This window comes from Humulus lupulus, chromosome 6 (assembly GCF_963169125.1).
Source record: "Humulus lupulus chromosome 6, drHumLupu1.1, whole genome shotgun sequence".
Taxonomy (NCBI): domain Eukaryota; kingdom Viridiplantae; phylum Streptophyta; class Magnoliopsida; order Rosales; family Cannabaceae; genus Humulus; species Humulus lupulus.
The window spans coordinates 209261182-209316881 of NC_084798.1; the positions used below are offsets into that span (position 1 = coordinate 209261182).

At 38.6% G+C, this 55700-nt stretch overlaps 5 protein-coding genes and 2 long non-coding RNA genes across 7 annotated transcripts; 1 reads left to right on the forward strand and 6 right to left on the reverse strand.

Moving 5' to 3' along the window:
* Positions 1 to 6891: 6891 nt before the first annotated feature.
* Positions 6892 to 7476, reverse strand: LOC133785926 (uncharacterized). The gene has a single exon (XM_062225141.1). The coding sequence runs from the start codon at positions 7474 to 7476 to the stop codon at positions 6892 to 6894; it is 585 nt and encodes a 194-aa protein (XP_062081125.1).
* A 4762-nt stretch (positions 7477 to 12238) lies between these two features.
* On the forward strand, positions 12239 to 13089 carry LOC133784439 (pathogenesis-related protein PR-1-like). Its single transcript, XM_062223785.1, has one exon. The coding sequence runs from the start codon at positions 12290 to 12292 to the stop codon at positions 12866 to 12868; it is 579 nt and encodes a 192-aa protein (XP_062079769.1). The 5' UTR covers positions 12239 to 12289; the 3' UTR covers positions 12869 to 13089.
* Positions 13090 to 13608: 519 nt separating this feature from the next.
* On the reverse strand, positions 13609 to 15326 carry LOC133784438 (UDP-glycosyltransferase 43-like). The gene has a single exon (XM_062223784.1). It carries the CDS (start codon positions 15218 to 15220, stop codon positions 13802 to 13804), a length of 1419 nt encoding a protein of 472 aa, XP_062079768.1. The 5' UTR covers positions 15221 to 15326; the 3' UTR covers positions 13609 to 13801.
* A 1771-nt stretch (positions 15327 to 17097) lies between these two features.
* Positions 17098 to 18520, reverse strand: LOC133785927 (protein FAR-RED IMPAIRED RESPONSE 1-like). Its single transcript, XM_062225142.1, has 2 exons — positions 17552 to 18520; positions 17098 to 17250 (listed from the first exon to the last, which is right to left on the reverse strand). The coding sequence occupies exons 1-2, from the start codon at positions 18518 to 18520 to the stop codon at positions 17098 to 17100; spliced, it is 1122 nt and encodes a 373-aa protein (XP_062081126.1).
* Positions 18521 to 18539: 19 nt separating this feature from the next.
* Positions 18540 to 19019, reverse strand: LOC133785928 (protein FAR-RED IMPAIRED RESPONSE 1-like). Its single transcript, XM_062225143.1, has one exon. The coding sequence runs from the start codon at positions 19017 to 19019 to the stop codon at positions 18540 to 18542; it is 480 nt and encodes a 159-aa protein (XP_062081127.1).
* A 1426-nt stretch (positions 19020 to 20445) lies between these two features.
* On the reverse strand, positions 20446 to 21450 carry LOC133784440 (uncharacterized). Its single transcript, XR_009871346.1, has 3 exons — positions 21370 to 21450; positions 21182 to 21263; positions 20446 to 20529 (listed from the first exon to the last, which is right to left on the reverse strand). It is a non-coding gene; the product is annotated as an uncharacterized LOC133784440 (long non-coding RNA).
* A 156-nt stretch (positions 21451 to 21606) lies between these two features.
* On the reverse strand, positions 21607 to 28502 carry LOC133784441 (uncharacterized). Its single transcript, XR_009871347.1, has 4 exons — positions 28470 to 28502; positions 22352 to 22426; positions 21816 to 21982; positions 21607 to 21676 (listed from the first exon to the last, which is right to left on the reverse strand). It is a non-coding gene; the product is annotated as an uncharacterized LOC133784441 (long non-coding RNA).
* Between the last annotated feature and the right edge of the window lie 27198 nt (positions 28503 to 55700).

Sequence of the window (55700 nt, forward strand, 5' to 3'; positions counted from 1 at the left end):
AAGTAACTTCTATTTACTAATAATAAAAATAATCATTACTTGTCATTAGAAAAATCTTCAATAACATATATTATTATTAACAAGTAGCATTATAAAACAACATGAATAAACAAACATGAATATTCAAAAGAAAAGAATAAGTACAACCAAAGACAGCCCTTAGATCTCATAGCTAATTTGATCATTAATAGTACACAACATGAGAATGTTCACTATGAGCCTTGTTACACTGTCCACCCACCCTATGACAGAAAAAGAGAGAGATATAAATACACACACACACACACGCATATTGCTACAAGGCACCATATAGAAGAGAAGACAGAGACAGATTGAAGGATATAAAATATAACTGCTTCCCACAATTACTACTTCCATCACAATTACTGCCTCCCACAATTACTTTTTCCATCACAATTACTCCATCACAAGTCAGAAAAGAGATATAAATATATATATATACACACACACACACAAACACACGATTATTATTACAGGCACCATAGATAACATAAGAGATATACAGAGTGAATGATATATATAACAAGACTCAGCATAAAAAACATAGATATGCTTCTAACAATGACTTTTACCATCACAAGTCAGAAAACACCTAAAATATTGAAAACCTAAAATACCACATAAACAAAATCTTAACCTATCACGAGCCCTTTCCCTTGCAATCAAGTTATATGTGGAGAAAATCAAAATCAATCACATATTATAAAGAAACTGTGTGTGTGTGGATGATGAAAACCAGAAGGAAATACAAACGAAAAGGAAAATCCTTACACAATCGTTCGCCTGAGAAGCAGTAATTGTGAAATACAGACGAATGGAAACCCACCAAAGACCTCTGCTCAACAACCGTCGTTCGCCTGAGAAGACAATCGTTCGCCTGAGACGACAACCGTCCGCCTGCCACCTTCACTGATCGGCAACACCGTTCGGCACCAGTTGCAGAACAAGAAAGGGCGAAACCCTTCAGTCAAAATAGACAAAAATAAAAAGTAAAAAAGTAAAAAGTAAAAAATACCTTACATAAAATTAAAATAAAACTAAATAATATAAAAACTGAAAAGATAACTTTTTCCACATAATATAAAAACTTAAATAAATAATTACAAAATTACATAATAACCCTTCTACACACGAAATTACATAATTACCCTTCTACATTTATAAATATAATTAGAAATTTAACTATAGCATAATAATGATTTTATACAAAAATATGGGAAAAAAATCCCATAGAATAGAATAAAAGTTTTAAAAAGTCATAAAATAATACTAGAAAAAAAAAGCCATATTTTTTAAAACTTTATTAAAAAACCCATATTAAATGTAATTTTCTTATCACCTGCTTCGTTTTTTGGGCCACTCTCAGGTGAGATTGTTGCTTTATTTTTACTTCATTATTTAAAACTTATTATAGATAGCCAATTCAAAAAGAAGTATTACAGTAATTTCAAACATTTTATAAGTAGCTGATTCAAATTTTTATTTATTTATTTTATTATCAACATATTTTAAGTAAATAGAATACTCATAATATTATAGGAAATCTATGATGTAGGTATGAAGAATAAGGAGTTGTTTGCTGAGAACTCACTACAACAAAATACTCTTTCTACAACACATGATTATAACTCTAGTAAAGAAATATTATAATTGCAACAATTTAGAGTTTCCATTATACATTAAAAAATAACATTGTTTAAAAAGTGTTATTATTGAAAAATTGGGCCAAAATTTTAAGCTAACTCAATGGGCTCTTTAAATATTAGCATGTGAATAAAATTAAGCTAACACTAAGGTATCACTCTCATCATCCCCAAAGCTCACTCTTCTCAGACTCACTTTCCCGAATCTCTCTTATCTTCTATCGTTTTCTTTCTTCCGATCTGTAGCTATGGCGTGTGAGGAACCAATTCACATCCTCGTTACCAGAGCTACAGGTACTTACTTATTTCTATGGCTTCAGATCTATCACTACCGTTTTTAGATTCGATGTTAGATTTAGTGGACTTTTGTTTCAGTTTTCTTGTTTGGGCATTGTTTTGATTTCGTATGTGATGGAATAGCTAAGTACTAGAATCATTTCCGTAGAATTGGTGAAATGTTGATTATTTTGCTCAAGATCATGATGTGTAGAGAATATGATTGCTTATAAAGTTGATTCAATAGAGGTTGTATTTTCATGATCTGAACATAGACGATTTGGAGTTCAAAAATGTTGATTATTTTGCTATAGATCATGATGTGCAGAGAATAAATGCAATATCATTGGACCCCTTTTACAACTTATCGTACTCTATTTGCTTTATCCTTAAACCCATTGTTTGGTGATCATTTTGCTGCGTTAAAGATGTTTTGTTATAAAAATTAATGGGAAGAAAGTAAAAGTTCATTTATAAAAATAATTATGCTTCATTTGTTTTTGTTAGCAAAACTGCAGTATTCTTGATGATGTTAAAATATGAAATTTAAATCTTGTTTTCTGTATGTTGATGGTTTATGGAAGTTCAAGCAAACTCTTTAGGAAGCCAATGGCAAGCAAATTGAACTGTTTGATAATTCTCACTATTGATTCTTACTGCATACTAATACAGGGAGGAGAATACAATTATTGTCTAACTTCTAACTTTATGTTTTAAACCATAAAAAAAAAAGCCAAGCCAAGCATCATATTAGTCTTATTATCTATTCTTTGTAAAATCTAGCAGATGTGCCTAGTAATTTCTAGAAAAAGTAAGAAGTATTAGACAGTTGTTACCAATAATCTATGGGTTTTACGCTCCCTGTATTTGTAGTGATAATACTAGTTTCTTTTTCTTAACTATAAGCATTAAACCTAATAATATTTTTCTTTGTAGATGTTTCAAGTGTTTATTTTACCTATTAGAGGGAGGGAATCTGTCACTTTATATTGCAAAAATGTGGCAATGGTCATCCATAAATCATAGTGGACACTGGAATAAGCAGAGAAAGACAAATCAAAATTTCATGAAGTTGACAATAGTCCATTATTTAAGTTTCTCTGCCTACCTAAAACGAATAACAAAACTTATATTTTCAATAAATTTTGACAATTGGATTAAGCTTGATTCAAATGTCTAAAAATGATGTAAAAAAGAGTGCCTTAGGATTTTGGAACTTGCTAATCTTGAACTGGCTTGTGACCACGTGAAAAATAAATTAAATAACTAAATTATCATTTGGAGTTAGGATTATATACGGTCACTGATTAATGATTTCGACATATGGTGAAAGATAAAAGTTATTCAATTCCTATTAGAATGAGGTTATATAAGTCATGTTAACAAACACATGATTTTTTTCTTAATTTAAAAATGGGCCAAGAGGATATAACATAACGTTACATAGAAGTGAATGAATGAATTTGACATTTATTTGGTTGTCTTGAAACTAAAAAGTGTCGATAAAATTCTATGTTTCCCCTGTTTTACAGTATGCCTCTTTTTTCCTCAGTTTCTATGAACTTTGTTGTGAAAGTGCTTCAATCCATTAATTTATATTGGATTATATTACTTGTATAATGTGTGTTAATTTGATATATGTACTTAGAAGCTCATAACAGTGGACAATTGGATGATAAAGAAGAGTATTTCAGTGCTATCAAGGATATAATTTTACTTGATTATCGCACCTTTAAGGTACCATTATTTTGGTGTGATGGGCAAATATTCGAAGTGGTGTTAAGATGCTTGAGTACTATACACTTGTGAACTTTAGTGTAGGGCAAGCTCAATCCATTAGGGATCCATATTTATTAGCATCGCAAGCTAAAAATGCATTTTATAAAATGCTTAAGCCTTGCGTCATTAAAATATTTAACTTTACATAAGACTCTTCAAGGCAATTCTTAACTTTTCTCATATTCTTATGCATGGTCTTAAATCACATAATAATGTATCACATAACTGTACATGCCATGCATACATGTTGATGCTGAAATGCCAATGTTCATGTTCATGATTCATATTTGATGATATTCAATCAAGGCATCGTATCACATCTCATATAACTCAAAACATCTTTAGTCATAATACATGAAGCTTTGGGTTGGTGGCGTTCTTATACCTTAACGTAGAGCTATGACTCGGGTCTAAGGTTTCTAGCCTAAAAACTTAAATGCTTCATATATCATAACATATAACAAAATCATGAGCATAGAAGGTAGTCCACATATTCATTCACATGAGAACACATACTTGCACATAACTCAGATCAAACTTAACAAATTAAGACAACTTTCACATATCACGAAATTCATCTATTATATATCATATAATCCATTATGATATGGATACCACACATAACTCATATAACCATTCATCACATACTCATCATATGCATCATCATCATCACATACTTAACTCATCAGACATACACAATCAATGTAGTCATGTATCTTACACTTAAGCACAAAATGTGAGATTTACTTATCTTAGGTCTTTAGCTCATTTTAAAACTGCTCACCAAGAGTCAATCAATCAAATTCATACAAATCCTATTCAAGGTACATCATTTATTAAATTCTATCAAAATCGTAAATATACACTATTGATAGTGTATATTAACAATACCAGAAACTATATATATGATAATAATAATTATTATCAACGTAATGCAAATAATTCTTCATATAAAACCATATTTTTAACCTTGCTCATAAGATAATGTACTCTTATGACAATAATAATAATAATAACAACAACAACAATAATAATTATCGTCTATAAATAAACTTATTTCAATATTAGTAAAAAAATACCCCAAGAGCAATACGTATGTGAATATATATTCACATAATCATTTTATAAAAGAAATCATATTTTTAACCTAAAGTTGTAATAATCAATATAATGATAATAATATAAATATAATTATTTATATTATTATTAATTAGTTATAATATCAATTCCAGTGATATAATAAATACACTTTTTTCAAAATTCACTGGTCTTACAAATATCAATAACTGTAAGAAATTAATATTTGATATTATTTTAATATTCTAATATTAACAAAAATATTAATATACAATAGTAATTGTTAAATAATTGGTTTACTATAAATTACACTTTTCATATATATATATATATATACACGAAACTATATTATTGATTTATTTAACAAAATAACAACAATAATAATTAAAATTAATTAATCATAATAATTTTCATATTAATAGAAAATCAATTAAATATGTCTTTTTAAAATTTATTAATTGTCTATTATTTTCTATAAAATTGGGCAGCACAGCGGCTATAAAATGGACAAACAAAAAATCAAAACCTGTATTAGAAATACATATAATCCCAGACAACCAATATAATTGCAGAAAAATATTCAGTATATCAAGAATATATAAATATATACTATAAATACACATAATAACAATTACTCTAATCAATTATAATATCTGTCAAAGAAATTATACCACAATGCTCGGGTTCCACAACAAGTCAAACGATGACTTTCTGAAACTCAAAACGAACTTCGGAACCTCGAACACTCGAACACTAAGTTTCGACCGTCGATCTACGGTGGATTGCGGTGGCTCGTGGTGGGCCCACCACCCAACTATGGTAGATGTATGAACAATTTATTGGGTTTTGAAGCCCACGACACGAGGAATACGATGGTGGTGATGGATCGACAAACGGATGCCTGAGGTGGCCGAATCGCAACTTTGAAGTCGCGGGGTGGCCGGACTTAAATCGATCGGTTGAGGTGTTTAATTGGCGAGTGAGCTTTAGATTCCCACGTGGTTGATAGTTCGGAGGCCTCTGAATCCAACGGTTCGGCGCGTGGCTATATGTGGTGGCCGGAAAGTAGTTCTGCGTCGTCGGCAATAGTAACACGCAAAGAGGAGAAAGAGAGAGAAAGAAAGAGGAAGAGAAGGAGAGAGAAAGAGAAGAAAATTTTTCTGAGGGGAGAGAGAGAGCCTCAGTTAAAAGGCCGAAGCCTCTTTTTTTTAAAATTACACTTGGACCCGAAATATTAAAATTCTTTTCAAATAAGCCATTTAGCAAAACTTTCTTAATTTTATAAAAATCTTCAATTAAAATTATATGACATTTGAGTCCAATACTTGACTACTCAAGTTTCTCGCTCTTTAATCTCATTAATAACATAAAATCATATTTTAAACACTATTTTTCCATTATTATTTCTTAAATTTGTAAACGTGTACATTTTATGTATTGAAACTCTGATTTATAATAAAAAATGTATTTTGAAAATGTTGGATATTACAATATGAATATTGTACATAAATACCTAAAAGTATCATAAGTATTCTAAAATAACTTGATGCTATTATGTATATCATACAATCTCATACTATATAAATATGGTACATAATTAACTACAAAAGTGGTATGAGATACCAAAATATATCCTATGTATTTTATAACATGATTCAAAAAATGTCTTAAAATGTGATACCAAAATAAAGTAACCTAAATATTAAATTAAGAAAGTAAAGGCGACGTCTTGCTAATAGTCAAATTGTATTATGTTGATTCTTCCTTCAAGTTGAAATGAATATTTTCCTAAAGAAATGTGTAAGAAATTAAGCATTTGGTTAATAAAGTTATATAAGGAAAATTGTAATGGTTACCAGTAATTTAAAGGAAAATTGATTATTTTATTAAATCAAATAAAATCAGTTATATATAATAATAAACAATATGTTTTGGGTATATTATTTTTTTTTTTATGAACAAAGAATATTATTAACAAACCAAACCAATTACAAATCGAGAACACAGAAACCAAAAACAAAAACAGCTCAAAAAGAGCCCAGCAAACCGAGACAAAACAAACAGACCAGCTCACAAAGAGCCCAGCAAAAGAAGATTACAACAACTTTTGGTTTCTAAGAAAAGTAATGTCATTGTTCTTCAGATTAGCCTTAGACAAACTAACAACTCTAGCCTTAATACTATCTTGAATCATAGATACAACCTTGCAAACAGAAAACGAAAAGGAATTAAAAACACACTGGTTTCTGTTCCACCAAATCAGATACACAGAGGCAGCTAGCCCAGCAGCAACTATCTTCTGCTGCAGAGTCTTCGGCTTCCCCTCCATCCATCGAATCCAATCCTGGAAACAAGTAGGCCAGATCAACCTGCCCAGCCAGCTAGCCACACCTTTCCTAACTTGAGCAGCAAATTGACATTGGAAAAATAAGTGCTCATGACATTCTTGATGCATTTCACAAATTGGACACAAGCAAGAAGACAACTGCAGATGGCATTTCACTAAATTGTCCCTGGTTAATAGGTGCTTCAAGGATGCTTGCCAAAGAATAAACCTGTATTTAGGCAAGGACAAGCTACACCAAATAACAGCAGCCGAAGGCACCTTATCTCTGTTCATCAGCTGAAAATACAACTTACTAGTTTTAAAATTGTTGTTAACTATAGCCTTATCTACCATCTCCTTGCTCAGTAAAGCCCTCAACTTGATTAGCTTACGCCAATACCAGCTCACGTCAGATTGTTGTTATTATTTTATCTCTAACAAAATTGTTGTTATTTTATTCTATTAGTATACATATATAAAGCCCCCCCTCCCAAAAAAAAAAAACCCTTCACTTTGATATGATGTTCAAAACTTGGGCCTATTTATTTTTCTTTGTGGACCTTGACCTTCTCTTTTGGGCCACTTTCAGGTGAGATTGTTGCTTTATTTTTACTTCATTATTTGAAACTTATTATAGATAGCTAATTCAAAAAGAAGTATTACAGTAATTTCAAATTATTATTATTATTTTTATTATCAACACATTTTAAGCAAGAAATCTATGATGTAGGTACGAAGAATAAGGAATAATTGTTTGCGGAGAACTCCGTTTATGAATTATTGCTAACAAAAAAGAATTCATTAACATATTCATGGGAAACTATACTTTTACATATTAATAATCACATATTCACGTGTAAAATAAAATTTGAAACTGGTGCAAGACTTTGTTTGAGAAACTAAACTTAGAAAAACCAAAGGTTAAAGCTTATTCATGAAAAAAAAAAACTAAATCTAAAACAAAGGTAGCTAAAAGAATTCATTAACATCGATATTTCATTAAAGAATCAAGAGAAAATTATATGCATTTGCGCTGTCCTATCACTCTGTTCTAAAATTTGATAAACGATATACATTCTGTTATGTACTATAATTTTATAATTTATATTTATTAGATATTATTTTATTTTAGTAAGTTTAAATTAACAAACTACTTTAATATAAAATTTATTATACACTATAACATTATTTTAGTATCTCATAGCATTTTAAAAAATAATAATAATTAAACACATAAAAAATGATGGTTTTGAGATAACTTAAGTTTTACATATTTAACTGTATCATGAATAATATTATAATACCATTATCATTATAATTCGAATCTTAACTACATCGATTAGTTATAATACATATACACAATTATATATATTATATAATATAATATTTTTATTTATGATCACTTTAATAGTCTCTTATCAAAATTATATTTAAATTAAACATATAAATTTGTTTAAATAAAATAAATATGACATCATGATACAACTTTTCCAACTTAGAGAACTTTAAAATCTGTAATTTACCAAATACTTAGCAATTTTTTCCCACAACACAGCTGCAACAGCTTTTTCCTACAGCACAACTACAATTGTTTTTCCCCACAGCACAGCTGTACCAAACTGGCCCATAAGACATTGAAGAAATTTACAGTGTTGAAATCATAATTCAAACAGTCTGTTTTTCACTTGTGTTAATTTCACTTTTTACAAGTTTATGAATAAGGACTGGTTCATTATATGACTGTTCGCTTACAAGTGTAAGATCAATTTTTGATCACTCGTACAGACACAGATTTGTCCATGTATTACGAGAAATAAAAAGAATTGTGCGCAGCTAGTTATTCTTGCCAATTGTTGTATTTATTACAAGTATTTGCTCATTACGTGTGTTGTTTTGCTATATTATTGTTTTAATTACTAGGGCACGAACAGTAATGTTCGAACAAGTCTTGGTCATGGCAAGTGACAGAGGACTTTCAGCTCCTCAATCATTTAGGGGGCATATAAGGTACTAAGTAAACAAAGTATGTCAACAAGCATACGTAAACACACGAGCAAAATAAGGGAAATCATACGATGACACTTAAAATAAATTTTAGATTTACAACCATTATTGAGAATCCATCCCTAAAGAATAAACATGAGAAAGTTGATTTTTTTTTTTTTTTGGATCTATTTTTTTTCCTAATGAACTAGTCTCGTCATGAGATTTTGCTTTAGAAACAAATAGGTTCCGCGCAGTATTCTTACATTACAAAACAACTTGTTTTCACCTTACAACAAATAGGTTACACTTGTACAACAATAATAAAATCTCAAACCTATGCAGCAAATGTATATACACATTTGTTGGTTAGTCATATAGAATCCAAAACTGATTTAACAATTTATTTTGCTTATATTTCCAACACCACACACAAATTCTTATTGTGAGTTTCACCTTAAATTATGGGGTTTGACAATAGCATTGCTTGCTCATAATAATCATCTCATCACTTGAGAAGTTAAGGTTTGATGACAAAGTGACACGTGTCTAAAATGCAAGTAACACGTGTCACACATATTCTAGAGCGGTCCATGGTGGGGTCAGATGTCCCATAATACAAACATGAAAAACTCACGGGGCAGCACATAATCTTCCTTCACGAGGAGAAGTTTAAAGCTTTTCCAATCCAATCATATTAAAATGTATTTTTTTTATATATATTATATATCACATGTACTGACATATTAAAATGTATATTTTCTAATTTTGTATCTTCGAGAAATTATAGTTGAATTATTTTTTTTGTAAGATGACATGTATGATAGTTATAACACATATTTTGATAATTTTCAGAAAATTTTGAATAATTTATAGTGCCAAAATCAAAATTTAAACATAGTCACGCATACCTGATTTTTATTACACGCTTGAAAATCAGACTGTTTAAATTATGATTTCAGTACTGTAAATTATTTGGAATTTCCTAAAAATTAACAGAATGTCTACTATAACTATTATGTACGCAATCATACAAAAAAAATTGGGTTATAATTTCTCAAAGTGCCGAAAATAGAAAACGCTCTTACGATAAGGGCAAAAGTAATACCGTTACTTAAAATAGTCTATATATTTATACATACTAGGTAGAAGCAACGTGCAATGCACGTTTGTTTAATTTCAGAGTTGTAAATATTATTTATAATTTTAATAAAAGCTGATTCACTTTTAGAAATATATATAATAGAATGAATTATAGTTTTATAATATATATAAATATTTATATTAATAATCTCTACATATATAATATCTAAACATAACGTTGATATAAATATATACCTCTTCTATATAAAAAGTATATAGATAACATAAATTATTATTGGTTTTAACGTTTTTTTATTTTTTAAACGGAATATTCTTATATTTAACGGTAGTTTGCAAATATCACTTAAACTTAAATAAAATAAAATAAATAATTAAAAAAAATGATATTTTTGAGATATTTTATAATGATAATTATTTGAAAATAATAAATAATTAAAAAAATTAAAATATGATATTTTTGAGATATTGATTATTATTTAAAAATAATAAATAATTAAATAAATTAAAATAGGATATTATTTAGATATTTTACAATGATAATTATTTAAAAATAATAAAATTATATGTTTTATAACTAAAATAAAATTTAATTAAACTTAAACTCACTTATTAGAATAATATCATATTAAACATATAATATAATCTAATGTCAATTCAAATAATAAATAATTAAACAAATTAAAATATGATATTTTTGAGATATTTTACAATGATAATTATTTAAAAATAATAAATAATTAAACAAATTGAAATAGAATATTTTTAAGATATTTTACCATGATAATTATTTAAAAATAATAAAATTATACGTTTTATAACTTAAATAAAATTTAATTAAACTTAAACTTACTTATTAGAATAATATCATATTAAACATGTAATTTAATCTATTGTCAATTAGCAACAAATTAGTTTTTTGAAAAAAACTAGCAATAAACTTAAATTTAAAATCTACGTATAATATTTAATATTACATTAAACATATAATATATAATCTATTGTTGTTACTTCCAAATTCAAAAACTAGAAGAAACATAAACTTAAACAAAAATAAATAAATTATTTAATTAAAATAAGATATTTTTTTGAAATTTATATGACATTATTAATATAAATTTAATAAAAATAATTAATAAATTCTATAAATAAAACTAAGAAAATGTGCATTGCATGTTATTTGTATCTAATATATATTTACATGGCTGCATAACATATTTATAAAATAGAATACTATTTAAAAATAAATTAATAATAGAAATAAAATAAGAATAGAAAAAAGTTATAGTGTAGACAGTAATATACATGCATAAATTATTTTTAATTTCTAATGTATCTCACACTGTACTTTAGTAAATTTGATGAAGAAAAAGATTTAAATATTTAAATTATCATAAAATGTATCTTAAAAATATCATATTTTAATTATTTTTTGTAATAGTTTATGTTTGTTCTAGTTTTTGAATTTGACAGTGACAACAAAAGATTTTATATTATATGTTTATTATAATATTAAGTTTAAGTTTAATTAAATTTTATTTAAGTTATAAAATATATGATTTTATTAATTTTAAATAATTATTATTATAAAATATCTCAAAAATATATTATTTTAATTTGTTTAATTATTTATTTATTTAAGTTTAAGTCATATTTATAATTTACTGTTAAATAATAATATTCTGTATAAGAAACCATTCAAATCAAGAATTTTAAAACCACACATAACACTAATCGCTTCCTATATAGGAAATTCATTCTCAGAAATTTCAAAAGGGGTCAAAATAGAAGCAAGATATAATAAAATCATATTTGTATTTGTCGTTTTTTTTTGGCGGTGAACATAAAATAGCAATAAATTTTCATATCTAGGGGTCCCTGCCTCCACTACAAGTTATATATTGGATTACAAAAAATCCAAAATATTTAATTTACAAATACATATAATTGGTAAATATATTTGATGTATTGATGACTTAATGAGTAGGTACTAACTTTTTCATGCATATATAAAGAGCCATGTCCTTCAAAAATCAGTGTCCCACCACACACACACACACTCACAATTCTCACAAGCCTCAAAATGGCCAAACCCCATTTGTTGTTTCTCTTCACCACCATTCTCTGCACATCTCTAGGCTGCAGCGGCGCTCAAATCATGAACAAAGACTCAAAAACAGTGCCCGATAACGAGACGATCTACAGGGTATCGAAGCAGCTATGTTGGGGTTGCATAGGCGAGTCATTGCAGTTTCTGTTCGAGCACAACATGGCACGTGCGAAGAAGTGGGAGCTGCCGCTGGCGTGGGACGGCCAGCTCCAGAGGTACGCGCAGTGGTGGGCCTCGCAGAGAAAGTCCGACTGTAAGCTGCAGCACTCGTTCCCGGAGAACCAGTTCAAGCTGGGCGAGAACATATTCTGGGGCAGTGGCTCGGGCTGGACGCCCAGCAACGCCGTCGATGCGTGGACCGATGAGGAAAAGTTTTACAATTACGACGCCAATACCTGCGCCGAGGGCCAAATGTGCGGCCATTACACGCAGATTGTGTGGCGGAGCACTAGGAGGATTGGGTGTGCTCGGGTTGTTTGTGCCAATGGTGATGTTTTCATGACTTGTAACTATGATCCGCCGGGGAATTATGTTGGTGAGAGACCGTATTAGGTAGATACATATAATAAGATACTCCAAGCTTTATATAAATATATATATTTCGGCTATATATTTGTATCATTGTATGGGTGGTATTGGATCGAATATATGCATATATATATATATTAAAGCTGTTTTTGTTGAAATTTGTTTGGAGTCCAAAGCATATCGTAGAAGTTGATATGTTTGATTGTGATTTAATGAAAGAAATAATAATTAATGATTGATTTTAATTTTTAGGTTTGGTAAATATTTTCGCTCTTCTTAGCTAATTCTAGTCCCACTCAAAATTCTTCTCACATATTCATTTTAAACCATTCAAATTTATTGAAGTGAGACTATATTATTTATTGTTTTTATACGTGGTTTAAAATGCACACCATATTATTTATATTTTTAAATATATAAAATAAATATGTGCCAGTCATCACTCTTTAAATTATATAAAGTAAAATGAAATAAGAAAATTTACATAAGAAGTAATGACAAAAAAACCACATTGAAATAATAATAATAATAATAATAATAATAATAATAATAATAATAATAATAATAATAATAATAAATTTACGTTTTCACCGATTACTTTATATTTATCTATCAACAAAACTTTGAAGTTTTGTGTTGGCAATTTTCTTATACCACTTTGTAAGTTCAATGGTTAAATTAAATATGTCATTATTGATGGACTACTTACATATTTGCCATTTTTGTGTAATAAAGTGACTCTCTTGTTGCAACGATTTGTAATATATACAATACTACTTTGAAATTAAATAGTCTACAAGAAGGCAAAGCTCAAACTTCAAACTAATTTTTTTAGAAAAGAGCACCAAATAGAAAGAAAATGAACAACAATTGACATTCATTGACTTTTACGAAACATAAATTAGTACATATATATAGTTGCATATTTGAACCATATGGTAATTTTACAAATTTGAACTATATAGGCGATGTTAATTCCTCAACCAAATCACCCAAAAACGTGTATGAAGAACCATGTTCTGTCATAGCCAACCTACACTTCTCGCTCACATCTTTTACTCTTACCCTCAACATGTTATCACTCTCCATCAACTTCTTTACTCCTCTCTCAACCTCCTCAGCCGAAACCAAATCAACACCATCTTCATAATCCAAGCTAATCTCATTGGATAATCCCAACTCTTTCACCATAAGAAAAGCATTCATATGTTGCTCGGCATAGATTGGCCACGTGGCAACTGGTACACCACACCACAGACTTTCTAGCGTCGAGTTCCAACCACAATGAGACACGAACCCTCCGATGGCTTGGTGTGAGAGGATCGTCATTTGTGGGACCCATCCACACACCAAGCCATTGCGAGCCGTTCGTTCCAAGAATCCATTGGGTAAAATCCCATCTACATTTGAAAAATCACTAGGAGGAACTAAGTTGGACTTTGGTGGCTCGCGTAAGGCCCATAAGAATCGAAGCCCAGCCCGTTCGAGCCCAATTGCAATCTCTTTCACTTGAGGCCCACTTAAACTACCCCAGCTTCCGAAGCACAAGAACACCACTGAAGATTTGGGTTGGTTATCAAGCCAGCCTATCACTTTCTCCTTTTGGGCTCCATCTCTATTCCATTGGGCCGACCCTTTGAGATTCAGAACAGGCCCAATAGGATAAACCTTTGGGCCCCCACTGGCAGAGAGCGAGTCCAAAGCAAAAGGCTCCAACTCTTGCACTGTATTTACAATAATACCCTTCATTTGGGTGAATCTCCGGGCATGGTCCAGATAGATGGGGAACCCGGCATTGTAACTTCGCTCCATCTCCGTCCGGCGAAGAACCCGACGAGGAACCGAGTTAGCGAAACCCCGAACAGTCAACTCAGTGAGTGACTCATCAGAAGCGAGGTTCGACATCTCGAGTTCGTAGCTGAAAAAAGCCGCCGGAGAGGCGTAAAAGAGGTAAGAAGGAATGCCGAGGTCGTTCGCTACGTCGGTAACGAAAGTGCAGAACAAGTCAACGATCAGCCCGACGACTCGTCGTTTTTTTGACTCGGCAACGATGGCGTCTTTTATGTTGACTTTCTGCTGGTCAACGAGGGCGGTTACGTTGGCGACGTAAGACGGGAATTGATCAGTTGAGGGTGGCTCCATTGCAGGGAGGATGAGGAAGCTGAGGTTGGGGGATGAGGTGGCGTGGAGAGATTGGACGTAGGAATGGACGGTGGGCCATTGTGGGACGGAGATGAGGAGGACGATGGCGGAGAGGCGACCGGGGAAGCGGTCAACTAGGCGGCGAGCGAGTTCGACTGTTGGGGTTAGAAGTCCGATCGCTGGGGTGGCGATTAGGAATACGTGGTTTTGCATGGAAGAAGAAGAACTGGCCATGGTTTTTTTTTCTTCTTTTATTTCAATGGTTAATTTGATTCATATGGAAGAAGAAGGAGAGTTTTGACACATTTTATAGCAGTGATCGGTGAAAATGGTGATCGATCGGTGAGTTAGAAGAGTTAATGAAAAAAAATATATTTTTATTTATGAAGATCCACGCTTCATGCAAGTTAATATTTTATTTATTTATTTTGTAATATGTAATTTATAAAGAAAATAATATTTGTTTATGTTTTGATCGTTATTGGGAATTGGATCCATCAATATATAATATGTCGTATGTAGCAGTTGTGGAGCCGGGCCGCCCATGAGGTGGCTGTCCAAATTTCAACAAAAATAATCAATATCATTTTAACGATAATTTAATATAATAATTAATTAAGACTTATATCAATTAATGCTCTAAAGTCATCACGGGCCATTTTTATTTCTACTGACTATTTTTTTTTTCCTTTATGTTGTACTTTACTTAATTAAATGTTATTTGGTAAATAATAAATCTATTAATTTCTATTTTGTTTTTTTCAAAGTCTTGACAAGAGTATGTATCACATAAATACATTATTATTCTTTTTTTCCTTGTATATCTACTCTTTTTTTTTTTTTTTCAACTTAGTTATATTTTAAAATGTATTTATGTTAGACAATTATAGGGGAATATATATGCGAATTTTTTTATGACCGTGTATATTGTAGCTATTTAAAGCATCTTACAAATTTTCAAAAAATTTCGAATAGTTTACAGTACCAAAAACTAAGTTCAAACATGTTACACGCGTGACTAATTTTTTTTTTTATGAGCGTGGAAAACAACATGTTTGAACTTAGTTTTCGGTACTAATTTTATGAAAATTTGCATGATGCTCTAAATAACTACAATGTACACGGTCATAAAAAAAAATCGGGCCGAAAACTGTTCACGGGTCGAGAACATTGAGAACTCCACCGATAGGGCTTAAAGTAAAGCTCCGATAGAAGAATTGTCCTATATATATGTTTCATTCTTCTTTTTAATTTATAGTCTCTAAATTATATATTTCATATTAAAGAGATTATAAAATAAGTACTATTATAAAATTACTACTAGAGACCAAGCACAATTATGATGTTTCTAAAACTTTATACTTAAATGTGAAAAACAAATTTTAGAATTAAAATTGTATTACAACAAACAAGTACTAAGTATTTTACTTCATAATAGTAGAGGGCATTGTGACAAAATTTGTTCTCTACATGTATTTTATTTTTATTTGTCGCCTATTTGATCATAAGGTATTGTTGGATCTTGGAAATATCCTACTTGGCTTGAGCTCCTTGATATTGTATTCCTTGATTGAATGTTGAATCTGATTACAACAAAAATGTTATAAAATATATTTTGCAATTTTATTTTTAAACATACATATGTATATAATATACATAACAAAAATAATAATTAGGTTGAGTATTCTACATATTCCGGTTCCAAAAACTTGGTCTAAAATTGTAAGATTCTAATGACTCAAAGTAAATTTCGTCTAATTGTTTGACACCTATTACCTCACTTAGAAGTGATGTATAAGGTGTAGCCGTTTGCAGATGTTACTCCTAAAATAGTTATATTATAAATAAATTTCGATGCAAACATATATTGAAAAAGGAATTTAGAATAATTATTCACCTTCAAGGTAATTTTTTCTTAGTTATCATCTACAATACTTTTTTTGGTAGAAATTGAGGAGACTTCTTTTCCTTTTTTAGCTATATCATCAAGAACCCATTCTTCAGTTATAATAACCTTTAAGAAAATTACAAAAGAAAAAATGAGTGTATTTCAATTTATAAATATAAATTAAAAAGTTCAATAATACATTTAAATTAGTAATACCTTATTTCTATTTCTTTGAGTTCTTATCTTGCCATTTTCTCTTCATAGAAACAAGTTTCTTAATCCTTGGTGCTTTACGCTTTTCTGGTGGTCGCTCATTTCTTCGTACAACCACAGGACTATGAATTGCATTACTTTCTTGATTATCACATTCTTTCCCCTTGGTTTGCAATACATTCATCACATTCCAAAATATGTTGCACAGTTTTCATCAGATTCAACAGCCCAATTAGCAACTTCATAAAATTTCTGTTGCAAACTATCATACTGTTGAGTTTCACAATTTCCGCTCCAATCATTATAGTTGACCTTGATTCTTGAGTGACATCATTTTATATCTTTCCTCCATCGTGGTAGAATATACTTTTCCGACACATTTTTTACATGTTCTTTTATCAAAATTGACAATGCTGCCTACAAAGAATCCCTCTAAATTCAAACAGTTGACAAGCACATTTTACCTCACATTTCTCTTTATTGAACTGAACTTTAAAACTCACTTCCTTTTGCTTATCTCCAACAAATAAAGTCTCAATTACATCAAAAACTCCATCATTCTCACCATTACAAGAAACATTGCAATACAACTTTCCAGTTAGCTCTTGTTGCAATTCGTTAAACTTGGAATGAGTATAAATCACTTGGAATTGTTTCTCTGTCTCAAAATGTGTTACACAAGGGATCCATGTACTAAAAGATTGAAAATCTGCAGGGTTTTCTTTCTCAACCTTGTTTCTTAAAGCAAGATCATATTGTTCAACAAATTGCTTCAATGATGTCTTCGAATGTACATAATCATCAAAAAATGAATTCATACTTTCACTACACTGAGTAGTTGACATACTAGCCCAAAAAATGTCGTTTACAAATGCTAGAACCCAACAATGTCTCTCCTTAAATAAACTAATCAACCACACATTTTCTGAAAGATTGAACTCTTTGAGAAACTGTCCCCATTTTTCTTCAAAATCTTCTATTGTTAAAGAATCATAAATCACATTTTTCAAGACATTCTTTTTTTGTTCATATGCATTGTATCCCCTTAACTTTTCAGGTACCTTTTTCAACATGAGCCATAAACACCATCGATGTCGAGATTTGGGAAATACAACTTCTATAGCTTTTTTCATTGTTGTAGCTTGGTCTGTGATTATAGCAGCAGGTGCACATTCATTCATACAAACAAGCCATATTTTGAACAACAAAATAAATGTACTAGTATCCTCATTTGATAACAACCTACAACCCAAAAAGATTGAGTGTCCATGATGATTTACTCCTACGAAAGGTGCAAATGGCAAATCATATTTATTTGTTAAGTATGTAGTGTCAAATGTAACAACATCACCAAATTCTTGATATAATGCTCTGCTTCTAGAATTTGCCCAAAACACATTTTTTATTCGACCACCATCATCTAAATCTATCATGTAAAAGAAGCTAGGATTCTTAGCTTGCATACTCATGGATTGCTTTAGCATCTCCAATTCCTAAGCGTAAATGCCTAGCTTTATCAACAAAATTTCTACAATATTTTTCTAAGAATGGAACATTATCATGACCACCAGCTTCCACTACAAGTGTTTGAAATTTTTTTGCCATACTAACACCAGCACGATCATTTAGTTCCAACTTTCTTTGTGCCCCAATGCCTATTTCTCTATTGCAAGTGTAGAATTGTGATTTATGTGGACTTAGACAATGATTATGCTTGAGCACAGAATAATTGATCTTGCATTTTCCATCTTCAAACTCAGTAGCATTAATTCTTGCTTTGCAATTTGCTTTCGTCTGTGGATTAGGAATAAGATGATTTTGTTTTGTGGGTTGTGATTTCCTAGCTCGAGAACATGAAAAGCAAACAAATTTCATGTTTCCATTTGGTGAATTACGACTTGTTTTCTTCTTAACACCAAAACCTTTTTCCATATAACTTGTAATACAAAAATAATGTATCCAATGAATCAAAATTCATTCCAATTGTAGGTGTTGATACACTCTCATTCAATCTATTGTATTTTCACCTTTATCCTCACTTAAATTTTCATCACTTGCATCACTAGACAAACCAATATTTTTTTTCTTCCAATGACATTTCAAAGTCTTTACGTCTTTCTTTAAAAAATTCAATATGCAAAAAACTAATTACCAAACAACCTATAATGAAAGATAAAAATATATATAAAAAGAGATCATATATATGCAAGTAAAATGATTGCTAATGTATATACACATCCAAGTCACAAAAAGATATATAAAAACATAAATTTTATTGAAAAAAATTATCAAAACAATATTCTTCAATCACTTAATCAAAAATTCTAAATTTATAAAAATAATTAGCACTTATAAATACAAAATAAACACAAATGATTCAAAGTGATAATAAAGTCAATAATAATATAAAATTTGGAGTTTTCACCTAGCTTGTTGCTGTCCCGACTTTGTTTAGAGTAATAATATGCACAATATTTGGTTTTCTCTAATTTTCTACACAAATATTATGTAATATAATGAGATAAAGAGAAAATAAACAAAAAAAGACAAAGGAAAAAAGACAAAAGTTACTTACAAGTTTCCTTCTATAACTTCAATGGAGTCTCTGCAGTACATATTAGACCAGAAGAAAAAATAAAAATGAAAGGAAAGAAATATAATATAATACTTGATAATACCAAAAGTCATCTTAATAAATCCAAAACAAAACAAAAAAAAATGAATATATTTATTCTTTACCGTTTAACATTTAATTAATAAGAAGTACAAAAAGAAAAGAAAAAAAGATTGTCAGTAAAAATCGCGTGTGAGGACTTTATAACATTAATTGATGTAGTTCGAAATCAATTATTATATTAAATTATAATTAAAATAATATTGATTATTTTTTTGAAATTTGGATAGCCACCTCATAGGGTGCCCGGCACCACAGGTACCGATTAGCAATACACTTACATTAATTAGCTCGAACTTCATGTTCATGTGACGATGGATGCATGAATTTCTTAAATTTAATTTTTTTTAAATAGATATAAGGGACAAAAAGCATCTTTATGCTAAAACTTTTTTTATTTATTTATTATTACTCAGTTTGTAATGGAAAAATAGTACAAATTGGAGGGAGATTTCTTCTAACAAGCGAACACTACTACAAAAAAATGTTTTTTAAGACTAGTATTGCGAGACAGCTACAATTTTAATTTTTATTTAAAAATATATATCCATTTGAGTGTCGAATATGTATCAAAAGAATTCTGAAAAGAAAATACTAAAAAATTGGCAAAAAAATTTTACGAAATAAATTTAAAATTTCTAAACATGTATTGTAATTAACTAGCTATAATATTATTCATTTTGCTCTAACCAATTGTAAAAATGACATTGCCCATTCTTCTCTAACTTCGTCAATTTCTTGAGTAGTATATGGTTTGTCGGAGGTGAACTGAAAAAAAAAAAAAATTTAATTATAATTATATTAGTGGTAATAAATTCAAAGCATATATAAAAATTGTACTAAATTAATACTATGTAGTTGTATATTGTTTATTACCTGTTTCGACAACAAAAGTTTGATATTATTACCCTCTATTATAAATAGAAAATTATTAGCCTATATTATTTTTAGTGTTTTAAACATTCTAGTTCCTTATATTATTTATTTATATAACCATTAATTAAACTCTCTGGGAAAACAATGAAATGTATCCAAACAATTAAAGTATTCATACAAGAAAACTCTAAAAATATTGTATCTAGCCTCACTTCAAGGTGGAACAGCCCGAGGATGCTCAAGGAAGAATCATTCTCTAGAAGGAATGAGAATGAAATTTATAGATAATGTGTGGAATTAGAATGTTACAGGCATTAACTGTCTTAACCGAAATTTATCAACTCGTATACATTTAAGAGCCTTGATTAATTATGTCTATAGTAAGTGGAATATCCATAATCAAATTGTACCTGAAGCAACCCCAATATTATATATATGATTAATTTATGAAACCAATTAACTTGTATGAAAAGCTTATATATTAGTTTAACATTTGATATTTGTAATTAATTAATTAATTAAGCATTGATTAATTAATAATTACCTCTTTGTGATTCCAATGTCATGGCAAATTGGACACCGATTGAGCTTTAGATCCGCTCTATGAACTAGATTCTTTCCATCAGCTGAATTAAAATTTATAATTACAAATATTAAAAATAATAATCACTAATAATTACGATATATATATATAGTGTGTGTGTGTGTTTTCATCTATATATATATATATACCTGAAATTACTCCTATTTCAAGATAAGGCTTCGTTGGGGCAATTCCGATTGTAACCAATTCCCCAGTGTCTGGAACTCTCTGCATTTTGTATATATAATATTTATATGTATACTCGTCATTAATTTTTAGAAACTCCCTTAAACATATATAATAATTAAGCACATTCTCAAACTAGCTATACATAGATATATATGTATATATATACCTTTGGATGGCTTGTAAAAGGTCTATTCCAAGCTCAAGAAAGATCCCAATTGCCTAATGTTTGTAATGTAGAAATGTCAATCTCTTGAGGCATGTGATTTTCTGCGATGGAATAAGTTGTGCAACAGGGAAAGGGGGACATGAATAGCCAGGCTTTGATGGAGCATACAAACAGATGGAACAGAAAAAATCTCAAGTAAAAGAGAAAAATAGAAATATTTGAGGTAGGAAGGGAGCGTACCTCTCTTATCTGAGGTTCAAACCCCATGTCAAGCATTCTGTCAGCTCAGCCTCATCTAGAACAACAAATGAAACTCTTGAAAGTGAACTATTTCCTTGCTACAAATGATCTATAAATCTCCCAGGAGTAGCAACAACTATATCAACTCCAGCACGGAGCTCAGACCTCTGTTTTGGCATCCAGCAGTGAAATCAGTCAAACACATATTGATATGGGCTTTTTCACGAGGACAGAAAGTACATTCCATACACCCAAAGAACGGTGTATTTCAGACTTAAGATAAAAGAGAAGTCGAAATTGAAATTAAGGGTACACATCCTACCATAAAGAATAAGATATCAATTAAATATTTAATTAATAACTCATTAGTTAGAACATAAAATTTAAATTATAGGAAAATAACCACAACATATGAGAAATGTCAAAAATAAATAAATAAACAATATAGATCAACATAATCCACCCAACAGTATTCCCTTTGACCACACAGGGGAGAACTTAAGTAAACAATAAAACTATAAATCCACATCAGTCACCTGGTCAGATATATTAGTTCCACCAACAACAATTGCAGTTTTAAATGACTCGAGAGATTTGCTAAAAGCCTTAACCTGTAAAGTAAAAAACAGAAACTCATTATTATGACACAGAATCAATACACAGTGACAGCACAATATACTCAATTATCTTGAACATATATATCATGTTCAATAACATTAATATCCAAATGGCGAACGGAAAAGGGTGCTTAAAACTGAAACATATAGAATCTACAAAATGTAAAGTAGGAATTCTACTTGAAAATAGAAACTACCATAATGAGACACCTGAAGCAGTTCTACTCACATAAGATGCAATGAGGAAAGGAATACACACCCAGGCTTATACAATTATATGTAAAATAAGATGACTCTAAACAGATTCAATTGCAGTTATAATACCCAACGCACTCTTCGAGTCAGTGCCAAACTCCCAAATGCCTTTCAGCTTGATATTTCTTTGCATAAAAAATCCCATTGTTTTACATCTGAGTATTTATATGATTAAGAAAAATCCACACGGTTTCACAAAATGAAAAATGCAACAGAAAATTGGAAATTGGTGAAGAGTTTCTCAGCTCCTCTCCATTCCAACAAACTCCTTCATCCAGCTTGGCTTCACGTGCACCCTCTTCCGACGCGCTCTTTCTCCTTCTGCAGGTTCATCGGTTGGAGCCATTTCCCCCGTGCTAGTTCCTTCACCTTCTGTATCTCTTTCTGAGTTATGACTTTGGGCTTCCACCTGGATCCATTTGTGAACTTGTTTCCCCATGGGCTCTTGGTCTAATGCTATTGGGCCTCCTCCTTGGGCCGAGTCCAGTTCTCTAACAATACCCCCCTCCTCAAAAATATCCTTGTCCTCAAGGTTGGTCAGCCCGTACGTGTTGCAAAAAGAAGCAAAGTTTTCCCAGGTTGCGTCTTCTGGGGAACTCAGAGTCCATTGGACTAAAACCTGTTTAATCAAGCCCGTGGAACCTGGAATGATGCGTGTAGCTAGGATGGCATTTGGCAACATCAAAGGTTTATTGGCCACACTTAACTCTGGTAATGGGTAACATGTAGCAGGGTCATTTCCGTGGTATGGCTTCAGCAGAGATACATGAAACGTAGGATGAATGCGGCTGTTAGGGGGCAATGCGAGCTTGTATGCGACGTTCCCTACTCTGGCTGTAACCGCAAAAGGCCCAAAGAAACGGCGGCAAAGTTTAGCATTCAACCTTTTAGCCACTGTTGTTTGTCGGTACGGCTGTAACTTGACTAAGACCAAGTCCCCCACTTGAAAGTCGATGTCTCTACGCTGTTTATTTGCTTGTTGCTGCATTCGGTGTCGTGCTCGCTCTAAATGGGTTTTTAAATGCTGCAGAATGTCATCCCGAGTTAACAATTCATCTTCAACAGCCTGTATCGCGGTGGTTCCCCTCGTGTATGTCGGTATTGTTGGAGGTGTTCTACCATAAACTGCCTGGAATGGTGTCATCCCAATAGCTGAATGGTGACTTGTGTTGTAGTGATATTCAGCCCATGACAAAAATCTGCTCCACTGTTTGGGGTTGTCCGCTGAAAATGCTCTTAAGTATTGCTCCAAATATCTATTTGTAACCTCCGTTTGTCCGTCCGTTTGAGGGTGATAAGAGGAACTCATGTTGAGAGATGTTCCCATGAGCTCAAACAACTTTTTCCAAAAGGCGCTTGTAAATATCGGGTCACGATCCGACACTATTGTTCTTGGTAACCCGTGCAATTTAATCACCATATTAGTAAACAGTTCGGCAACTTTTGTGGCTGAGTAATGATTTGGGAGAGCTCCAAAGTGAGCATATTTAGTAAATCTGTCCACCACAACTAGAATGTTGGTAGCCCCATTCGAATTTGGCAAACCCACAATAAAATCCATCGCCAAGTCCTCCCAAACCCGTTCCGGCATTGCTAAAGGCTGAAGTAACCCATATGGCGCCTTTGTCGAATACTTGATTGTCTGACACGTTGGGCAGGCTCGGACGAACTCCCTGACGTCTTTGCGCATCCCTGGCCAGAAGAAATTGGCTCCCAACCGTAGAAATGTCCGCTCAACACCAGCATGACCTCCTATACGCGAAGAGTGAAATTCGGACAATAACTGGGCCTTCAAATTAGAGTGTTTACTGATCAAAAGGCGGTGACGGTGATAAAGGAGGCCATCTCGGGCAGAGTACAGCGAGGTTTCCCCGATCCCCTCTTGTAGCTGGCTGTGTATCAACCGTAAATCTGGGCAAGTCATATTCTCCTGCCTCAACTCATCAAGAAACTCGTATGACCCCGTACTCATTGCTAAAAAGAGAGTTGGTTGTGGTTCAGCTTGCTGCCGCGAGAGCGCATCCGCCGTGGAATTCTGTTTCCCCATTTTATACTCAATAGAAAATTGGTAGCCCATCAACTTGTGTAAAAATCGCTGCTGCTCCGGAGTTTGAATTACTTGAGTGAGTAATTCTTTGAGGCTCCGATGGTCTGTCCGAATAATGAAGTGCCTGCCCAAAAAATATTGGCGCCATTTAGTGACCGCCTCCACTATCGCCCTCATCTCTTTACTGTATGTGGAGGCTGTAGCAAATTTTGGGCCCAGTTTTTTACTGAAAAAGGCTAATGGGTGACCCTCCTGCATCAAAACACCACCAATACCCACATTAGAAGCATCAGTTTCTACCACAAAAGTCTTAGAGAAATTAGGTAAATGAAGGATTGGTGTGGTCGTCATAGCTGTTTTTAACTTCGTAAAAGCCTCTGCTGCCTCGGTTGACCAGTGAAAATTATCCTTCTTGAGGAGTGCGGTCAGTGGGGCAGCGATGGTGGCATACCGAGCTACGAAGCGGCGATAGTATCCCGTCAAACCCAAGAACCCACGGAGCTGTTTAAGCGTGCTCGGAGTCGGCCAATTCACCATGGCATCTGTTTTTGCTGGGTCTGCCCGAACTCCTTGGAAGGAGACAATATGACCCAAATATTCAATAGTATCTCGGAAGAATTGGCACTTGCTACGCTTCGCATAAAAGTTGTGACTCCGCAATAATTGTAACACCGATCTCAAATGGCTCATATGCTCCTCACAAGAACGGCTATATACCAAAATATCGTCGAAAAACACAGTGACGAAACGCCGCAAAAACGGTCTGAAAACATGGTTCATTGCTGCCTGAAAAGTTGATGGGACGTTGGTAAGCCCAAACGGCATGACGACAAACTCGTAATGTCCTTCATGGGTGCGGAAGGCGGTCTTATGGATATCCCTCAGATCCATTCTGATTTGATGGTACCCGGCCCGAAGATCAAGCTTAGAGAATACTTGAGCTTGGCCCAACTCGTCTAATAGTTCGTCTATTGTCGGGATTGGAAAACGATCCTTGATGGTGATGCCGTTGAGAGCCCTATAATCCACACAAAATCTCCATGTACCATCCTTTTTCTTTACCAATATAACCGGTGATGAGTAAGGACTAGTGCTAGCTCGTATGAATCCACATTCCTTCATTTCTTGAATCAGTTGCTCAATGATATCCTTTTGGAAATAAGGATATCTGTATGGTCTCACATTAATAGGTAACGTCCCTGGCTGTAAGAAGATCCTATGATCCATATTGCGGTGTGGTGGAAGATGTTTCAGTTCGGTGAAAACATCTTGAAACTCCGTCAGTAGCTCGGTCCCTTCTCTCGGCAAGACCGCTTGAACTTCAGTGAGTGCTTCCGTATCATTGTTCAGTTCTGTTATAGTCGCGCAGAGTCTGAAACAATCCCGAACGTCCCCTTCTCGGATCAATGTATGTAGCTGGGAAAAGGATAATTGGTGCGCCTCCACGTCTTTTGAACCAGCAAGTTTAACCACACTGCCTTCCCATGAAAACTCCATAGTAAGAGCCTTGTGGTCATGGATACAAGGGCCTAGAGTTTGTAACCACTGCATCCCTAACACCACATCCAAACCGCAAATCGGTAGCATGTATAAATCGACCACAAATTGATGTCCCTGCAACATTAATTCCACTCCTCGGCACAGTTTTGAACACAACAAAAAATGACCACTGCCCATATAAACTTTGAAACGTTTTGTTTCCTCCCATTGCAATCGTAGTTGAGCCGCTAGCGATTCCTGGATAAAATTGTTGTTGCTACCCGTATCAATTAATACCTCCAATTGCTCGGACCCGTGTTGTGCCATGATTCTGAATATTCTTGGATTTAATGGGTTTGACAGAGAATTCAAGCTGACCTCATCTTCTGTATTATCCTCCAACTCGTTGCACGTGGTCTCCATTGCAGTATCAGTATCATCTTCCTCTAAAGCACATAAGATGAGCATTCGATTCTTACATTTGTGTCCAAAACTGAACTTCTCGTCACAAGTAAAACAGAGACCCTTATCCCTCCGGTCTTTGAGCTCGGCTGGAGATAGTTTCTTGATTGGCAGTGGGGCGATGCTAGATGCTTGGGTGGGTTGCTGAGAGGTACCTGGTTTATATGGCCCCATCGGACTAGTTGGGGTAATCGTTGTTGTAGTCGTGGGCTTACTGTACCACGTAGTCCGTGGTGTGTCCACCCGACGTCGGCCACCCAGATCCTCATTCCGGTCTTCATATAATTGAGCCTTCGCCATTGCATCGCTTAAATCGATAGGTTTCAACAGTAGTAATTCCCTCCTAATATCCATCTTCAAACCCCAGACGAAAAAATTCAGAAACATGGCGTCCGACACACCTGTAATCCTTGGCATCAACGCTTCGAATTCTGCTCGATATTTCGAGACTCGACCCGACTGAGTCAGTTTAGAGATCCTTCCCAAGGGGTCATCATAGATAGATGTCCCAAAATGCTGTTGTAGTGCTCGCAGAAAAGAAGACCAATCCGTGATTGCACTCCCTTTTTCCATCCATTGGAACCATGTTGATGGGGTCCCCTCCAAGTGAAAAGCCACCATTGCCAGTCGCATGTCATCATCCACCTTATGCAAGTCAAAGAACTTGTTTATTTTGTACACCCAGTCATCTACATTGGCTCCATCAAACCTGGGTACCTTCACCCTCAATGTCTTGAGTAAGGAATTCAGTTCCCGATTGTCAGCCACATTCTCCAATCGTTTGCTCCCCGAACGGCCAGTCTCCCGGTCCACACTTGCACGACCCTCCGATTCCCCCGAGCTAGGAGGTGGTATCTGAGCTAGTCGCTCCTCAGTCTTGGATACATGCTGATCCAACAGAGCTGAAAACTTTTGGAATTGAGCATCTGAATGCTGCTTAAAGTTGAGCTCCAATGCTTGCAGCAGTCCGGCGATCTCCTCGTTCTTCATGGTGAGTAAAATCAATGAAAGCACCAATAATACCCAACGCACTCTTCGAGTCAGTGCCAAACTCCCAAATGCCTTTCAGCTTGATATTTCTTTGCATAAAAAATCCCATTGTTTTACATCTGAGTATTTATATGATTAAGAAAAATCCACACGGTTTCACAAAATGAAAAATGAAACAGAAAATTGGAAATTGGTGAAGAGTTTCTCAGCTCCTCTCCATTCCAACAAACTCCTTCATCCAGCTTGGCTTCACGCGCACCCTCTTCCCACGCGCTCTTTCTCCCTCTGCAGGTTCATCGGTTGGAGCCATTTCCCCCGTGCTAGTTCCTTCACCTTCTGTATCTCTTTCTGAGTTATGACTTTGGGCTTCCACCTGGATCCATTTGTGAACTTGTTTCCCCATGGGCTCTTGGTCTAATGCTATTGGGCCTCCTCCTTGGGCCGAGTCCAGTTCTCTAACAAGTTATAATTATCGAAACCACTTATCTCATTCATTATTGCATAATTTAATAGTTTACTATGAAGTTCCAAAAATAATTATTACCACATCTTATTAATAGGTCATTGGTTTGCTCCCATCTTAAAATCAACTACAACTACCATCTAAGATCAGATGACTCTAAACAGGCTTAACTGCAGTTATATTTATCAAACCACTTATTACCACATATTACAAATATCTCATTCATAGCAGCATTGGATTATTTAATAGAGTACAATGGAGTGCCAGTGGAAAAAATAATTAGGACCACAGATTACAAAATATCTCACTAGTTTGCTCCATCTAAAAATCAACTAGAATACCTCCTTCTCAATTTGTTGAGCAAGCTCTCTAGTATATATATATATATTATTTTGATTGATATATCATATATATATATATATCTCTGAAATTATAATATATATATTTATATAAGCAAACAAATAAAAAAAAGAAGCAATATACAGACCTCAACCCATGGCTGGAACCGTGAGCAACCAGCACCGCCGGAGCCGAGAACCTGCACCACCGGAGCCGAGACCCTGCACCGCCAGAGAGCCTGCTGGAGGCGAGACCTGCACCGCCGTGAGTGCTAGAGCCGTGCGCCGCCGTGAGTGCTGGAACGCTGGAACCGCCGTCGACGCCGCCGAGAATGCTGGAACGTCACTGCCGTCGAGCACCACCTGCTGCCGTTCATCTCCTTCAGCCTTGGTCATGCCGTTCAGCCGTTCATCTCCTTGTGTGGCTGCTGTGAGTATATGCAACCCTATAAAACCCCAAATGTGTATAGTTTTTTTAAGTATATATGTGTAACCCGAAATATATGGTTGTTTTTGAGAGTTTTACTTAAAATATTTTAAGGGCTTGCTTTGGGAGTCCTAAATACTTTTAGGACTCCGAGTGAGTGCTAAAAAAGTATTAAGGACTCCCAAAGAAAGTCCTTAAAATTATTAAATAAGATATATTTTTTTTTAGCCCAGATTTTTTAGGACTCGCAAATTCTTTTAGGACACTCATTGCGAGTCCTAAAAGAGTATTAAGGACTCCCAAAGCAAATCCTTAAAAATATTAAGTAAAACACTTATTTTTATAGCCCAGATTTTTTAGGACTCGCAAATTCTTTTAGGACACTCATTGCGAGTCCTAAAAGAGTATTAAAGACTCCCAAAGCAAGTCCTTAAAAATATTAAGTAAAACACTTATTTTTATAGCCCAGATTTTTTTAGGACTCGCATTTTCTTTTAGGACACTCATTGCGAGTCCTAAATTGTGTTTTTTCAGGACTCTCAATGAGTGTCCTAAAAACTTCATAAATATTTTTAAGGACTTGCATTTATGTGCGTGTCCTAAAAAAGTGTCCCGTAAAGGTTATTTTGTAGTAGTGGAAACTCATCTTCTAGCCTAAGACATGATTTGCCAATTCATATATATTGTATTATTAACCTTACGTCCAACATTAAAAAGAGCTGTCATCGGAAAAGTAGACAATAAAGTTTTAATATCAGAAAAAATAATTTTCAGTTCATTTTGATAAGGTGTATTGTTATTCATAGCCATTACAAGAGAAAATGGCACTACTACAAAAGAGACTTTTTAGGACTTGCGGGGCACGAGCCCTCTATTTGAGAGCCTTAAAAAACTGGGGTTTTTTAGGACTCGCATTGCGAGTCCTTAAAAGTTTTATTTTTTATTTTAAAAAAATTAATTTGTGGGTTTTGAATTCGGTGGCGGGGCTCCGGTGACGATGGCGGCACCACCATTAAAAGGTGGTGGTTTGGAAAACAAACTATTGGATTTTAAAGCCCAAGAAGCAAGGAGTATGGCGGTGGTGGTGGTTTAGCTCGTGGTGGCTTGAGGTGGCCGGAATATGCTCGGAAAGTTTGGGAGAAACCCATGAACGACCGAACTTCAAGTGCTCTGTTGAGGGCCTTAGGCCGCGCGTGAGGTCACCATCTCCGGGGGTCGGGGGTTTCGGGGGACGACGCTTCCATTGGACCGGCGCGTGGTGGTGGCCGGAGGTGGGACGGCGGCGTTCGGCGATGGCACTTTGGGAGAGAGGGAGAGAGAGAAAGAACTTTGGGAGAGAGAGAGAGAGGGAACCGAGGAGAGAGAGTGAAAATGTGGGCTGTGTGATTTTTTTGGTTTTTTTTTAATATATAATAATAAAACTTTTGTTAAAAAAAATTGGAGAGAATTCGAAAATTTTCAAAATTTTATGATACACATAAGTTTTTAGGACTCGCAATGCGAGTCCTAAAAAACTCCAGTTTTTTAAAATTTAAAATTTTATGATACACATAAGTTTTTAGGACTCGCGAAGAATGTTTTTAGGACTCGCAATGCGAGTCCTAAAAAACTCTAGTTTTTTAAAATTCAAAATTTTATGATACACATAAGTTCTTAGGACTCGCAATGCGAGTCTTAAAAACATTCTTTTAGGACATGCGTTGCGAGTCCTAAAAAGTCCAGGAGGTGTTTGTTTAAAAAAAAAACTCAAACTTTTAGGACACACATAGTTTTTAGGACTCGCTCCGTGAATCCTAAAACAAATTCTTTAAGGACTCGCAGCGCGAGTCCTAAAAGGTCCAGGAGACTTTTTTAGGACTCGCATTTACGTGAGTGTCCTAAAAATGTGTTTTTGTAGTAGTGTGAGTCAGAATAAACAACATCCTGAAGTCCAAGCCTTTGAGCCTAAACGAGTGCGACCATTATTGCAATAGCTTTTGCTTGAAAGGCTGACAACATTCCTGTGTGACAATCCAGTAGAGAGTTTAGGTAAAAACAAAACAAAAGTATGTCATAGGAATAATTGAAAATAAAAACACAAAACCACCATCCACACAACAACCATTTACCATTTATGCCCACTTATGGAAATACCAATATCTTTTAGTTGTTGGGGATTTGTAGAAAGTTTAAAGTTAAAGAAAATGACACTTAAGTACATTTTAAAGGCTTTGATAGAGCTGCCATAACTTTCCTTTCGGGGGAAATGATGACTTCTCCGAATCCTATCGTTTCTGTCTCGTTAGATATTGCAGCATCCACTAATAAGATAATGAGATGGCTCCTCAGTTCTTCTCTTCTTTGATGTGGAGATCTTGCATGCATTATGTATAGATTGCCATATTGTTCTCTGTATATTTCTTATTGATTCGTAGTATTGGGTTACCTATTGAAACACTTGGAATCCTTGTCTTACTGGTTGTCCACGGGTTATTTTATTCATCTCAAACTATATTATCCAAACTATAATGAGCATATTTTGAAAGGATTCTTTTTCGAGAATTTCAAATCATAAAGTATAATTATTTTAAAGGAAATGTCTTCTTTCCTATGTCACATGAACAGATAATCCCAACAATCCCATCCTTAACTTAATAGTGAGTCTTCTTTCATATTTTGGTAATACTAGAATATTTGTTTTTGTTAGGAAAATATATGTTATTTCAATGGAAATGGTAAGAAATATTACAACTCTAGACAAAATATTACAAATAAATAATATTGATTAAATAAGATTATAACTCTATGACTAAAAATACAAATAAACAATAGAAGAATTAGAAGAAGAGAATGGAGGAATACAACTCTAAACAAAAAGATACAAATAAAGCAAAAGTGTTTGTAACAAAAAGAAAAGAAAAGATTACAACTCTAAACAAGAAATATAAGTAAATAGAGAAGAAGAATATGAAGATAAAGAGCAATAGAATAAAAGAGAAGGACACGAATCAAAATGACAAACAACTCTCACTTACACTACCAAAGTGAAGAGTGTTGGGGATCATCAGCTTGAACAAGGTTTGAAACCTTTGTCCAAAAGCTTATTTCCCCCTAACTCAAGCACTAAGGGATCTCTCACAGATTTTGAAATTTTTTTTCTGGAATAATCAAGCCTCTAAGTGTTTTCTAGCCAAGTGCTTTAATGGATAGAAAAGTTGTGTCTTACAAGTGAGCAATATGCTCCTATTTATAGAGTTTAGAGACACCCTTTGAATTTCAAATTCCACCAACCCCCATGGCTGTTACCAATGATTAATTGGATGTTTATGGAATTAAAATTGCGATTTGAGAGTTATTTGGGTTTTTGGAGTCGTTAAAAAAGGTTGGAAAAAACAGAAAAAAAATTGGTCACTCAAGCACCTGTGGCAGCGGCCACCAACATCTTCTGGCCGTGACCACTGACCAATTTCAACACACAAAAATGTGTTGTTTTTCTAAACAATTCCAATCCACTCCCAGTTGATTTTGTAACCTACAAATATGGCTTTAAGAAATTCATCTCAATATTGTGTAACATCAAATCTACACAATAATTGACAATATTTGGAAGTTACAAATTTGTGACTGAATTTGTAACACCAAATATGTTACATATTTGGATATTCACACATATCTAAATATTGTAACTCTCTATTATATGTTACAATATGTGACACTCTTTATCACATTTTTATTTAATCTAAAACATTATATTATAAAATAACAGTTTTGTATCATATTCTCAACTTAATAGTGAGTTCTTTAAGGAGTATTACTTAGCAAAAAATCCTATACTTGGTCTTTTAAGATAAATATTCGGATCCTATATAAGTATTAATAATTATGATATTATTTCCTTAAATGTATTTATCTTACTTTAATATACAGATAGAATTACATTCAAATGAGAATCCTCTTTTTCATCTCCATTGGTTTCTATTGTTAGATTGTAAACATAATGTAAGCATCATTAATGCTCAAAACATATTTCACATTCAATTAATGCTTACAATCAATCCAAGAACACATTTTATTTAGGGCATTAATTGGGAATGTAGAGAACATACCTCCCATATTGCTCATCATATCTTGAGCCATTTGCACACTCCAAAATCTGCCAAAATCACACAATAAACAAGATCAAGTGCAATGGTTATAGAAGACTAATGGAGAGAAACCCTTACCAAGATACCACCACATTCACACACTTACAACTATATATGCCATCTTCCCTTTTATGCCCTCTTACCCTAAGGGGTATTAGTGGGTTAATTGGGTTTATAATGATAGTGGTGTTCGGACTATAGTGTAATGGGCCAACATATAGTCATTAGGGTGCCACCATGTGCCTCTAATGCAATTAATAGGTGTGAACCATCCCATTATGGTTATTGGTAATTAATAGACATTTTGGTTAATGGTTGTGATTATGGAATAATGTTTATGATTATATTAGTCCACAATAATAATTCTAACATTCTCCCAATTGGACAATATAATCAAACCACCACAATATTATCTAACACACATGGCAGTCAAATTAATCATACACAATATCATACCGATAGGATACTGTACGCCCTGGTTTTCCCGCGGGCTGTTTAGCTGGACGAGCCTCGGACTAATCAGGTTTAGTCCGAGGCTCCCGCAGGCCGGAGGTTCTATTTCCAGGACGGACCCTTGTCAGCTCGAGGGGTTCCTGTTTCCAGCTTGCATTTGTTGCCCAGAAGCTGAGAGTGACATCTGAAGGCCACGGACGGGAGCAGCTCGGGTTACGAACTGCTCAGGTCACGAGCTTCTCAGGAAGCTCCGACCCTATGGGAAGTCAACACGCAAGATAAACGTGCATATTCCTGCCGTCACGTGCCCGATATCCCCCTGACTTCTCGGAAACGCAGCAGGAACGTGCGTATTCAGACACCCACGGACGGGTTGGGCCGTGCGGCCCATTATCTCCTTCCATGCTGATTAGACCACACTTATGTGTCAGGTTTAGGAATTAATCATGAATGTCACAGATTTGATATGACAAATGGTAAGGTCACGGGATGACCTCCCTACCAACTTCCAGGTGCCTTCTCCTATAAATAGGGAGACCCTGGGAGTTGATAGGGGTTGGAAAAAATAGTCTTTGAAGAACGATATACTTTGTAAACCAAATACCCAGAGAAGATCAATAATATTGACTAGTGGAGTAGAGGGATTTTAACCTTCGAACCACTTAAAAACATGTCTTGAGTCACCTAGTTCTTTCCCAAAGATTTCATATCTGTGACGGTTCTACTTTTAGTACTAATCTCTTTCTCTTCTTCTCTTAATTATCTGTTGCCGAAGAACCGCGTCAACAGTTTGGTGCTTTCATTGAGAGCAAGTTCGATTAGTACTACCACAAACATCCAACTATGGTGACCACTCGATCCAGGTAGGGTAACGAGACAGAGCAGCATGATGGGCAGGAGGCCCACCAGGTTGCCCTCCCTGATGAGCAAGATCCTGAAGTCCAGCATAGGCCAGGGAAGCAGTCGGCGGGCCAAGACGACACTGGTAGTTCAGCGCCCCGGCCGCCTAATCCGAATCCATGTTATTACACTGCGGTGGAGATGGAGAATGCTCAGCTGAGGAGCCAGTTAGCAGCAGCTGGTCAGCAAATCCAGGATATTCTGAGCCGACTACCCCCTCTCACAACCAACGGTAACGTTGGAGAGAGGCAAGGCGAGGCTCCTAAGTCTCGCCGGAGCAATCGGTCCAGGCATAGCCGTTCGGGTAGACTTCCTACAGCCAACTCCACCCCTTCATCACACCATCAGGAGGCAAACCTCAGGGAAATGCCTCGGACCGGACAGCAGCAGTACAGCCGTTCGGTTAGGACGTCAACCCCTAGTTCTCAGCCTTCCTCGAGGACGCCCAGAAGAGATCGAGGAAATTCCCGGAGAAGGGCCGAGGAGAGCCAGAGACGTCAGCCCGTCCCCGAAGGACATCCAGCTCCTCGTCCAGCTCGCCCAGCGCGGGACCAGCAAGCTGGCAGGGCCGAGAGGCCCCCACCAAATTTAGTCCGTCCGGACGGCACTAGGATCGCCTCTCCGGTCAGGCATCCTCCTTCTCCCATCAGATATCCGTCTCCTCAACCCGTCCGAGACATCCCGACCTACGGAAATAGTAGGAGGGACCCGCCATCAGCCGGGCCCTCCCGGCGCAGCAAGGTGCCAGGGGAAGGATCAGGTCGGAGCCGCCAAAGACACACCCCGAGCCTGTCCAGCAGGAGTCACTGGACCGGCAGTGCACGGAGTGATCTCTCGGGAGGAGACCTGCGCCAGCGACTAAGTTCAGCACAAAGTCACCATACTACCCAGGGAGGTGACCTTCGAGATCGACTCAATTCTCACAGAGAGGGTTGAGTTAGGGATGGTAACCAGGCCCGCTCAGTGGGGGTCCGATCCGAAGTACGTAACGGTGGAAATGCCCCAAATGACCTATCTCAAGATAGGAGGGGCAACAACCCGCCTAATATGTACAACGGGTCCGGAGCTGTTGAACAGCCCCGGAATGACCCAGGATCTCATGACAAAACCCTAGAGCGCCTAACTCAGATGGAGGAGCTGATGAAGAAGCTCCTATCGGAAAAAGAAAAAGACGAATATGATTCAGGGGATGAGATGGAACTCTTCGCCCCCAATATAGCAGCGACGACATACCCTTCTGGCTTTCGTATGCCCCATTTGTCGAAGTTCAACGGGGATGGAGACCCGTCTGACCACTTAGGGATGTTCAACACCCTAATGATGGCCCATAACTTCGGACCGAAGCTTCGTTGCTTGATCTTTCCTTCCACCCTAACTGGACCTGCTAGGCAGTGGTTCAAGCAGAGTAAAAGGCAGTCAATCAGCTCCTGGAAGACCTTTTCGGCTGACTTCAAGAGGGCATTCCGCGCCTCTCAGGCCGCCCGAGTCCAGGCCGACTCCCTAGCTAACGTGAGACAGCAGCCTGGTGAGACGCTGAAAGCCTACTTGAGCAGATTTGCAAATGTCGCTGCTCGAGCCAGAGACGCTGACGATAGCTCCAAACTCATGGCCATGAGGACCGGGATCCTAGTCGGCGGAGACCTGTGGAAGGATATTCAAAGGAGGGGGGTCAGTTCGGTTAGTGAATTCCTTAACAGAGCCCAAGAGTGGATAAACTTGGAAGAAGCTGAAGCTTCAGCCGCAGGGACCAGCCAGGTCCCCGAGAGGCCCGCTAGGACGGGAACAGAGATCGTAGTGGCGATTCCCGACATTGCGCAGAATAACCAGCCCGGTGGTGGCAAAAGAAAAGGAAATGGTGAAAACAGCCAGCACGGTCAAAAGAAGAATAAGTCTGTGGATAAATTCAAGCCCGTGTTCACAACATATACCGAGCTCACCCAGACCAGGGAAAATATTTTCCTGGCCAACGCTACTCGAGTCCCCTGGAAGAGGCCGGAGCCATTGAAACACCCTAAGGGAAAGAGAGACGCTTCCAAATTCTGCCGTTTTCATAACGACGTCGGGCACAAGACCGACGACTGCAGGCACCTCAAAGATGAAATCGAGACTCTCATCCGAGCAGGTCCATTGGCGCAATACTCGCGGAACAGGGTCCCGACAAGTCGACCCGCTCCGGAGGTCCCAGCCAGTCAGCCCGGACCTCGGGCAGATCAGGACGTCCTTCCCCCCGTGGTCGAGGGAGAGATATCCACCATCTCTGGAGGACCGCACATGGCCGGCACGAGTAGGGGCGCCCAGAAGAGGTATGTGAATGAATTAAAGGCCCACAACGGAGCGGAGTTCATCCCGGAACAGCGTCAATTAAAACAGCAACGACTAGAGAAACAACCGATAACTTTCACGGAGGAAGACGCAGGCCATGTCCAATTCCCTCATAACGATCCCTTGGTCGTAACAGTCCAGCTCGCCAACCGGAAAGTAAGGAGAGTATTGGTGGACAATGGGAGCTCGGTGAACCTCATGTTCCGATCCACCTTAGAAAAAATGGGTTTGACTGTTGCCGAGCTTAAGGCAACCTCGATGATGCTGTATGGTTTTTCAGGAGAAGGATCAGCAGCGATAGGGACAATCGAGCTGGTGATCACCCTAGGAGAGGAGTCCCGGACAGTGTCCAAACTACTCGAATTCGTGGTCATTGACTGCTCCGCTGCCTACAATGCCATTTTGGGCCGGCCTACACTCATAGCCTTCGAGGCTATCACTTCCATCCGGCACCTCGCCATGAAGTTCCCCACTTCAACAGGGGTCTGTACTATCAAGGGCGATCAGCTCGCTGCCAGGGAATGCTACAGCATTTCCATGAAGGGAAAATCTAAACCCGGGCAGGTGACGATGGCCATTCAGGATGAAGAGGAATCTCAGGGACCAAAGGCAGCTCCTGAGATTGAAAAACCTCAGATTTCCGAAGATGAAAAGATCGCCATAAGTGAGGATATTGACCCCCGAGTAGGCGAGGATAGGTCCGAGCTCCAAGCTATTGAAGAGCTCGAGGAGGTAAGCATCGATAAACAAAACCCGTCACGGACGGTTAAGCTCGGAAAGAACCTCTGCGATAAAAGAAAGGCGGAGCTGACTACGTTTCTGCAGAAGAACCTTGACGTATTCGCATGGTCGCATGAGGACATGATAGGAATCAGCCCGAGCATCATCATGCACACGCTCCACCTAGATAAGAGCGTCCCTGCCAAGTCTCAAAAGCATAGACGTTTAGGGACAACCCGAGCCGAAGCCCTTGAAGAAGAAGTGGCCCGGCTCAAAAAGTGTGGCTAAAGCCCAACGGGAAGTGGCAGACCTATATTGACTTCTCCGACCTGAATAAAGCCTGCCCTAAGGATTGCTTTCCATTGCCGAGGATCGATCAATTGGTGGATGCCACGGCAGGGCACGAGCTCATGTCTTTCATGGACGCGTACTCAGGCTACAATCAGATCGCGATGAATCCAGCAGACCAGGAACATACCAGCCTCATGACCCCGACTAATGTCTATTGCTATAAGGTCATGCCGTTCGGTCTGAAGAATGCCGGAGTTACCTACCAAAGGCTAGTTAACAGAATGTTCGCGGACCAGATCAGGAAAAGCATGGAAGTGTACGTCGATGATATGCTCGTCAAGTCAAAGACTGCCAGGAACCACGTTGCCGACCTGGAAGAATGTTTTAACATACTGCGAGAATATGGCATGAGGCTCAATCCTCAGAAGTGCACTTTCGGTGTCGCATCGGGGAAATTCTTGGGTTTCATAGTCAATACCCGAGGAATCGAGGCAAACCCCGACAAGATCAGGTCACTGCTCGAGCTTCCTTCTCCCAGGTCGCGGAAAGATGTCCAAGGCCTCACATGAAGAGTGGCAGCACTGAACCGGTTCATTTCCAAATCGACCGATAAGTGTTTGCCCTTTTACAACCTGCTCCGGGGAAATAAGAAGTTCGAATGGACAGTAGAGTGCGAAAGCGCATTCCTCGATCTGAAGGTGCATCTGGCTGAACCGCCTGTGCTATCAAAGCCCAAGGTAGGAGAACCTCTTTTCCTCTACATGGCCGTCACTGAGGACGCAGCTAGTGCCGTTCTTGTGCGAGAAGAGGACCAGGCTCAAAAACCGGTATATTACATCAGCAAGAGACTTCTCGGAGCGGAATCAAGGTACCCAATGATGGAAAAACTGGCGTTCTGCCTAATCACGGCCTCGCGAAAACTCAGGCCGTACTTCCAGTCCCACTCTGTACACGTCATGACAGATCAGCCTTTAAGGCAGGTTTTGCAAAAGCCTGAAGCATCGGGACGCTTGCTAAAGTGGGCGGTCGAACTCAGTCAGTTCGAGATTTTCTATACTCCCCGAACTACCATAAAAAGTCAGGCCTTGGCCGACTTCGTGGCTGAATGCGCAGGATTCCAGGAGATTCCATCAGAAGACTCACCTCAGGTCGCCCCCTCACGCTCATCGTGGAAGATCTTCGTTGATGGCTCATCTAACGAGAACGGCTCCGGGGCCGGAATCATTCTGATATCCCCAGAGGGTCATAGATTCCACTCGGCGCTAAGGTTCGGGTTCAAGGCGTCTAACAACGAGGCAGAGTACGAGGCCTTGTTGGCTGGACTTAGGATAGCTAGTGCGCTAAGGGCGATCTCTGTCCAATGCTTCAGCGATTCCCAGCTCGTGGTGAACCAGGTTCTAGGCGAATATCAGGTGCGGGGGCCTAAGATGGCCGCCTATTTGGCAAAAGTAAAGTCTGAACTGTCTGCGTTTGTTCGAGGATCAATCGAACAGATACCTCGGGAGCAGAACGCCAACGCAGATGCTCTCGCCAAGCTCACCACCTCGGGCGAGACGAAAACTCTAGGGTTGGTGCCAGTTGAGTTCTTGGAGAAACCTAGCATAGACGGGGATCAGGCAGAAATTGAAATGATTGACATCAGGCCGACCTGGATGACTCCCATTCTTGAGTATCTCATCGAGGGCAAGTTACCCGAAGGGCGCAACGACGCACGGCGAGTCCTTTATCAAGCTCCGAGATACACGCTAGTCGAAGGGGTGCTGTACCGACGTGGGTATTCCCTACCTCTCCTCCGATGCATTCTTCCAAGTGAAGCGAAGGCCATCCTACAAGAAGTTCATGAAGGATTCTGCGGAGACCACACTGGGGGGCAAAGCCTGGCCTTGAAGGTTCTCCAGTAAGGTTATTACTGGCCGAATCTGTCCAAAGACTCGATCTCATATGTAAAAAGGTGCGACAAGTGTCAGCGATTCGTTGCGGTTGCCCGAGCTCCTCCGGTCGAGCTAAAAATGATTTCGTCTCCCTGGCCATTTGCCGTTTGGGGGATAGATCTGGTAGGCGCCCTGCCTACCGGAAAGGACGGGGTCCGTTACGCCGTAGTAGCCATTGACTACTTCACCAAGTGGGCCGAAGCAGAGCCGTTGGCGACAATAACATCGAAAAAGGTGCTAGACTTCGTGGTTAAAAGCATCATATGTCGATTTAGCCTACCTAAAAAGATCGTCTCCGACAATGGCACTCAATTTGACAGCGATCTGTTCACCGAATTTTGCGAAAGGCACGGGATTGTGAAAAGCTTCTCGTCCGTGGCCTATCCCCAGGCGAACGGCCAGGTCGAGGCTGTCAATAAAACTTTGAAGGCGAGCCTCAAGAAGAGGCTAGATGAGGCAAAGGGGGTCTAGCCAGAACAGCTCCCCCAAGTCCTGTGGGCATATAGGACCTCACATCGGACTCCCACGGGTCACACTCCTTTCTCCCTAACCTTTGGGAGTGAAGCAGTCCTCCCCGTGGAGGTTAAAGTTCTGTCACATAGGGTCCAGTCCTACGACCAAGACAGGAACCACGAGCTCCTATGCCATTCCCTAGACATAGTAGATGAAAGGTGAGAAGATTCACAACTCCAGCTCGCCCATTATCAACAGAAGATCACTCGTTACTTCAACACTAAGGTCAAAAGACGTGCCTTTAGCGTCGGTGATTTGGTCTTAAGGAGAGTTTTCCTGGCCGGGAAAGATCCCAAAGATGGGGTTTTGGGACCAAGCTGGGAAGGACCATACCAGGTCATCGAAGTCATCAAAGAGGGAACTTATAAGTTAGCTCGACTTGGTGGAGGGGCGGTCCCGCGGACTTGGAATGCTATCCACCTAAAGAAATACTATCAACGATCCGCTTGTAAGGCCTAGAAGGTCACCTTCCATGTATAAATAAAAATCAAATGTTTCTCTTTATTTGCAAGTGTGATTTTAAAGTAACCACGAAAGACCCTTTCCCAGTTACTTGGGGGGCATATGGTACCTGGATATAACCAGGTCTCCTTAACGACTTAGGTGTTAATTTTTATCCATGGATAAGAGTTATCACAAACTAAGCCTTATCCTGGTTTTAACCTGGTCATAAAACTTAGAAGTTAACTAAAATTTATTGACCGCGGTTCTTCTTTAAAGAGCTCGGGATATGGATAAAAGTTGACGCGAACTAAGTTTTCAAAATAAGTTCCTGGTCTTAACCAGGTCATAAAACTTGGAAGTTAACTAAAATTTATTGACCGCGGTTCTTCTTTAAAGAGCCCGGGATATGGATAAAAGTTGACACGAACTAAGTTTTCAAAATAAGTTCCTGGTCTTAACCAGGTCATAAAACTTGGAAGTCAACTAAAATTTACTGACCGCGGTTCTTCTTTAAAGAGCCCGGGATATGGATAAAAGTTGACGCGAACTAAGTTTTCAAAATAAGTTCCTGGTCTTAACCAGGTCATAAAACTTGGAAGTCAACTAAAATTTATTGACCGCGGTTCTTCTTTAAAGAGCCCGGGATATGGATAAAAGTTGACGCGAACTAAGTTTTCAAAATAAGTTCCTGGTCTTAACCAGGTCATAAAACTTGGAAGTTAACTAAAATTTATTGACCGCGGTTCTTCTTTAAAGAGCCCGGGATATGGATAAAAATTGATGCGAACTAAGTTTTCAAAATAAGTTCCTGGTTTTAACCAGGTCATAAAACTTAGAAGTTAACTAAAAATTTATAGATCGTGGCTCTTCTTTAAAAGCCCGGGATATAAATAACGGTTACCCGAACTAAGTTCATAAAAACAAAGGGATGAATTGTAGCCAAATGCATAAAAATATATATGTTAAAATTGCTGAGCAAATTATCTCGAGGTGGAAACACCTCATAAAAAAAAAATTACAATAGAAAGTAAGATAGTTCAAAATACTTAAAAGAGAAGTATCCTAAGCCCCATCAGTTGGCCCTTTGGAGGTCGCGGTCTCGTCCTGCTCCGCCGCGAAAGAGGCCTCTCCAGTCTCCGAGGGAGGTACCTCTTTATTTAGGCGGGCTTGGAGCTTCGGTAGCAAGAATGCCCAGAGGTCCGGCGGCATGAAAGAAAAGTCCGCGTCCGGATTGTGGGACCAGCAGTGATAGAACAGGTCTTGTAAGGACTGCTCCGAAACGGCCCGCTCGGCTTCCATGGCGGCCTGGGCCTCGGTCTTGGCTACCTCGAGATCTGTCCGCGATGCGGCCAGGGAGTTTTTAAGCTCTCGGTTCTCGGAGCGGATCTTCTCTAGCTCGGCTTTAGAGGCCGCCAGCGCGTCTCTCGCCTCCTGAGCCTCCTGGAGGGCGGTCTGGCGCTCAGCTTCCAAACCCTCGAGCTGGACCTTGGTCCTAGCAATGCCTCTGTATGCGGCAGCAATGCCCTGCAAGAAAGGAAGGATAAATTAACTAACTGGAAGAAAAAAAGGCGGCATGTGAGTGTTAAAGCTCTAAAAGAATGGGGCAGTTTACCGTTAGGGTCATGTCCATCGAAGACTCCATAACTCGGACCGGGCTCGTTGTTTCGATGGCCCGGAGCTCCCTCTCCCTGAGGTTGTAGAAATGGCTGACGGCATAGCTAGCCGACTCATACACCGTACCCCGGAATGCTTCGGGCATCTTCTCCAAAGCCTGGGGATCGACCGGGATACGCACATCCGGGGCTGCCGCGGCCAGATTCCCGATCTCTATTACCCCGTCCTGGGCGGCTAATGGAGATCGTTGGGGTGGCGGGGGCATGGGCCCTGTCCTGGCAACAGGAAGGATCGCCCCCGCGACCTGGGATGGCGGGGTTTTCTCCTTCTCCTTAGCCGAGGATTTGGTGGAGGTCCCAGCCGAGCTCTTGGACTCGCGTAGCCTTTTTAACCTCGGCCCCGCTGGGGGGTTCCCACCGAAGACCACGCCCCGCAGACTACCTCCGGGCTGAGACATCTCTTCTGCTAAGAACAAAAAACATGGTTATTACAAGGTAGCAATCATGCAGAAATAGAGAAAAGGTTTAAAGGCAATGAGTAAGCAAATACTAAGGGAGCCCTACCCCTCGAGCTGGAAGAGTCTAAGACGATTGTCTCACGAACTGGCGCAGGTTCTAGGTCCGGTTCCGACTCAGGGCTGGACTCTTCTACATACTGCCTAATCCCCGGGGCATAGATGCCCCTCCGGAGCGCCGGCCACGTGCGTAAGTTGGTCCCATACTCCTAAAAAAGGATCGACCTAAAAGCTAGGGTGTTATCTACTACTACGGTACCCCTAGGCCGACTCTCTTGGTTGTTCAGCACGAGCTGGTCAACGCAATGGAGCAAGAGCGTGTCCAGGTCCGGATTCCTCGGGTGACGATGGACGAGCTGCCTAGGATTGAACCTAACCAGCCGGGGGTCTGCAGTGGCCCTATCTACATTCTTAAATAAGTAAGGATTACCTTGGCCGGAGGGACCCGCGGCTGCTCCAGATCGGACCCTCTCCTCGCCCATACCCTGGGCGACCTCCAAGGTCCTCTTCCTGTTCATCACGAGAGGAACTTCGTCACCCTCCTCCTCGCCTTCGTCGTCGGCAATCCCCTCCGCGACGATTGGTCTGTTGTCGCGGGCTGGGGGAGGCCCCCGAGGCCTCTTCAAATTCAAAGTCTGATTTGGGAAAATTAGCTTGCAGAATACCATCGTCTCGTCCGTCACAAGCACGCGGTAGTCTTTCTCACTGGGAGGCAAGTTCGCTAGTGTGTCGTATTGACCCCCGAGGGTCACAGACTTTTCGGTCCTCGCGTAGATGGCTGCAAGGATGGTTGAAGTCAGAAGTGGAATAAGGGAAGAGCTAAAATAAGATAACCTTTAAAAGGCGGGCTAGATCAAGGATCACTTACGAGGACGGTTGAAGTAGTGATGATCGCAGTTGCGGAACCCAGTTGACATAAAAAACTGGTCCTTGAAGTCATTCGGATGGCTCGGCAGCTCGATGACCGCTGCTGTATTAGGGAAGCGGGTTAAGTAATAGAACCCGTCGCCTCGCCCCCGCTGGTCCGGGCTGGCTTTGAGGCAAAAGAAATATAGAATATCAGCAGGAGTGGGGACCTCCCACTCATGCTTTTGAAACAAATACCTCAACCCCGCCAACAGACGGTACGAGTTGGGGGGGAGCTGAAATGGGGCCAACCCCACATAATTCAGGAAGTCGGCAAAGTACTGGTCCAGGGGGAGGAAGGCCCCTGCCTTGAAGTGTTCACCGCTCCAGGCCGCGAACGATTCATCGAGCGGCGTGCAGCTCCGCTCGCCCTCTGCGGCAGGTCGGGCAATCACTGAGTCTTTCCCCAAGGGAATGTTGTGGGTGATGAAGAGTTTGGTGATCTTGGCCTGCTCGGTTATCTTCGAGACGATTCTCTCCGCCTCAAAAAACGCGTCAGGGGCCACCTCGGCCTGTTTCTCCACGGCTAGGCCAAAGTGGGGAATCAGCGAGCTGGGCATCACCGCCTTTCCTTTATCTTGTTGAGAGGCCGAGCTTCCCACGTTCTTCTGGGGCAGGTTCTTCTTCGGGGCCATCTGGTCGCCTATCGAACAAAAGAAAACACTTTAGAAAAGGCGACCCAAGCAGAAGGCTGAGGCAAATGTTAATTACACGAGCTGGGGTAAGCCCAGCCCGCGGAGAGTGGAACCACGCGGTTCAATGAACACGCGCCTAGGCCCTCAACAGATCCCAGATTACTCGGAATTCATGTGTCAGGGGGCTCAGAGTAAAAATTTTCCTTGGGGGGAAAGTTTCAACAGGCAAAACGTGCAAAACTGCTTTTGAGGCGTATTCCCTAAGCTACCCGGTTTTGCACCCAAAATTCCTAAAGGTCCTACCCAGAAATTGTCCCTGAAGAAGCACCATGAACCCATACTCTAAGACGATGTCCCATGGCAGGCGTGCCCTAACCTAAGAAGGGCTGTCACCCTCTGTATTCACGCAACTCAGAAAACCCCTGCATGTGGCTACAGTAATATTTTTTACCTAAGCTACAGTGGCATGCTTTCAAAGTGAACAGGGTCAGAAGAACTCACAGTATGTGGCTAGATGGTGAGCGAGATTGCTGCGCTGGTAGGAGCTTCATTGGTACAGTGACCTCCAAGGATTTGAAGAAACTCGTACGCTTAAGCTTCGTGAACGGAGGAGATGAGAACAGCAGAGATGAGGGTTTCGTTCTTTGGAAGGTCAGAGAAAGAAGAAGGAAATTTGGGAATTTTTTGAATGATAAGGTGGCCCGTGCATGGGATGACCACCCCCTTTTATGCAAGGGAAGGATCACGTGTAAAAGGCTCTTGGGAGACCCTCCGCTCGAAATGTGAAACGACGGCTAGACAGTAGGCTAGGCCATTTAATGCGGTTATCGTAGAGTGTACCATCGCCACCCACGGCGTTCCACGTATCAGACGCCTGCGAAAAGAATGGAATGCGAAGGGTTGTGGGGGAAGTCTAAAAGCCCCTACTGTGGTCTCCTGTATATGACGTCATAGACCACGAGCAGGAGCTTGGGGGGCAGATGTACGCCCTGGTTTTCCCGCAGGCTGTTTAGCTGGACGAGCCTCGGACTAATCAAGTTCAGTCCGAGGCTCCCGCAGGCCGGAGGTTCTATTTCCAGGACGGACCCTTGTCAGCTCGAGGGGTTCCTGTTTCCAGCTCGCATTTGTTGCCCAGAAGCTGAGAGTGACATCCGAAGGCCACGGACGGGAGCAGCTCGGGTTACGAACTGCTCAGGTCACAAGCTTCTCAGGAAGCTCCAACCCTATGGGAAGTCAACACACAAGATAAACGTGCATATTCCTGCCGTCACGTGCCCGATATCCCCCTGACTTCTCGGACACGCAGCAGGAATGTGCGTATTCAGACACCCACGGACGGGTTGGGCCGTGCGGCTCATTATCTCCTTCCATGCTGATTAGACCACACTTGTGTGTCAGGTTTAGGAATTAATCATGAATGTCACAGATTTGATATGACAAATGGTAAGGTCACGGGATGACCTCCCTACCAACTTCCAGGTGCCTTCTCCTATAAATAGGGAGACCCTGGGAGTTGATAGGGGTTGGAAAAAATAGTCTTTGAAGAACGATATACTTTGTAAACCAAATACCCAGAGAAGATCAATAATATTGACTAGTGGAGTAGAGGGATTTTAACCTTCGAACCACTTAAAAACGTGTCTTGAGTCACCTAGTTCTTTCCCAAAGATTTCATATCTGTGACGGTTCTACTTTTAGTACTAATCTCTTTCTCTTCTTCTCTTAATTATCTGTTGCCGAAGAACCGCGTCAACAGATACAAATATTACATATGACTTGGCCCTGTGGACATTTAAATATCATAACAACCATTAACTATCAAACCAAACATGCATGAGGTACAACAGATTGAGACTATGTGCATTCATCTCCTTTTGTACCTGTCACTTCGATGAACAATAATATGTACATATATAAACATATATACATAATAGCAACAATAAGAAGTGACTTCAATTATCATTATGCATGTTTAAAACAAAACACAAGCTATAAGAAATCCATACAAAATACTAGCATGTTCAATACATAAATAACAAAACTCCCACTGAGCTCAACAAGCTAGGCTCCTGATAATCCCATTCGAACAACGTGCTCCAAAAACACACATATAGGTAAGCCTTTCGTTAGTGGGTCTGCTAACATGCTAGTGGTAGGCGTGTACTCAATAGAAATGAGGGACTCAGCGACTTTCTCTTTAACAAAATAGTACTTTATATCAATATGCTTTGAGCGAGAAGTACTCCTAGTGTTCTTAGAGAAAGCTACTGCTGCGGAGTTGTCACAATACAATTTCAGCGACCTCGAAATAGAGTCTACAACACTCAATGCTGAAATGAAATTCCGCAGCCATATTGCTTGACAAGTAGCCTCATAACACGCCATATACTCTGCCTCCATTGTAGAAGAAGCTGTGAGTGTCTGTTTGACACTTTTCCATGAAACAGCCCCTTCAGCCATCATATAAATGTAGCCTGAAGTGGACCTTTTATCATCCACACATCCTGCATAATTGGGATCACTGAACCCAACTATATCAAGAATGTTAGCTCACTGGTAAGTCAACATATGATCCTTAGTACCCTGAAGATACCTCATGACTTTCTTAGCTGCTTTCCAATGGCTAAGTCCAGGATCACTCAAGTATCTACCCAACACGCCGACAACAAAAGCAATATCAAGGTGTGTGCATACTTGAGCATACATCAAGATACCAACCAGTGATGCATAAGAAACGACTTTCATTGCATCTCTCTCTTTATCATTTTATGGACATTGAGCCTTTGAGAACTTGTCACCCTTCCTTTCACTATTGGTGCCTTCCCAGGAGAACATGCATGTATATTGAATCTTTTCAAGATCTGATCAATGCAAGTCTTCTGAGACAAACGAAGAATACCATTAGCCCTATCTCGAAGAATCTGAATCCCAAGCACATAGGAAGCCTCACCAAGATCCTTCATATCAAAATAGCTAAATAAAAGTTTTTTTTGTCTCAGACAACAGGTCAGAATTATTAGATGCAAGTAGGATGTCATCAACATACAATACTAGAAAAACAAAACTACTCCCACTGACCTTCATATATATACATTGATCTACTACATTCTCCTTGAAGCCATTTGTAGTGACAATCATATCAAACTTGAGATACCAATGCCTTGATGCTTGTTTAAGCCCATAGATAGAATTCTTGAGCTTGCAAACCATGTGTTCTTTGCCAGACATCTCAAAACCAATAGGTTGAGTCATGTAAACATCTTCAAACAAATCTCCATTCAAGAAGGCGGTCTTCACATCCATTTGATTGAGTTCTAGATCAAAATGAGCCACTATAGCCATAATGATTCGCAACGAATCTTTGGTAGAAACAGGTGAAAAGGTTTCTTTGAAATCAATACATTCTCTCTGGCTATAGCCCTTAGCCACAAGCCTAGCCTTATAACTTTCCACTTGCCCATTCGAGTCACGTTTGATCTTATACACCCATTTGCATCTAATGGGTCTGCAACCTTTGGGTAGTTCAACCAACTCCCAAACTTCATTTTGTGACATAGAACACAATTCTTCTTTCATTGCATCCATCCACAACACAGATTTAGGACTACTCATGGCTTCTTGATAAGTGTCTGGCTTAGAATTATCTCCCACATCAAACTCATGTTACTGCAAATAGACAAGGTAGTCATCAGGAATAGCAGGCCTGCGGGCTCTCTGTGATCTTCTCACCATAACTTCATCATCCCCAATATCAAGATTTTCACATTGTTCTTGATTTTGAGGTTCATCATGAGTTTCTACTGGAATCTGTTCAATCATAGGATCATCGATATGAGCGGAAGCGATAGGTACAGGGACAAAAATGCGTTCTTCCCTGAAAATAATTTCTCTTGACCCTTGACTTGAACCAAATTTATCTTCAAAATAGACAACCCTATCTGATTCTATAACCCTGGTGGTGTGAGATGGGCAATAAAACCTGGAATCCCTTGATCCAATGGTGTAGCCTACAAAATAACCACTAATGGTCTTCGGATCAAGTTTCTTAGATCGTGGATTGTGGGGCCTCACTTCTACTTTGCAACCCCAAACATGAAAATGACGCAAGCTTGATTTCTTACTTGACCATAGCTCATAAGGCATCTTTGGGACAGCCTTGCTGGGCACTTAATTCAAGATATAAGCTGCAGTCTTTAATGCCTTATCCCATAAAAACTCCGACAAACTATAATGGATCAACATACATCGCATCATGTTAAGAAGAGTTCGATTTCTTCTTTCAGCAATTCCATTATGTTGAGGTGTACCTGGCATTGTATATCTTGCATCAATCCCACATTCCTGTGAGTATCTAGTGAAAGGCTCGGGGTTCCTTCCATTTTCATCATAACGCCTATAATACTCTCCACCTCTATCGGAATTAACTGCCTTGATCTTCTTCCCATTTTGAAGCTCAACCTTTGTCTTAAAAATCTTAAACGCATCCAAAGATTCAGATTTTTCACGAATGAGCTCCACATGGCCATAACTAAAAAAATCATCAATAAAGGTGATGAAGTATCTATAACCACCCATGGAAGGTGGAACAAAAGGTCCACATATATTAGTTTGAATCAACTCCAACAATCCTGTGCACCTGTCTATTTTACTCTTTCTAACCTTGGCAGTTAACTTTCTTTTAATACAATCAACGTAGGCAGTGAAATCTGAAAAATCCAGATCTTGAAGTACCCCGTCTTTGATCAACCTTTCCATTCTATCTCTAGAGATATGACCTAAACGTTTGTGCCATAACATAGAAGATTTCAAATCTAATCTTGCACATTTAGAGCCAACAACATTATTAAGACAAGAAGAAGAAGAAACAGAAGCAACATCATGCAAATCAAGTTTATATAAATTTCTACATAAAGTTCCATTTCCAACCAAAAGAGAGTCACGATACAAAGTGAGTTTTCCAGTTCCAAAAAGAAGACTATAACCTAGCCTATCCAAAATAGATACAGAAATCAAATTCCTCCTAAAAGAGGGTATGTAAGCAACATCCTGTAACTCCAAAAAATGTCTTCTATTCAACTGTAATCTAACTGTCCCCAAAAATTCAACTTGGACTTTTGTATTGTCTCCCATGTACACATTTTGCTCCAGACTACTCGGTCTTCTTCGACTTGTCACTGCCTGCAAGGAATTCGTAACATGAATTGTGGCTCCAGTATCTAACCACCAATAATTTGAGGGCACATCAATAATATTGGATTCTAAACAAACCATCACAAGACAATTACCTTTCTTCTCTAGGTGAGCTTTGAGCTTTCTACAATCAGCTTTCTTGTGCCCAAAATTCTGGCAAAAGTTGCACTTCCCTTTGAAAAACTCATTCTGATGACCATTAGAGGATGAGCCGGACTGTCCATTCCTTTTAGGACTAAGTGCCCTTTTCTTGGGAGGTTTTTGGTTACCAGAGTTATTGGAAGTGAAATTTCTCTTGTGATGATTGTTTGGATTGTTAGGATTTGTCACCATAGAGATGCTTCTTGCCCTGCCTTTTCTCATGTCCTCTTCTTCCTTGGCAAGAATAGCAGACATCTCCCCAACAGTCCATTGCTCAATCTGAGCATTATAGCTTGATCTGATCGCATCAAACTAAGATGGAATGGTCTCCATCACCAACCACACCATGTAATCCTCACCAAGGTTCATACCCATGGCCTTAAGTTTGTGATAATAGCTCATGAGCTTGTCAATATGAGCCCTGATGTCACTTGAACCATCATAAATGGTGTGATGGAGCATGTGTTCAAGTTCTCATTCTTTGAGAATTTATGGTACTTTTCCTTAATGGCTGCAAGAAAATCCTTCGCATTTTCAGACTCAAGAATACTATCACGAATGGATTCATCCATGTGATATCTCATGAGCATCAAGCAACAACGATTGGAGTGTTCCCAGTCCTAATAGAATTTCTGTAACGACCCAAATTTACTAATAAGGCTTAAGGGCCTTGATTAGTGTGCCGGGAGGGCATAATTAGAATATATGTGATTTAATGATTAAAAGTATGCTATATGACTATTTGAATATCTGAGATGCATGACTATGTGTATTAGTATTCATGTAGGCCCTGATTAGGTTAGAAATGACATAATTGTAATTTTGGCCCGTTGAGGGCATAACTGTATATATATGTGATAATTGTTGAGACCACATTATTATGTGGATATATTTGTGATCTGTGATTCGAGAAGATCTTAGTGAGCTGGTTAGCGAAAAAGTCACGGCAGGGATTTATACCTGGCTCGGGGCGAGCCTGGGGGTGAGAATGGGAATTTAGAGAATATATTGGGGTTAATTTTGACATTGAAGAATATAATTGGTGACTAGCTAAGCGTCGGGAAGTAAGTGGTAAATATTAGAGACACTCGAGGAATTAGCGGGAATTGGGTGAAATGACCAAAATGCCCCTAGGTGGATTAAAAGATTTTGTCATGCCCCGACTGCCCTGGGACACGCGACGGTGATCGATGAACCAGAAATTTGACTCATTGCCTGAGTCCTTTGGTTAAAAACGTGATTCTAGTGTGATTATTAGGTTAAGGAGAAAAATCAATAAAAATGAAAGGATATATTTTATTAAAAACTGTTCATGGGCCCACCAGAACATTTACAAGTTATTTACATCTCAAAATGGCCATTACTATTTAAAATTTACAACCCGCCGACCTAAGCGGCAAAATTAGGGTAAGCCCCCTAGTTCCTCTGAGAACTTCTTGGCCGTGGTGGTCAAGCGGCCGCATATGTACACAGCATCGCCTCAACTCTCCACTCAAGGCTGGGTGAGCTTTTCTTTCCCTTTACCTGCACCACATAGCACCCATGAGTCGAAGCCCAGCAAGAAAACACATATTGTAAGTAAACAATATCATATGATGTAATTACATCACATAGAGCTCACAGCTCTAAGTTGATGAGTGACTGTTGGGTAAGTCTCTAGTCATCAGATGAACAGGTGACTAATGAGTCACACCTTGAACAGGTGACTAGGGAGCCACACACTTAGGACAAGCGACTGATGAGTCACACTCCGGTTAGGTGACTAATGAGCCACACTCAGGATAGGTGACTAATGAGCCACGCTTTGGAGGTCCCATACCCTCCTAGCCATGTGACCTGTGGGTCACCTTAGCCTTTTCTGGCTCTGGCTCTAGATTTCTAGCCTTGGGCTAGACAAGCGCTTATTAATATTCATCGAACTTGAGGTCGGTCCGGCATTCATGCTCACGTGAGTCATTCAATGAAGATGTCGATTAGATCTAATCTTTGTTGGCTTGCATTAAGCATGCAAAAACCATCCTTGACTTATGAGTCAATGCCCTGACTAATGAGTCAGTGCCATTCACAAGTAAGCAATGTTACCAAGCATATATCATAGGTCAAATATATAAACATGGGCATTCATCATGCTTACTTAACAGTTGCTAACATAATAATGATCATGCACAAACACAGAGGCTCAAGCTCTGAACAGTTTCATAGTCAATATTCATGGCACGCCTTAATGATATCTTTATACAAATGAGCAGGCTTGCAAAGCATTCAATATGCTATCCATGTCCACATTTAACCATTCAACACGCATCAAAAAGTGTAACCATGCATGTCTCATTTGGGGGTGCTTACACTGTTTTCTTACCTCATATTCGAGCTAAAATGAGTAAAAGAATGACCCTTGAGAACGATCTGACTTTAAGTCCTTTAGCGGTCACCTAATCATAACCAAATAAGGAATACCATCAATAAAGTAAATCAATGAATGGTTCACAATCTAAACCATACTGCCGGGATCAATCCCTCACTCTCGGGACTCTCAAACTACTCAAAAGGGGTAAAGGAACCAACCCCCGAGCCTTAGAAACCATCCCGAGCCCTAAAAATAACTTTCCCTGAAACTGACCTAGCGCCTAGGTGCTGCCCACCAGTGCTGGGGCACTACCCCAAAAACAGAGAGGGCTGCTCTTAGCCCTGCATAGCGCTGGGGCGCTAGGACTGGCGCTGGGGCGCCAGCTTCAGACCAGCAGCTACACAGATTTTCCCTCCTTGCGATTCCCCTTGAAACCAACTTTCCAAACCAATCCCAAACCTTACCAAAACATCCAATTCAACCCCTAAACTTCACCTACATCACCCCCTCATCAAAACCCAATCAATCTTACACAAAAACTCCCATTGATTCCAACTATCCACATCAAAATCAAGAGCTGAAACTAAAAACCAAAAAAGAGCATACATGGAAACTAGTGGCTAAAAACTTACCTCAAGTTCAGGTTGTGGTGCTCTTCAATGGTGGATCACTCTCCCAAACTCCCAAGGCCTACTTTCCAAGCTTAAATCCTCATCAAGATCACCAAAAATCACAAAGGAGATGGAGGAAGGAGAAGGTACAGGTAGCTTCACTAACTTGCTCTGTTTTCTCTTCAATTTTACAGCTGAACTCAGTTTATATCTATCCTAGGGGTAAAAAGACCATTATACCCATAGGTCAATTAAAGATTTCTAAAGGCTCCCAAGGGAAAATTTGACCTTTCCAACCTATCTCGTTAATCATAACTAATGCTCTCCAATTCTCGCTATTCTTGATAATCCCAAACACCAATAATTCATATCCCGTTACCCTTTTACTCCCGGCAATGTTCTAATCATTAAAACATCCCGAGACTCACCCCGAGCCTGAAACTTAATCCCATTATGACTAAATCGCTGCTTAATATTCAAAGATCGTCTCATGCCAAATCGCTCGAAAAAATCCACATTATAATGTGGCCTCAACAATATATCACCGACATGCATACAAATATACAATTACGCCCTCAACGGGCCAAATTGCCAAAACAGTTCAATTAACAAATGTGGACCCACATGCATGAATATAACATTATATTATGATATAGTTCACATAAACATGCACATAATCATCTAATAGCATAATTAAACAAGTATGGCCCTCCCGGCCTACTAATCTTGCCATTAAACCACATCGGAGAATTCAGGGCATTAGAGATTTAGAATTAAAGGGGAGGGTATTATGGTCATTTGGCTTATAAGGGATAAGTATTATCAGGCTTTATACTTAGTGGAATTTGTAGAAGGGGCTGGAATTGTGAAGGAAAAAAAAAGAAAGAAAAAGGAGGAAAGAAAGGGAATTGGAAGTCTACCCATTTTCTCTCTCTCAGTTCAAGTTTTCTTCACCATCTCTTGGGGACTTTTGGGGAAGAAACTTAATGAGAATTAGAGCAAAAGTTTGAGGTTAAGGTCTTTGATCTGGCTGGAAGAATTGGCAGGGATTTAGCAAGAACAAACCATCCACTTGAGGTAAGACTTTGAGGTTTTCTTTAGTTTCTGGTTTTCATGTTGAACTAAGATGTCTAAGCTAAATTTGATGGGAATTCTAGGGAATTCAAGCTAAGGGTTTGAGGAGGAGTAAGCCAAGGAGGTGTAGAGGCTAACTTAAGGTCAAATCCCCATTGAAGGTATGCAATTCTAGCTCTAACTTCTGAGGTTTTGGTTGTTTTGCTGAAGTTATCGAGTTTGAGGTTTAACCATGGTGAGTTTTGAGATTGGGAGTGCATGTGTTAAAATTTTATGTGGTTGGGATACTTGGGATGAGTTAGACATGTTAATAAGCTTGATTCTAAGTTTGGTTGAAGTCTGGAGAAGTTTTGGTAAGATTTGGCTCGGGGAAAATCGAAGGAGGGAAAAATAACATTTGCTGTTCTGTGACTACAGCGCTAGCCTTTGGGCGCTGTAGCGCTAGGCCATATACCCTGGGATGATTTTGGGCTCTGTTTGTAGTGCTGTAGCACCCTTCTTAGAGCGCTGTAGCGCTACCCTGTTTCCAGAAAGGGGTTTTTGAGTTATTTTCAAGGGTTTTTGCCTGGGGATTCGGGGTTCGATTCCACCACCCCGTTTGGTGGAATTGGGGCTTCCTGAGGGCTCAGGATTGGTCCTGAGGCTAGGTTTTGGACTAGAGGTTTGGTGGTGATTTTGATTTATGGTTGTGACTAGGTGTGCGCTAGGGCTCAAGAGGGATCGTGCTCAAGGATCAAAGCGAACGAATCTAGCGAATTTAAAGGTAAGAAAACTGCACCCGGTTATGTGTTTATGATGGGACTAAGTGCTCCCCATATCTGTATTATGTCAAAGGTGGTATTATTCCATGGGACATGTGATAAACGGCCTAAGGGTGCCGTGTACAACATTTGTGCACAGGGCGCGGCTTGGCCATTGGTAGCCGAGGACAGCTTTATATTCACTGAGCTCGGTTTAAGCGGGCCGGAGTCAGTGAGATAAACAGAGGGTGCAGCCTAAGGGTGCTAACCCTAGTTATCATTTGTGAATTGATTATTGATATGAAATGATATGTTTGGTATGCTAAGTACTTGATTATCATGGATGCTTAGACTGTTGAGGACATGTTTATGTGAGATGAAATATTTGACTGTCTGTTGATTGATTGTGCTCTGTTATTGTGTTTTCTTGCTGGGCCTTGGCTCACGAGTGCTACGTGGTGCAGGTAAAGGCAAAGGCAAGTTGGACAAACCTTGAGACGGAGAGCTGCGGGGCTGAATGTACATAGCCAACTGTTCGGCCGCCATGGCCGAGGAGTGGATCAGGACAAGGAATGCCTAACAGTCTGTTTTGCCGTAGAGTGGCTAATTACTGTATTTAAATCTTGAATCTTTGTAAATGGTTTTAATATTATTATTTTTTTGGGATCCCGTGTAAACAGAAAATGTTATTTATAAGAAATGCGGCTTTTGAGACCAAAATCTTTTAACCCTAGTTCCACTATAGTTTCAGTAACACGTTTTCAATTACATGACTTGATTAGCAAGTCTAGCACTTTTATAAACACACAGTGTAATGGTCTTGGCTATCCAGGGCATTACAAATTCTTATCATTCTCTGTAGCATCATCAGCAGGCTTAGATGGCGCATCAATTCTCAAGGTCAAGTCCACTTTCATGAAAGTCAAGTTCATCGTGATAGACTCAAACCACTGCTTGTGGTTGGTAGCATTCAGTGTCAGGACGGCGGAAGTTCTAGGATAGCTTAGTGCTGAATGAGAAACAAGAGAAATAACTATTAAATGCATGTTATAACAAAATCATGTCATTTGTGCTCTTTTCTCATAAATGATCGCAAAAAATAACTGTTATACCCAAAAATTGGAGATTAATGACGTGGCAATAAATGTGACAAGTGGCAGTGCATGGTCAATAAAAGACACATTAATAGTCAATAAATACATTGACTCCTCAGAGTTGTGATAAAGTGACTCGGTAGACTGACGAAGAATTTGGACTGCTTGAAAGATGTCATAACCAAGCCGAGTGCATCCTAGGAGGCTAAGGAGAGTGCATCCTAGGAGGCCAAGGAGAGTGCA

What these genes read in the sequence shown, in the direction of transcription:
- LOC133784439 (XM_062223785.1), top strand. Translation starts at nt 12,290, where the DNA reads ATGGCCAAACCCCATTTGTTGTTTCTCTTCACCACCATTCTCTGCACA.
- LOC133784438 (XM_062223784.1), bottom strand. Translation starts at nt 15,220, where the DNA reads ATGGCCAGTTCTTCTTCTTCCATGCAAAACCACGTATTCCTAATCGCC.
- LOC133785928 (XM_062225143.1), bottom strand. Translation starts at nt 19,019, where the DNA reads ATGGAAAAAGGTTTTGGTGTTAAGAAGAAAACAAGTCGTAATTCACCA.
- LOC133785927 (XM_062225142.1), bottom strand. Translation starts at nt 18,520, where the DNA reads ATGATAGATTTAGATGATGGTGGTCGAATAAAAAATGTGTTTTGGGCA. An exon ending in TCAATAAAGAGAAATGTGAG is followed by an intron (nt 17,251 to 17,551) that starts GTAAAATGTGCT and finishes TTGCAAACCAAG; the next exon opens with GGGAAAGAATGTGATAATCA.
- LOC133785926 (XM_062225141.1), bottom strand. Translation starts at nt 7,476, where the DNA reads ATGGTAGATAAGGCTATAGTTAACAACAATTTTAAAACTAGTAAGTTG.